Below are 72089 nucleotides of genomic sequence, written 5' to 3'. Positions count from 1 at the left end.
GGAGGAAAACTTTATTTTTGGAAAGTAACAAGCAATTTTTCCTTTGGAAACAGATGTATTGACTGGGCAGACACCCAACTTTCCCATTCCTGCTACTGCTGTCCAGAGGCATATGGGCAAAGATAGGCAAGCAGCAAGAGGGCAGAAGGTCACTGAAGGAGTACCTGCTTTTTCTCATCCTCCAGGTCCCCTGTGCCCACACAGACTGGCCCAGCATCCAGAAATACTTGTATCATCAGAGACAATAAAGTTGTTCTTCCTGGAAATGCTAGGGTTGGAGGCCTCCACTTACAGGAATAGCCTGCTATGTCAGAACAAGGGAAATAAAAACATCTGGAAGGACAGACAGATAGCTTGATTCTGAGACATGGGCTGCAGCAGTGAGATGACAAGATATTACAATTTCCCATTAAAGATGACAGACTGGACCTGATGGGATGAGGAGTATACCTCCATCATGCCAAGTATGTGAGTTCCTTGAAAACTTCCCCTTGCTTTCATTTAAGCATGCTGTAATTGTGGATGTTTTCTGTCATGGCTTGTGTTTGCTGCCTTTACCTGGAGAAGACCAATTCTTTGTTGGAATTACTCCTACTGGCAAGTGGAGTACAGCTCAGAGCACTCATCCGTACCCCATAATTAGCTCTGCTTTTTTTCTTGTGATACATGAGGCTTTTTTTTCCTATTTCTAGCTTTTGCGGGGGAGTTCAGTGTGAATTTCCACTCCTCTGTCTTTAAGTACGTTGTTGAGGACTGGGCCCTAAAAGATGTCTAAAATATTTTGCTGTAGAAAGATGCGTACGGAAAGAGCTTGCATGGATTGGGCTACAGTCCACGGAAGGGAAGCTTAACAGTCAGCTTATACTGTCAATTTCCCTTTGGCCTGGGTATTGCCAATGTTATCCTGAGAGTTCCTGTGGTTCCAAGCAAACCTACTGCCCATCCATCAGCAGAATACTGGCCTTTTAATTTAGCCATGGTGATATATGTGAAACTGAGCCTAACAAAAAAACACAAGGAAAAATGCAGTTCCCCACTTCCAATCTCCTCCCCAGCCCCCCGACCTCCCTCCTTCACTCTGCAGTGGAAAGTGAAAACAGAACTTTAGCTCTGTTTTCTTTCTCGTTGTAATCCGCTGTCAAGAGGCTGTCTGTCACTCTTTCCACCTCAATGAAAACATCATCAGCTTTTTCATTTTAAGTGTTGACTTGAGAGACAAACCAGCCCTCATTTGTACCTAAATGTTCATCTAGAAAGTGTTTTAAGATTTCAGGTTACACTCAGCAAGCCAATGCCCAGTGGGTCTAAGGGCTTAGATGGAGCTGGCCTCTCAGCTTGGAATTTATTGATTTGATACAGTTTCTTTTCTTACTTCTGAAACACAAGGCAGGCAATGGGGAGGGGGGGAAGACCTCAATTAATAGAAGCATGAAATAAAACACATATGTAAAGGGAGGTAAACAATAGGCTAGGAACCGAAAACATGCAGGAATCACGTTTGAAAAAAAAAAGAAAAAAAAGAAAAAAAAGAAAAAAAAGAAAAGCAGCCTCATATTGTTGGAAAAGAAGTATTCAAAAAATTAACTAACTCAAGCTTTTCATTCCGTAATTGTTACAGTACCGAGCAGGACTGTGTGCACCAATCCCTCTCAGAAGGTCACATGCTACAGCTGTGGGTCAGTCAGCATTGTCTGCAGGTCTTCCTGTTAAGCTTTACTACCCTGCACTGGAGTTTACTACAGAAGGAGGATTAACAGATTACAAATTTAAGTTGAAGAGAAGATCAACGGATCTAGTTAAACTGGTTTACCACAGGCTACGTACAGGTCCTTATTTACCAGCTCTTATCATTTGGTGGTGTCTGACACACCACAGGTAGGAGAAGCGGAGGTGTTTGTGATGAAACGGTGTGGGTAGCTGCTGGTTAGTGCAGGCCATTTTACACTGCCTGTGCTCATGATAATCCTTCATTTCTTTCTCAAATATCCATGACTTTGCTCCTACAACACACACAGCAGGAACCAATTTCTTTCTGTACTTAGAGACTTGGTGGCTAGTAATAGAGGAGCCCAGAGATGTTGTACATGTTGGCATGCTGGAAAGGGTACCAGGGTGCAGCCTTCACAAGCCCTTAAGACCAGGCAAGACAGCAGATAATTTGATTTAAACCCCAGACTGAGCATATCCCCATAGGTTGATCATGGTGATAATGATTAATGATGAAACAACTCACACCCCCAAGAACAGGACCAGGCAGAAGAGGGGCAAAACATGTTATTTAGAAGTCACACCCTATAGATACTTTCTATGCTGCTGTGTCACATCACCTGTAACTTTACTGACTTATTCTGGATTCGCACCAGAGTAGGCAATTTGTATGCAGTAGACCCTTCCATGGTCTAATGCAGTGGCAAATAAATGACACTAAGCACTCAACAATGCTTCTAAAAAACTAGAAATTTAAAAAGTGATAGAAAAACAGAGGACCGGAGGATAAAGCTGAATGCTGAACAATTTAAAAAGCTGGAGTAATTATTGTCTACTATAAGCTATAAAAGCTGACTAATTTATAAACTGACTACTCATAAGCTGTAAAAAGTTCAAGTGTTTAAGTAAGAATTGTTGAATTGGAGCAGCACTTCTGAAAAAGACTGAGATTAAATGGAATAATTTGGTACAAAGGCAGCTTTGCTACCACATTATTTACTAGTTTCATTAGTGTAAGATCCCTGGGTGGCTTGAATAATTTGAGGCTTAGGTTTTGTATTTTTATACGTACTTGATTTTTGCTCTGTATCAATTTTTAAGGAGAATGATATAACAAACTCACTTTAGTAGTTATGTGGGAAAAGACTGAATAGAGCCTAATCCACAGCCAGAGGGGAAGTTACCCTTTCTTAGAGTAAGGGAAGAGGGGCTTAAAAATGTGTAGTTTCCATTACATGAATTCTTCTGTAGCAACAAAATGAAGCTTTTTAAAGCAAAGAGTAATGCTTCCCCTCATCTTACATGTAGCAGTGAAATGATAGGCTTGATTCACCGCTGCTTTTTTCCCCACAAATGAAGCCTCTTGGAAAGTAAATTCACATTTTTTACTAAGGGTGAAGTTATAAATGAGTTTAACACATGATTGATATTTTAATCTATGGTTAATCTACTTCTCCAGATCCTTAAAGAGTCCAACAACTCCATAGATAGTTTATAACCATCTAAAATACATTAATCTCTGTAATATGGCTGTAACATCTGTTAATCATTTGTTACCCACTTGTACAGCATTTATAAATGCAACCTTTACATAAAGTTTGAATGAAATATTTTGTGTTTGTACAACACGTTCCTTTCAAGGAATGCAAAGCACTTTGAAAGCATCATTTATTTGAGTCTTATTACTGCCACATGTCATAGGTAAGTTTTATCCTCATTTTACCAACAGCCAGGCTAAGAAATAGCTTTACATCCATATTGGAAAAAGAAAGTGGCTCTTATGAGCTACATCAAATCAACAGACTTCTGTATCCCACAGACTTCCTGTATGAATTCCTGCCTGTGACTAGTACCACACAGTGTCCACATTATGCTTCTAAAGCCTCATGCCTAGTCATGAGACCCAGGCTATTGCAATTCCTTCCTGAAGTGAATATGAATAGGTACAAGTCTTTCAAGGATTGGTCAGCAATCTCTCAGGAAGGTTTTCCTGAAACCCAGGTGTGCAGAGACTTGTGTCTCCTGTTGGTAGTGCTTGCAGTCTGCAGGCAGAGGGGAAACTGGTTTTGCCCATGGTCATCCTTCAAAGTATGAACAAGCTCCCAAGTTTGGTTTAAAGCCTTATCTCAGCAGGGACTTGTATGTTCAAGCATGGATGTTTGCTCATATGGTGGATGGTGGGTGTCCTTGGGCCTTGGAGTAGATTTAGACACAGGGTTTTTTCTGTGATACCCCACATCCTGGAGCTTTCGTGACACAGTGGAGGAAGGTGTGGTATGACCAAAAAGAGGTGTCTAGCTTTCCTGTTCCATTTCAATCACAAGCCAGTCCTCTGTCCCTGAACAGACATTGGGTCATACAAATAGGGTTATACCATGAGTTCTGCACCTCTGTCTCTTCAGAGCCAAAGCCTGTTTCTGGGCTGAGAAAAGCAGTGCTGTCTTTGCAAGTTGTCCTTGCTATTGGCATTACCAAGGACCTCCTCTTTGCAAACAACCATTTGGTGAATCTGTTCCATCCATCACCCTTCACCTTCCTCCTGCTGGACACCATGCCTTTCTATACTACTTATTCACCCTACAATCTTAGATATCCATCAAAAACCTCTACGTATGGACATTTTCTGTTTGCTCCTGAGAAAGGATGGTCAGCAAGCTGATGGCAGAAAATATGTTAAAGATCAAAGTAAAACACAAAACCAGAGCTATTCAGGAGTCAAGGAATTAAAAGATGAGTGATTATACTTATTGTCAAGCTCTGCTTAACTCAGTTTCAGTTCCCTGCACGTATTCATGTGTCTGCTTTCTGACTTGTGACAGGATATTTTACAGACTGTCTTATACATAAGCCTCCTATTTTTCTGAGACCAGGACGTTTTTTCTTACCATTTTCTGCCTAAAAAAATAATAACCAATGCTTTTTTTGGATCTCTTTTTAATATGTAGAATGAGTTGAGAGGCTATACCAGAATAAATTTAGAGAGAGTGAATTTGATAAATACACCTGGTCTGAAAGGCTCCCCCAGCAATGGAAACAGTTACAGCAATGTGAGGCCTACTCCAAAGTATCACGAGTACCTTGTGGTCGTTACTCTACCTTGGTGACCCCTTAATGAGGCAGGATTTGCAATTTGTGGAGTTGGAAGGAAAAGCTGTTCAAGCAAGAGGTTCAGGGAAACACAGCCTCCCTCTGTGAGATCCTTTACCACAGCCTCAAGGGAAATAGCCTTCTAGGTACCTGTTAGTGTTTGGACAGTCCTGCAGCAGCCCTGCTCTTTGCTCCCAGCCTGTAGTGGCTGCTCCTCGGGAAGGCTTAGCTCCAGAGAGTGAAAAAATACTGAACTCACAAATCACGGCCCTGGGCACTTATCAGCAGCCCAGTGTTGCTCCCTGATCCAAGTCCAGTGGTACTGTGACCAGTGGCACAAATTTCGCTCACTGAAACAAACTTTTGATGTACTTGTCTTGCAGACTGCTGTGTGTTACAGGCAAATCTGGGTAAGCTGCAACCAAATATGATTGGGGTTCTGAAAACAGCCTAGCTGGGACAACACAGTACTTAGTAACACTCTGAATCAGAAGCTAACTCATGTTGTTTTTTCTCAGCTTTAAGCCCTTTCACCATTTTTTCTTATGGGTTAGAGCAAGCCTTTGAATGGCTTCCCTAATCCTCTGGTACCTGATAATATCATTCTGCTTCTCCCTCATACATTGACAGCCCCTCAGACTGGGATGCACCTTACCCATGACTACTCTCCCAACCGTCTGGCTCTGTGATGCCCAGTATCCACCATAGTTCAGCAGCAAAAAATCTTTCTAAAAAAAAAAGACTCAGGCCTTCACTTGTCCTTATTTAGCACTTTTTTCCTATCAGACTAAAGTATCACTTCTGCAGACCTTTCAAATCAACACAGGGACTACCCACCTTAACATCAAAATCCTTTGGAAACCAAGGGTTACCCAAATGGTGGCCTAGGTAAATATTGTTTCCCAAGGGGTTGAACAAGCACTGGTGGATGTATGCCTGACTGACAAAAACAATTTATAAGTATTTGGTGTTTGCCTTCTCTCTTAGCATTTGTCCTTTAATGGGAAATGTATTTGTCCATCTCCTCTGATTCTAGTTCTTCTAAGCTGTGACAGTCGGACCACCTCAGCACAGGTCTGCACCTAATTGAGAGCTGTGTTGTGTTCTGCCCAATTATTAGGGTCCACTTCTCTGCCACAGAGACTCTATGAATTCACAGCTTGCAAAAACAACCGTGGATACTTTGTTCCTGTATTATTACAAATGTCACGGTCTCCAGTTGTTAAGAGGCATATCCAGTTCAGACAGTCCATGACTGAAAAACACGTAATTGTAGAGCCTAAAATTTCCTGCTTACCTTACAGTGTCTGTAACTTGTTTCAGAAAAATTTTTCTGGTGCTTTTAGGCTTCCCTACCAGTTCCCAAGTTTAACTTAACATATGGCTCATCCTATTTCAGGGTGAGAGCCCTTTCTCTGCAGTGTTTCTCCAGGGAGAAATTCCGCTGGGAGAATAGTTCTCTCGTATAATCAGAGAAGACAGGTTTGTAAGGGATAAAATCCATCTACTTCCTCCTTCTCCTCAGGGAGACTTAACTGTATTAGGCCATTTCTGAGTTCACTGATCTCTGGTATTGGCAACCTCTTGCAAAGAACTATGGTCCACTGAAGTTTCATAGAATTATAGTATCATAGAATGGCTTGGGTAGGAAGGGACCTTAGAGACCATCCAGTTTCAACCCCCCACCGTGGGCAGGGCCACCTCCTACTAGACCAGGCTGGTCAGACCAACCTGGCCTTGAATAGGGCATCTGCAACTTCTCTGGGCAATCTGTTCCAGTATCTCACCACCATCACAGTAAAGGTTTTCTTCCTAATATCTAATCTAAACTTGTTCTCAGTTTAAGTCTGTGCACCTTTCTCCTGCCACTGGTTGTTGGAGGTTGAGAGTGTGAATGTCACCCTAGGGATGCTTTCTGAGGACTTTATGCACTGACCAGCTTCATAAACTTGCATTCTAACCTCAGCAGCTTTCCCCATGCTTTTGCTTTCTCAGTGGCCAAATTCTGGACCTTACATTAGCTTGTTTTTGTGTATTTTACTCCATGCACATGTGACCCTCTGTTTCCCTTGCCAAGAGCTCTCCAAAATGAGATGACTCTCTTTTCAGCCCTGAATTGTAGACACACACGGGCAAACCAGCTACACAAACCTTTTCCACTTTCCCTGTAGACTTCTGTCTACACTGAGCACTGTTGACAACATTCATTATTGTTCCACACTCCTACAGTGGGTACTTTTTAGTCACTTCAACTCTTAGTACACCAGCTTACAGGACAATCTGGCAGGCATTCCCTTACCATTGTACTGGAGGTTCTGTTAGCCAGCAGCACATAACATGGGAGCTGGGATAACATAAACTGTTTCAAATGTGTCTCATAAGGTGCATTAAACAGTTACAGTTCCCCCACGTTACCCTCTTTGAGAGATGAAAATTGCTTGTCTCTTCGTGACTGGCTGAAAGTCATTTAAATCTCCTTGCTGCAGATACATGGCCCTGCCTGAAACCTGACCAGACACTAGAGAACAGTGGAATAACAGGACAAACAGCCCTTCCCATGCCTTGATATCCAGACTGTCACAGACTGAAAACTCAGCTTTGCATTAGTGCTGAGTGAAGACCTGAGGGAAGAAAGGGGAAAGGAATTCTGTACTTGCTGGTGCACAGAAAGGTCTCTGACTGTCTTGAAGAAAACAGGAAGTTTAATGGAGAGAGTAGGTTACCAGATTACTCACCTGAAAGAAATATTAGTTTTTTTCATTGTGGTGACTATCCAGCTGCCTTGTGATGCATCCTTTCAGGCATGGCTGCCCCAAAGCAGCCCACCTGGCCAGCCTGCCTAAGTCAGCCCTGGGTGGAGCACTGCCCAGCACCCACTCCCTTGGTCAATGTGCAAAGCGGGTCAGCAGTTTGAAGGGATTTGTCCTCTAAAGGAGATCTGCAGCACTCAAAGGGGGAAACTCATTCCAGGGATCATACTAGAGCATCTTGTTTTGAAAACCCTTCCTGAATGATGTGCAAAATGCTGGACAGATGCATCATGCACTTGGCCTTTTTGCAAGGCCTATTATGATCAATTATTGCAGATCAAAACCTCTGGAGGGCCGCCACACAATTTAAGCTTGTTCTTGAAGGCCTCACAGTATTTTGGCTCCTCTTTGTTCTTTATGAAGCCTGTAAGATTGAAGTGTACAGAATCATTCATTATATACACAAATTGTAGGCTTTATAAAGAATGCTACAGATTCTTGGTTTTGGAAAGAGGTCTTTGCCCTCAGTTTCTCTGACTTTTTAAAGTCGCCTCATTTGTGCATTTTGTTCTGTTTTGGCCTTCTTGCCCATCTCACATGCAGCCAGTGTGTTATAAAATGCTGATTGATCCCACAGTGTACAAACTGAAGACCCAGTTGCATATATCTCCTGTAGATTCTTAACCTCCCTTAAATTACTTCATGACCTCTGATAGTTCCTTTTTCTCAGTTAAAGTCACTTGGAAATTTGTTTAATAAAAAATATAAATTACATAAATCCTAACAGCTTCTGAATTTATACTGGCTACCAGGTATCTTTTTGTAATGTGTTTCAGGCACAGTTTTAACTTACACTAGTTTTGTGTTTCTCCTATCAGCACGTACCAGCGGTAGTAGAGTCTGGAATTTTTGGAGCTAGCTTTCCAACAGAAGAGAAGTCAGGGACACAACTGAAGTAAGGGAGAGTTTAATGCTCAGACACCACGTTGTGCACTTCTGGTTAGGACAACAGAGCAAAGAGCTTTTCCACATGACAAAATTTTCTTCAATGCTAGGCAAATGTACATGGAAGCCTTTACCTTAAAGGCGTTTCAAAAGGTTATGACATTAGCATGCTTAAGGAAAACACAAGATGGCAAGAAGGCTTCTAGTTCCTGTTCCAGTGAGTGTTCAGCATCAAGAAACACAGATGAGTCAACTGGCTTTAAAGAAAAGAGATAGCCAAAGATATGTCACAAACAGTAAAAATGTAAGCAAACCCTTTGCCTAAAATGATTAGTTTTCCAGTCTGTGCAGGCCTTATCATCACAACTTCGTCCACTTCAGAGGTCAAACTGCCTCTGTTACTTGGTGCTCAAGCACACAATGGCCTATCCTACAGCTCTGCAAAGAGAAGCAGCTAGGACAAGGACTTCAGGAATGAACTATTTGGAAAAACTGCTTCAATTTAGGGAGCTGGTTTTGCTAAGAGCAAAAGTAAACAGAAGCCTTCCATTTTCATATCTAATATATATAATATAATTTGTATAATAGCAACAGCAATTGAAAACCAGCTACTAAATTATGTTCTATAAAATCTATTAAAGAAATTATTGGCTCTTATTCATGAATCTCTAAATGTCACATCATTAACATCTTGTGCACTCCGTGTTCTTCTAGAGAATATAGAAAATTGCCTGGAGCATCATCACTGATATGATTCCAAATAATTGCATAGAAAGTGATCTGTCTTTATAATATGCTTTGTGGGATACACAGATAATGAACTCACCTGACTGACAACTTTTTATGGTGCTTTACAAAATGAAGCAAGCATTGTGTTAGGACCACAGTGAAGTATCATGCTTGCAGCTTGATTTCCAGCAGGGCACATTCCGCCTTGAGTTAGTTTTCAACCAATTGCCAAAAAAAGAAAAATAAGCTGCTGCATTTGGATATGGAGTGTGAAATCACCCGGATGGCAGTAATGTGAGTGCACATAATTGTACACCTGTTAGTTATTTCTGAGAAACTAACCTGTTCATGCTACAATTAGCTACAGTGTAAATCACAAAGACAGAAAACACATTCAATCAGTTGGACATGGTGACGGGAAAAAAAAATCAGATTTCATGGCTTGATAGAAAAATCACATTAAGGTCTAAATGAATTATTTCTATGACTCAAATAAATTATCATCCAGGCTTACATTGGTATTAACAAGATGAACATTTTGGAGAGAGAGAATTATATACTCTAGGGAAAGGTGGGTGTAAATCACTGCAGTCAAAGATACAAGGGTTTAGCTAGGGTATGCACTGAGAGTGCTTCTAGTGGGGAGTCCAGTGAGAAATTTCCTTGATGTGAATGGTACCATATCTGGTGCATTTTCCAGACATAAGCCCACAAAACTTCCATTTGCAGTGTCAAAAGATGATTTGCTGGCATCACATCAGCAACCCTGTGCTTTGAAGATAAATGTAAACCAAGGCTGTGGCAGCGGGCTTCAACACCATGTCAGCAACACAGAAGGAGTCTCAACTGCAGTGTTTTGGTGTGACAGAGAAATGTGTGAGCTTTAAAATCAACATGGAATTTAAAACTTGACCATTCCATACTGGTAACCCGAACACCAGTGGCCTGGTACTGTTCAGACGCTGGCAGCTTGACACGGTGCCATTCCCTTTCTGAGTAGTTTGTGTCTCACAGAATTCACTGGTGTGCTGTTGTGTGACGTGTCATGCCTCAGGGCATGGCATCTGCACAAATCTTCTTCCAAAAAATGCAGTAATTCTACAAGAAGTTGTCTGACCTGGCATTTTTGCTCAAATGAGAATACAGATAGTATGGTAAGCAAGTGGTTTTGCAGATTTCTATAGCACTGAAAAGAATGAATAATCACATTTTACCCATATACTTTTAAAACTCTAACAGAGATTTCCTAGGGAGCCATGAGAGAAATAAAAAGCATGTATGTGTGAATACATAGACATTGTGTGATATGCTCATTTGGTATGGCTATGTGTCCTGAAATAACAACCTGCGTCAACAGCTACATCAACATTACATTGCTGTATGTCCTGAAATTGTTCGTGATGCCAGCCTCTCTCTACCACTGAACTATGTCCCAGAGCTGGCCACCCTTGATCTGAGGGCAGCAGGATGCTGGCCATCTCAGCACAGCAGGGGCTGTGTCTTTGAGCAGCCTGCTACAATAATAAACACTGAGGTGAATGGTGGGAGTGGTGAAGCAATCATCTGCACTTTCTGCAAAGTACATTTTGAGATGCACTGCAGACTGAGTATTTTTGATTTCATCTTAATGCTGAAACCAGAACTCCAACAAAGTCAACCTGGGAATTGTGAACCAGATGAAATAAGTGTTAATTTGGTAAATTCTTGTACAAGATCCTCTTTTGTGATTAGTAACTGAAGCGTGGACACTAGGCCTGCTTGAAAGGGTACGTCTGTCATTATTAACAAGATTAGAGTACACAAGGCTTTGAAACAGAGGAAAGCTGATCTCCTAGTGTAGCTTGATGCCTTCAACACAATTTCCAGGGAATCAGCACATCTGTAAGCAAAACAGAGCAAGGACACGCCACCTAAAACAGCGTACAGAAGAGCAGAACAGGAAAGGCTGAAAGTGTCTTTCCCCTCTGCAGCAATTATCCCTTGGCTAACAGGGAGAACAGAGCAGAGGGAAGGAGAGGCAGATGAGGATTTCCCTCAGGAAAAGACATCCTTATGCCCTGCTGGGATACAAGCAACCCAAGGATTGAAAAAGAGAAGAGGGAATTTGTTATAATTTTTGTCTTCTGTAGCTGCAATGGTCATTGCACAATCTGTTGGCCAAAACTACACAGCTCTGTGTAAAGTGCAGTACTCACATCATCTGTTTGCATGAATGAGATAGAAAAGGAGATTGCAAGATGAGGGGGAAAAAAAACTAAAAAGCCACTGCTCCTTGTAACAGGAACTAGCAAAAAATTCTGTTCCAAAATAAAAGAAAGGTAGTTATTTCCCAGAAAAACTGAAGGAAATATGTTTGCATTTCAGCTTCTACAGGAGACACTGCTGTGCGGCTTGTCAAACTCAGAGGTAGCAGCAGACACAGCAAAGGAGATATGTTGGTATTGAGAACCTGAGGAGACACCTTTGTCTATACCTGAGTTGGATCTGGGCAGACACTTCTACCTGTAATCAGAGTCTGTAAGTTGTTTTTATACTGTCAGTATTTTCATAAATATAAGAATTCAAAAGACAAAAATATCTCAGAGACTCCTTTAAAGCTTTTCTTTTAAAATATATTTCAATGTGAATTAAACTGTAATTGGTGGAGGCAGAAAAAAATGAATGCAGTAGGATGAAAAACACCTATGTGTTGTTCTGAACAACTCAGACTTGAAAAAGCAAAGTGATTTATAATGCTTGGTCCTTTTTTTTTTTTTAATGCTTTTCTCCTTAAATCTATTTATTGTCCAAGTCCAGCAGGTTCTCAGCGTCAGACTGACATAATGATAGCTTTTCTCTGTCAAGAGAGAGAAAACAGTTTGCTACATGCTTGCCTGACACTCCTCATTATCATCTGTGCAAAACAGGCATTGAAAGAGAAGAAGAAATCAGAAAAACTAACCCCTCTTCCTGGAGTCATTCATCAAGAGCTTTAGTAGCAAATGTTCCCAAACTTGCAACACAACCTCTTGAAACAAGAGCTGACTTCTTGCTAAATTCCAATATTAGTCACAGTTCTGTGGTCACAGCTCTTTGTTTTTAAATAGAAACCTTTCTCATGGCTGTGACAAGTTACTTTGTGGAGGTAAGAAAGGAAGGTAGGCGAGCTTAGGCTGCTGTTTGCTGTCCTCTGTTGCAGGTGACCACAGAGGGCAGGAGGGAGGGGGGAGGAACAAAATAAGCTCTCCAGAGGCTGACAGACGCAGGGCTTTCTGGAGGGTGAACAATACAGGCAGTGTTACCCACAAATGGGACCTTTCAACACCCTTGGAAAGGAGAAAACTTAAAAAATTAAACACTCTACAGTGGGTTCCTAGTGGCTTGCACTACAGCCAAACAAGCCTGCTTGTATAAGCTTGTTAAAGGGGAGAAATACATCTGATCTGTATGGCATTTGAAGATGATTAATGAGAGGGCTTCTGACAGGATAAACTTTCTTTCCTTTTATGTGTCCTTGGCTTTAGGCAGCACCTGCTCACTTGCAGCGATGCACTATCTGAAGATCTGTCACTGGAGCTGGCCATCTGCGTCAGCAGGGCTTAGGGCTCCCGCATCAAGCCATGCACAAGGGTCTATTACTGTCTGTAATGGTAACAGAAACAATTGGGAGTGCCAGGGCTTAGGGCAAAAGTGCCATCAGACATGGACCCTGTCTCCCTGTGACCACGTGGAGTATCATAAGAAAGCTCATGTGAAATGTGCAATCTCAGCCCTGCTCCTGGTGATTTGCACTCACACCCACTCACCTCTCCTGACCACAGCAGCAAGGCTGCTGACTCCTTGGGGGCTGGAGATCAAACTGATCTGTCAGCTGATCCATACCAGGGATAGTGACTCAACCAGTTTGCTGGGGAGCCTCTTCCAAAACAAAGAATTAAGTGTAATGGATCAGCTTAACTTATGGCCATTATAATCATTGGAAAGTTAGAAAGAATAATTTCCAGACACAGTATGTGTTCAATAATCCTGGTCCCCCAACTTGAGTACCACAGCTTTCACATGGTAATGCAGACACATTATTAAAACTCTGAGGGAAAAAATTCTCCCCCAAAGAGTTCTTTAGGAGTTAAGCAGATTAACATTACCCCATTATTGCTGAAACTTACTTTATCTTATAAAGTTCTGCAAGCTGTCAACATCTGATAATAGTAATTTCTCCTAGATGAGAGTGAGGTAGCACATTGCGTTTCATATGTTGTGATTGCATAACCTGTGGCATGGTTTCAATGACAAAGTGCAGAGATCAGGGGAACAGTAGAGCAAACACCTGTTTGAAAGGGAAACTGAATAGTTGTTGTGTCTGAGATTCTTACAATTTTTTTGGCATAAAAGCCATGAAGCTAAAACAGCCTTATGAATCCTCTGTGCCTCTTCTTCATGTTAGTTTCTGCCACCTACCAAGACAGCCTGTAGATTGAAGACATCCATAAAATGCAGTACCTTCATTCTTACTACTCTGTAACTTCTAGTTCTAGACTATTTAAAATTTCCAAAGCAAACTCCAGGCAAGCGAAAAGCCACTTTTTTTCCAAGTAAATAATAAACATAGTACCCCCCCCCCCCCAATATTTCCTTTGCACACCAAGTAATGTGTACAAAACACTTGAATGCAAATAAAAACAAAAGCTGTAGCAAGGTAGCAAAATATTTAGGTTTAAAAAAAGTCTATTAAACCCATTTAACAAACACTATACCTTAACTTTGGACAAAAGAAATCCTGAAGAAATCCTATGCACATTCAAGACCATTTGTTTACAAAGAAGTGCTGATTATATCAATGTAGACTCTGTGATTCCTCATGTTCTTGTGCTTACCATACAGTATTGCAATTCTAGTAATGAAAGCAACTTTACATTTTAGACCTCTGTGATGAAAGGCTAGCATGTTTCCAAATCCATTTCATTGTAAGGGTTTGTGTTGCACGTCATAAAGTAGCAGTTCTCTTGAAAAGTGCTAGTGCTGCCAGCCAAGAGCTCTTTTTTGCAAAGGCAATTGTGAGCTTAAACACCATGCACCTGCATCTAAGATACAGAGGAGTAAAGCAGAAGAATAAAACCAGCCATGCAGACAATTGGAGAGTCAGCCACACAGGAGATCAGTTCTAAATGCTGTGAAACCCTGGGTGCATCAGGATGTAGGATTCTGACCCCACCTCTATTGTGTGGGCTCTCTCCTGACTCAGGTTGCTGAGCCCATGGCAGGGACTGCTTAGCTGGGTGTGGGTCACCTGGGAAGAATTTTACAGGCAGGCTGACTGATATAGGCAGATTTCTTACCTGGGCTACAGTCAGTGCTTTAATTGCTCAGAGTGGGCATGCCAGCATCAGCCTTAGCAGAGTACACCAGCAAGAACTGAAGAACAAGCCATTCTTTTAACTTGATCATCCTCATGTTTTCTGACCCCATCCTCAGCCTCTGTGAAGGAGAACCAGACATAGTTTTTCTTAGCACAGCACACTCTGGTGTACTGATAAACATCAAAAAATTTGAGAGGATTACAAGGAGATCAGAGCAGAATGTCAAAGGTCTGTTTTGCCAAGACTGCAAAGACTTTCTCTATTATCAGACTACAGGAAACCTTTTGGGTTTCTCTATATATTTTCTTTTAATAAAGAAAATTACTGTATGTCTAAGTAAAAAAATCAAAGCCACAATCTTTCGTATTCAAAGAATAAACTGAAATACAATTCTTGTCAAATCTGGTGAGAACTTAGCTGAAGTGTAATTCTTCTGCAGCAGCAATGATGTCCTGCTCTGAAAGACAGATTTCTGTCAGACTAACAGTGAAAATGAAATGTAGGATCTGATTTCTGTATCTATGCCCTTTCTCCTGTAACTAGAGCTGGGACGTTGCTGTGAGCTTCTGGGAAATGACTGAAATTTTGTGAGAGGGAAGTAGACCAGCCTAGTTTCCATGAGTGGTCAGAAATGTTCACCCGCGTCAGCTGCACGCAGACACTGAATTGCTAATGACCTAAAGAGCAGTGGCTCTGTGGTGGTAGTCTCATTTTGGTTGGGAAAGATCTAGTCATCCTATGGATTATCACGCAGGACTGCAGCAGTCCTTTTTGTTCTTTTGAGGGAGAAACCTTGGAATTTGGGGATTTACAGAGTTTCAACATCAGTTAGATAGGAGATATTTTACAGAGACCTTCAGGTCTATAAACCTGAAATGCATTTGATTCTTATCTTAAAAACATATAGCTGGCTATTGAATGAGAGCAAAAGCTCCAAGCAGATGGCAGTGAGAAACTGTGACAGTATTCTGTTGATGCTCAAGACAGATACTCATATACTAATGAAGACTGATACTGTTGATACTCATGAGGACTTGTAGCTGTCCCTACTCCTGTTCATTTGCTGCTAAACAGACTCATGGGAGTAGCAATCTTTGACCAAATAAAAATATCCACCCATCATAGCATCTGATAAGGACCAAACACAAATTCTGGGAAAGGAATGAATTATAAGAGCAAACACGTTGTGATATATCCCCTAAATAATTATTCCATCTCCCATGAATTGTTAAGGTAATTTCTGAGTCAAAGGTAGTACCTTTGTATTTTATATACCTTGGTGGATTTCTCATACACGTTTGCCTACCTGTTTTTCCAACTTGCTTAAATTTTTAGCAGCCATATTGTCCTATAGCAACTTGTTTCACAGAATATTCCATTCCCAGTCTGCATTGAAATCAACTTTCCCTTTTTCTTGTATGGAATCTCCCATGTTAGTTTAATTTCTTACCATATCTCTTGGATGCAGACAATATTATTTCATAGCTGTTAGGAAGTTTCAAAATAAAACTGCTTTACACTTACAAACAATTACCTCTGACTATGTGAAGTTGACTTTAGAATATGTTTACACCTTTTTAGGCCTATCGAATTAGTAGTTTTCTGAGCTGTTGTAACTGAATAATAATCTCCACATAACAGCAACAAAGAAGAAAGGGTAACAAAATGAACGTGTGCCATGTCTTAATACTGAAGCTGAAAGAGAGCCAGCTTTGAAAAACAATGCATCAACAGAACCCCAGTTCTGCAGAAACAAAGATATTAATTTCTTCTTGCCCTGTTCCAGAGGTTGGCATCCTGTGAAATTAATGGGGAGCAAGATGAAGACATGTAGAGTGTAATAACATTACTGTACTTAACAGACCAGCACTCTGTGAAATTCACCATTCCATTGAATTGAGAAAGTATCTTGGTTTTATGGGGAGGGCAACTTTATGAGCAAAATAATACATAGCACAATAGTAATCATGAGAGCAAAATTCTGAGATGAGACTGCTCTTGAGGACTAGAAGGGAAAGCTCTCTGGCACATCACAGTTACCATTATCTCATTCTCCTTTTCCCTGTATGTCTTTCTATCCTCACCAGTTAATGGCTACTTCTGTGAAGTTGTTTTGCAGATCAGCACATCCATAACGAAATCATGAAAACTCATGCATCTCAGGAAAATAAGATTCCTTTAGAAACTACTGGAAATACACCAGAGGGAGAAGCAGAAGATGCTAGTTAAAGAAGAACACAAGTGATTCTTAAACACTCAGATATTCCCCATACTTTGTAAGCATCAGTGAGGCAGAAACATTCAACTCAATGGGACAGGTACTAGAAGAAGATCTTCTGGAAGCTAGTGCTAGTTAGGAAGTACATACATGGTACACGGATCAGCTAGGGCAAATTGCTTTAAGCTTCAGCATTGCTGGCACAGACTGAATACCAACATTACGCTTTTAGAAGTGCCAAAACTGAACAGCAAGCTCATGGACCAAAAATTTTCTTCCTTTCTGGTTACCTGTGATTTACTGGCAAACATACCCTCCAGACTTCCTGAACTCAGGTTTTGCCTAAGACCCCATACAGCAGAAATCTCTCTTCCATACCCTCAATATGCAGTGAAGCTCTGAAATAGTTAAATAGGCCAAGTGACACATGGGTATTTGCCTTGGTTTTGAAGTTTAAAGGAAGAAAAAAACCTCCACCACTTGCAAATCCTATGCAAGTTCCTGCAGGCAGAGCATAAGGGTGAAAAAGCCCTGCCACATCTGTGTTTATTATGACAAATACCATTTAAACACCCAGTCTGCATTGCAAATGTTGGTTATTTTTAACAATATACAACAGAGGGGGAAAAATGAAGGGTGTGTCCCAGCCTTCACCCTTATGCCATTATCTGAGTATCTACTTTGAGAGAATTACTGTTCTGCATTATCCGTCAGCTCCCCACTGTCAATGTCAAACTAAAAAACTAAAAAGAAAGACAGGAGACTAACCCTCTGCTCTTTGCATCTGTAAATGCTTTCCCAGCAATGTCAGCGTGGGGATGAGAGAAGTCAACTCTCAGTAGACCAATCCACTCATAGAGAAAGAATAACAAGCAAGTTAACTTAAGCCTTAGTTAGGTGTTCCTATCTGTTGCATTTCCTTACCTCAGAAGTATAGAACAGGAGAGAAAACCCAAGTGTTTCAAGGGACACTCAAAAATGTTCCACTTTTCTCTGAGTCATCTTGCATCAGCCTTGGGTAGAGCAAGCCATAGTCAAAAGAATCAGGTGCCATAGATGGACACTCTATAGATCTTTGCATAGTAGGGAAGGTTATATACTGGGATGGTTTAGGTGGAAATTGGCACAAAAATAATTCCTGCGCAAAATAATTTGCTTTACACTGTATGTTGTGCTATTCCTATAGAATCTGTGTGCATGGATCAGGTACTTTTCCCCATACCATTTTAAAATACTGGAATAACTGTGTCTTGAGTATCACTACAGGTCTGCACTGATGCTATACAGTAGGTGCTTGCTCTAGTTAACTTCAAAAGGTTCGCTTTAAGGCAACTGTTGCTGCTCCTAAGACAAGGAGACCAACAGGACATACCCGCGTTTCCTGATACTTGTACTGAGGATGTTTCATAGATATTGGCCACTGATTGCCACAGAGGCTTTGCAAAACTGTTTAACTATTAAAGTGTCTTTATTTAGTAGAAATATTCAAGGCATTAAGAAATTTTCCTTTCCACTTAGCCAAAGACACCATCAGTGTGTGCTTTAGAAATTGTACAGCCGCTTTATTTTACTGCTAAGCATTGGCATCACTGCTTTGGAAGCAGGTATGGTTTGGAGCTAGTTTATTTGCTGCATTATGCAAAAAAAAGGCAGTTTTAAGATGACATATAGGAGGCACTTCACCAAAACTTTAAATGTGAAGTAAGCTGAATTTCTAAATGCTCAGACACAGGCATAGAGCAAGGCATGACAAGCAAGTACAGTGCAGCAATAAGAGATCACAGCTCTCAGTGGAAGCTGAGCTTCCTCCTTTTTTAACACCTTCACAAAAGCATTTTCTGAAAGTGGAGTGTCTCTAAGTGGTATGAGTTCTTGTGCTAATGTAGTTTACAAAGGTAAAACTATTTGATCCATAAAATGATTAATATGAGCAGCCTATACGAGCCTGAACATGGCTGAGTGGCTGCCTAGACCAGTAAATCAAGGGCTTGGCTATAATGAAATTACTATCTAAAGTCTCACTGACTTCATCAAAGCTCACATTTTGTCAGCAGGTTTTGGCTTAAAGATTTTGCCAGGTTAAAAGAAAAAAAGTGATAGCAACCTTTGGGAAACCTTGAAGAAAAGCCCATGCCTTCTAGTGATGTACGAGTGCCCCTAACAAGCAAATAATTGTGAGAAACAATCTAGGTTATTTTTTTACTGGACATGCTTACATGTCTCAGCCTTAAAAAGTTAGAAGAGTATCAACGCACAAGTATACCTAAATACTATTACAGGAATTCATGTCAGAGTGGAACACTGAAAAGGTGCTTTCTCAGTCAGTGAACAAGAGGACACCAGGACAAACCTCTTACTGGTGGAGTTCCTTCTAAATATATTTACTTACGCATAGAAGCAAGCTACTGAAAAAAAGTCTTGCTGACTAGTCACTTTTACTCTTGCATTTTTCTATTGGCATATTTCACTGTTAAAACCCAGTTAAAGGAATGTTGTAGACATGGTGAGCAGGTGGAACTCTGTAAATGCACACAGTCACACCTGAAAGGTTTGCTCAATTAAGAAATAAGGAACTTTGGCCAGAGTTTTTATTTTGTTAAAGAAACACTGTTTTATTAATGTTAACTGGTGTTATAAAACAAATTAAAATTCTTGCTGTGACAATAGTTTCAACTGATGTACCTGAGTTCCAGTCTTCAAAAATGTAGAAAGCTATTTCTGTGTGTAATACTAGTGCAGCATGGGCTCCTGGGCAAGAGGCTGCTATCAGTCCTTGCTGCCATTTGGCAGAATACTTCCACTCTTCTCTACCACATCTCCTCAGCTTTATAATCTGCAACACTACAAAACCCTCCAGAACAAGACAAAAATGAGGTTTATTATAAGCCATGTGGGCTCTTGGGAGAGAAGGATTATGCATGCTGACTGTTTTTGCTAAGCCCCTGAGAGAAGGACAATGAAACAGAAATCTTGTAAAGGATTTATGATGCCTGGGATTAAGGAAATGTGCGAATGCTCTCGCTTAACTAGTCTGAGATAAGAGAAACATGTGGAACACTTCAGTGCAACATAACTAATGTTTCAGTGCAGGTGCTAAATAAAACAAACACTTGTATCAAAGCTCTTGTCCAGACATCAAATAAACAAACAGATTGAAATACAGTTCAGAAGTGAGTTTAAGAAACTATTGCAGTGACTATAAACATAATGGAATTTCTGAGGCTGTTATGGGAATATAAGATGCATTCCCCTGCACAACTGTACCTGGATTCATTTGCTTCACAGGAGCCTTTGAGATGCAGTTTTCACAACAGTAAAGGACTGGAGTTGCCCATCACGGCTAACAAGAAGACGGTTAATCTGTTAATCTCTTAGCTCTGAACCTGTTGTTTAGATTCTTGCTATATTTTAGTCTTTCTGGGAGAACTTGCAAAGGTTGTTTTATGTTTGTGTCACGTCTCCTAGGTCTTAAAATTACCATAATAACATTCTACTAGTATTTAGGAGAAGTATTTTTTTGACTAGGAAGGCACCAACAGATCATTTAGCTTAATATCAGGAATGACAAGAACCACAGAACACTTTCCTGTGCCTCTTGCACAATCTCAACATAGAAGTAATATTTTTGGGCCATACACAAGACTGCCCTTTTAATCACAGAGACCTAGAGGTCTGACAGTATGATGTAAGCATGGAGATAACTCTGGCACTTGTAAATCTATTTACCAGAGATAAAGGCAGCAACATCTTTCTCACCCTCAGGTCTGCAAAGAGAGAGAACACACAGGTTATCAGATTCTTTTTATTTTGTCTTCTGCAGGTGCTGAACTAGAATAAATTTTGCCACTGCTGTATCGATCAGTGTCTGTTCCTTACTAAAAATTATTTATTTCTCATTTTGTGTCCTTGCTTTTGAGTCAAAAGATACCTCTCTTTGCTGAAGGTAAAAAGAGGTAAGTCTAGAGGGTAAAGCCCTATGAGGAACAACTGATGGAGCAGGCAGTTTGACCTGGAGAAAAGGAGGCTCAACGGTGATCTTATCACTCTCTACAACTGCCTGGAAGAAGCTGTAGCCAGGTGGGGGTCAGGTTCTTCTGCTGGTAGCAAGAGACAGGATCTGAGGACACAGTCTCAACGTGAACCAGGGGAGGTTCAGGTTGGACGTTAGGAGGAATTTCTTCACAGAATGGGTGACTGGGCACTGGAATGGGCTGCCTGGGGATGTGGGGGAGTCACTGTCCCTGGAGGTGTTTAAGGAAAGACTGGATGTGGCACTCAGTGTCTTGGTCTGTTTGACTTGGCAGTGTTCAAAGATTGGGTTCAATGACCTCAGAGGTCTTCTCTAAGCTTACTGATTCTGGGATTATGGGACTCTGTATGACAGATAAATCAGTGCCTGCGATTTGGTCACAAGTGCTGGATATGTCACTGTTCCTGAGTGTGATTAAAAGTAAAAGACAGCTGACTCATTTGTCACTGTAACTCACAAGTATAAATTTGCTAACAAAGGCAAAGGACTTTCAACTGCCTGAGGTGACACAGGTTCCTACACCTCCACATTAGGTCCTTCCTAGCTAGCAATTCACTCTAAGCCTTCTCTTTCCCACAAAAGCTGTGCTGCACCACTACTAAATGATGGAGTTGTGAGCTTTGGAGATCTGAAATAATGATGTGGTGGACTGGATAAAAAGTTTTCCTGACGCGTCTTTATTTGGAAACAGAATTAGCGCTAGTTTTACAAGTTACTGTTTCTAAACTGTCGGAGAAAACATGTTGCTTATTGCAGGATCCTTGCCACTGTCGATGTCTCTGATATGCTGTGCGTTATGCAATACATATACATGCCTTTTCAGAATACATCAATTTACACACAGTTAATTATGAAATTTTACTTCTAAGAAATGTTGAAAAAGACCTCTCTGAAGGGGAGCATACATGAAACAATGTAAGAGGTACCATCTGCTCAGGTTCTGTCCTGAAAAACAGGCATGTTATTCCTGATCAAAATGCTGCTCATAAACCTTTCCACCATCTCACTGCAGTAACTGTTGTTGAACACAAGTGGTCCACAGAACCATGAACATCTTGCTTGATAAAAGCAAGAAGATATCACAAGAGCACTAAAACTGACATTCTGCAAAAGCATCTGCACTGAGGCACATACCTGAGAAAGAAACAGCTAAAGTTCCTACACATTCCTAGTCCTTGAGGTTAGAAAACATATTATTAACATGTGACAGAAAGAAGTTATAGCAGACTCCTCTTTTCAGTCTGTACAGTGATTTTATGGCATTGAAGGAACTAGATAGTGTTTGATTTTTTTAACACTGTGGGAGCCCATCCCTTTGAAAGCTAATCACCTAGCCTTATTTAGTGAGCAAAGAACAATGGCTTTCTGGGCAAAACTGGCAAGTTTTCTTTCTGGCTGTTCATTTGATACTCCCCCCCGTTTAGACTGAAAAGTGATACATGATTTCAGCTTGCTAACAATGGCTCCCACGATAACGATGTGATGTGTCTGACATGATGTTTGATGCATAATCATTTTGGGATTTGTTTTGTAAGGCAGTACCCCAAATTAAAAAATACCTTGTGGTCTTTGGATCTTTAGAGGTGATTGATTTGTATGCAATAGACAGATTTACTTGCCTTCTTCATGTGCTGATTAGATGTTATTACCAAAAAAAAAGGCAAAACCAAATATTAGGGAAGCTGTGTTCCAAAATAGATTCTGAGAAACTATCAAAAAACAAAGTCTCAATTTGGGATGGATAGACTACATTCTGACTCTGGCTGGGAGGCCTGGAAAAAGATCTGTTTGCTTACTAGACTCAGAGAGATTCAGAGCTGCTTCCCCCAAGGAATAAAATACCTATTGCTTCAAAGCCTGTTATTAGAGGTAATTCCTGGCTGCACTATGGTACCACAGAGAAATGCCAGACAAAGATCTGGGCTCTGGACAGACATTGTCTGATCTCCCTCTTTCCTTACATGCGGTGTCATTTTCAGAAAGCCTTTTAACCTTTTTTTGTAATGGCAAATGTTTAAAACATCAGATTTTGCTGGTTTACGTCCTTTCTGTGTACTGGAGTTTCTGATGTTGCAGTTGCAAAGGGCGGGGGGAGGGGGAGTACGTCGTTCTGTTCCCCCTAAAGCAGATCCTGTTAATTAAGTGTGAAGGCTGCTTTCAGCCTGGAGTCCCCTCTTTCTGGTCTCCTGTTTCCTCTCCTTGCATCCCTGTCTTTTCTCCCCCACATTCTTTTGAATCCCTGCTACTCTCACCTGTCCTTCACAGGCAGGGAGCCCATTCCCCAAAGTCCTTTGGATCCACAGGGTTAATGTGCATCTCTTTTGTTCCTGCTGCCAAATGGGTTGTTTTTATATACACACATACTTTTAAAACTGTAAAACTGTAATGTTTCTTTTATATAAATAAATAAATAAATGAACAAATATACATATATAATCAATAAAAATAAATGAAAATATATAGTAGAGCTTAGTTAGAGGGCTAATCCAAATGTGGTGAGAAGTGGAAAGAGAAAATGATATAATTTCAATGTGTCACCTATTCTGCAGCCTCTCCTATTACTCATTTCCATTCATCTTGCACTGAGTTTTTCAATAGACACAGTCTTTGAAATGAAGACTTTTCTGCTGTTTTCTTCCCATCTAAAGACATGGATTAAGCTATCTTCAGCCACAAAACTTCAAAGCCAAAATCAACAGAATAATTCTCAGCTGAGATATTGATGCCAGTCTACTGAAAAAATGTAAGTATTGATGTAAGTCTACTGAACAAATGACTGCTACTGCTTGGAAGAAGACACACAGACAGTGGTCTTACAGAGATGATAAAGAAGAAAAATGCCATAAGGAAATGAAGTACAGAGGGACTTCTTTAGACTACTCAAGACTATGTAGAGAATGAATTCTGGAACTACAACAGGACTTAGTAACACAAAACAATAAGTTCATTACCGCTCAGGCACCTCTAACCAATATTTCCTCCCTCCCTAAAGTCAGACATGCCAAATGTATTTGTAATGTGTATACATTATTAATATGTTTCTAGAAGTGCCTTCAATAGTGTCAACTAGTTAAGGAACCGTTCTGAACCCTGTTCCGCTGCAGAACTGGAAACTGCCACAAAGAGAGACTTGAAGTGAAGCTTCTTGTAGCCAGCAAGGCTTGCACTAACTAGTACCAAAAATGAGTGCTGTCAAATTCTGCCATGGCCTCTGGAACAAAATATGTGCTCAGGTGGCCATGGCTTTACCCACCAGAGCTGACATGTCCTTGGCTTTGGCCTCTGGATCTGCCACCTACTACTTCTGGAAGGTGAAAATTTGTATGAAGGGTTTGGCATGTCTAGAGCAATAATGCTGTCTTATATTGTTTCTCCAATTTTGGAAGATTATATTCCTCCTGCAGGGAAAGGGACTTGCTCAGGGAAAATATCACCTTTAGCCCACAGTAAACTAAAACCAAATGACTCTGCCTTCCCTTCTCATTCTCATAGCATGTTTAGGAAACAAATTTTCCTTGTTTGACTTTCCTAGACTGTTTTCCTAATTCTACAATAACCCTCTAAATTTGAAGCAATAACCCTCTAAATTAGAAATTGAGTGAGCTGATGAAGCAGCTTTGCATCTGGCAGTTTTATTTGGGCTCCTTTTTTCCCATAAAGCACACATGGCGATTGTACTGAAGAGCTATTTTTCCGTCTTGATCTTTTTATAAACCTGTCTGACGCATTTCCTGAGGAAGTATTTATGTCAAAAGAGATTTAAATTGTTTCTCTTCTCAAATGCTTTAAGGAGATTTCTTTTCTTAAGCGCTTTGCTTTAATGAAAGATAAATTGTAATCCAAATTAACTGCAAGAGTGAAAGTGACCCTGACAAAGCATGTTCCTAAGTACTTGTTTGAATTGGAGCCAAATAATCAATAGTTGCTGTCAGGAATCTCTCAAAAATGAATCATTCTGTTACCAAATCATTTATGCTAATTAATTTGTACTGAAAGCTTCATAGTAGTACCTACATGATGGCAGTACAACATACCATGGTAATGGCTGTAAGTGCTTATCCATCTGGATATAAAAAAGAAGCAAGACATACAAGAATCTTCAATTTGCAGGTTTCAATAATCACTACAGGTAGAGAGCAGGGGAGAAAACAGCACTAAAAGAATGTACTAAAAATCTACTCCCAGTAAACAAATTTTATTTTTACCCATGGCTGTCATACACCTAAGAATTGGGTGAAGGATACATTATCCACTCACAGGAATAGGTACAATATTGCTTAAAATCTTTTAGGATCACAATAAATGAATCTGAATTTGATGTGATACCTCAGGTCTTTATCACCTGTAGTCTAGGCATATGATTTTTCAAAAGAAATTTCAATTGAGTTTTGTGATAAAATTAATGACATTCTGTTGTGTAGCTTTTGTATGGTCTATCAAGCAGTTGCCAAAGACCAAGAACAGCTCAGTGAGGAAGAATTACTTATTTTTGGATTTTGATAAAGGAAAGTTCTCATCCTTTTCTGGTCAAACATAACCCTAAAAATGTAAATGAGAATTGACAAACAATACAGGTGTTTTTTCCACCCAAAGCCCAGCAAGAATGAATATGAACTTCTCAGGCCAGCTAGGAGTGTTATTTGAGTCCCTGTGGCTCAAGGAGGACTCCAAATTCCTTTTTGAAAACAGTATTGGATTGATGAACTTGCTTGAATGGGGTCTGAAATTTCTCAGGTCTTTCTCCATGAGGTCTATCTGCAGTCTTACTAATTTAAATCTTTTAGTAGGTTGAAGAATCTGCATTGTGAGACTTTTTCATGCATTAAGCATTTTCTAAGACAAATCTAGAAATAATTTTATCAGGTCCAATACATTTGTTAAAAGCATATTTCTCCCGATTGGGAACAGAGCTTGTGTGAGTAATTTCTTAGTATATTATGTCATAAGGAATTTGTCAGGATAATACAATAATAGATTTGTATCAACAAATAAAAATACAAGTACATAACGATCTACGCAGATTATCTTTTTTCTGGTTTATGAAGGCGGAAGAAGGAAATCCTTTTCTATTAGCTTTACATATTGAAATTGCTACCAAGGGGAGAAAAATCTGAGCTCCCACAGACGACAGACAACTCTGAGCAACTGCAATTGCACAAGCAGTTTCAGTAGAGGACATGAGCCATAAACTACTTCTGTATTCAGATGCTGGTGTTCCAAAGTAGCTCCAGGCTCTGTGGGAATGTGTGACAGACATATGTGCAGCTCAAGAAACCAATACAAAACACCTTTCTTCCTCAGGTTGCTTTGCTTCCTTTTTTAGAGCTGGAGGGAAAAAAGGAAAAAATGTGGGATTTAAGATACAGAATATATGTTGAAGTTTGAGCCACATCATCTGTGATGAAAACAGAGCAAAAGCCTTCTCTACAGTGGCACACACGGACACCAAATAAAATAAAAAGGCCCAGCTGTGCCAGAGACATGGTCTGAAATTGTGCCAAAGATTTCAGGCTGGCAAATTAGCAAAAGAGCCAGATAAATCTGGATGGGTGTAACAAGTCTCATCTATTCCAGCAGAGCTTAGCCTCTTTACTTTGTCATTGTCATCAATACACAAAAATACTTAGTTGCAGGAATAGGACTGTCTCACTAAGCAGAACCATCAAGAGGAAAACAAAAGAATGACAGGAGAAGTGTGGCCATAACTGTGCAATAGTAATACAACTGAACAATTTAGAGGACGGGAAAAATATTCTGTATACTGAAAGCAGAAAAAAATTGGTCTTATTTTATAAAATAATTTAGTTTCCTGGTTTTGATTTACACTTACTCATAGCAGCTGCCTACAGGTCAGGTAACATTAGCATTCAAAAGCCAGCCCTAATGAAATTAATCTTGGAGTTAATATTGGTGTTACTTCTATTTCATGCTTTTGGGCTCAGCTGCATAGAGAATTGTTTAAAACAGAAATGCCTTGAAAACATACTCTACAATATGCACAAATACCCACAATCTGCCATCAAAACAAAACCCTGAAATATATTTCTTCTCACAGAAAATGTACAGTATGTACAGTATATAAAACTCCATCAAAGACAAGCCTAGTCCCTACTCCTGCTGGAAGTCTGGGCACAGCTGAGACATTTTATCTCAGCATTGTGGGAAATGTGTCATACAGAGAACTCTTGTGCAGGATCTGTGAACATCTGCTGGTTTCTCTTTGCAGGGCAGGAGCTAGCTGGCTCTGCCAAGGCTGACTCTGCCAGGCTAAGTGTGAATTTTCACATGAATCTCCTCTTCTTTGTCTCCACAAAACTGAGAGCAAGCAGCCAATGCACAAGCTGGAACAAGGTACCCTTCTAGAAATACAGCTGAAAGCTTTTGAGGCACTTAGAAAATAAGGTAACTGAAACCCTCAAGTAACTGTAGGCATGTGTCCATTGCACGTTAGAGCATGGTGCCAGTAGCAACAATGAAATACAGGCCAGGTCTTGAAGCTGGAAACCTGGAACACCTGAGCCAAGAAGCTTTGTGGCCGCTGTGGTGCAGTGCTCCTGCCACCTCCTGTAGCAGTAGGCTGGGACTTTGATCTTTCTGTTAAAATTCTCCATTTGGCTTTGAAGAAGCAAGTCTAATCAAAACTGAACTCTCTATGGTCACAAAGGGGATATTTCAGTAGAGAAGGACATTAATGGAGTTTAGGATTACTTTGTTGTTAACAGTTTCACAGTAAAGATGGACAGAAATCATTATAATGTGCAATAAGATACGTGTAATGAGTAATGCTGCCTTCCAAAATCAGGCCTGTTGTGTTAAGAAGACTACTGGTCACTACGAAGCTAAACAGCTTTGATGGACACTTAATGTAGAGAAAACCTTCAAATCCTGGTAGAAAATAGTGCATATGTGTAATATTTGGGAGCTTTGTTCCTCAGTTCAGAGACCGAAGTAATTTACATTGACTTCAGCAGCATTCTTGCAGCTGGAAGTGGGAACTGAGGATACATCTAACTGACAGAGAGGATAACACAAGTGCTCCACTGAAAGGTGTGGCATTTCAAGCATTTTTCTTGATGCCACACTGCAAGAGTTCAGCTAATGGCTTTGCACAACAGAAAAGTCATTGCAATGCAGCAGATTCGGACTCTTTTTGTTATTCTTGGAATTCAGCAACGATTGCACTTCCAAAGTGAGGCCACTTATTTCTTACCTGAGCTCACCAATGTCTTAAAAAAATACTTTCATGACTGTCTTGCAAGACAGATTGTGTGTAGAGTTCAGTTTTGGTCTAACACCAAGTTTGTACTCGTACATTCACAGTGACGTTAGTAGAATTAAGCCTGCTTTACACCTACAGAGATGAAAGGAGAGTTAGTGCCTCACTCTCCTTTTCTAATTGAATGGGAGGATGACAGGATAATTTCTGTGTAGAAGAGGATACTTGTTCACAGGACGTCCCTTTGCCCCTTTCTGCCTCGGTGAATTTCAACTTACGATCTGCAAGCTGCGGTAGGAATCCATGGACTTTTTCTCAGAGGACTTCAGGGGTACAAGAAGCAAGCCTGTTTCCAGCGGACTCCTATGAGCTGACATAAGTTAACTGGAAAACGTCAAAATCGATTTAAAAGAGCTGTTCTATGTGCTGTCCTCGCAGCTGCCCTGTAGCTTACCAGACTCAGCGAGAAAAACAGACTGACCCCCAGTTTCCCCACCGTGGATGACAGCAGCGGAGGTGGTGTTGCGGCACCTGTGTGCACGGCGCGATCCGCAGCGCCCAGGTGCCGGCGCGGAGAAGCGCGGGCGGCTCCGGCGGCCGCGGCGCGGGGCGCGCTGACATCTCGTGGCCGCGCCGGGGAGCGCAGCGGGGCGCGGGGTCCCAGCCTCCGTCCGCGCCCCCTCCGGCGCCGCGTCGCCCTGCCAGCAGCAGCTTTCCTCATGGATGTCTCCGCACACGCGTTCCGCATCATCAGGCGGTGAGGAACTGTGCTGCAGACACATTTGGCGGGTTTGCAAGTTAAGCTGTTTCTGCAAAAGCTCGTTGGTGTACCTGGGAAGACCTCAGTATTAGTGTGTCGTATTTGCAGTGACTGCAAAAGGGAGGATCAGAATAGGAGGTATTGAGCATCAAGTTTTTCAAACAATCTTCCGGGTGAAATCAGTTCTGGTAATTGGAAGGCATTTCGTTTATTAAGGAAAACTTGCATGAGAAACGCGTGCTGACATTCACAAACACTCTGCTTTCTGAATCGCCATTTTTCTCTTGTTTATATGAAACAGACCCATTCATAACATCTTAGTTCAGAAAACAGCATATTAATTTCAATAGAAAAATAAAAGGCCCAAACATGCACCCCATATGTGAATTTGGCATTTTCTGAAGCTTCATAAGGTTTATGTTCACTTTTCTTTAGTATCATGCAAACTGGAAGAATTGACATGGCTAAAATATTTCTTCGGCACTTCCACAAGGTTCACATGAAGTAGGCTAGAATGTCCCATCAAAACTCTGTGATTTAATGCTTTTGATTTGCTGTTTCAAACAATGGCAAACTTATTAGTTTTGCTTGGGGTACTTTGCTTTGCAGTTTGTTGTACAAATATGGATCACCATCTGCAGGAACAGGAACAGAGCTCACATCAACTTTTGAACCTGGGTCCAAGCATGATTGATACCTTTGGCATGGTTACAAAGCAACTAAAAGCAATGAGTCAACTTTTAGAAAATGCTGGAAGTCAGGTTTATGATTTTCCTTTTTCCCACTAAATAGACTGGGAAAGAAATCTTCAAGACTTGTAGGGTAATTGGCCAAGGACACAGAGTGGAACTCTCTGATGGAGCTCAGAAGTTAACCTTATTCTCCTGAAATCAGTTGCATCAGAATGCCCTTGCAGATAATTAAATGTGATTGCAAAAGTTGCACTTTCCAAGGACACACTTTTTTCAAAGTACTGGAGAGAGTAGCAAGCTTCTTTACCCTGGAGCTTATCTGAAATCACCCTGACACTTTTCTCTCTATTTTCTGGGAACACAGAAGTAGTGAAGTACTTCTGAATAAAACCAGAATGTTATTCCTTCAGTACCAGTGAAGCATTTGGAGTAGACCTTCCCTTCCCTTCCCTTCCCTTCCCTTCCCTTCCCTTCCCTTCCCTTCCCTTCCCTCTCCCTTCCCTTCCTCCTTCCCTTCCCTTCCCTCCTTCCCTTCCCTCCCTTCCCTTCCCTTCCCTTCCCTTCCCTTCCCTTCCCTTCCCTCCCTTCCCTTCCCTTCCCTTCCCTCCCTTTTCCCTTCCCTTCCCTTCCCTTCCCTTCCCTTCCCTTCCCTTCCCTTCCCTTCCCTTCCCTTTCTTCTTTTCTTTCTGTTTGCACTCAGCTCACTCTTTATCAGTCCAACAGCTTGTCACATGGTTTTTAAAAAAATCAGAATGGCAAGCCTTGCATTAGGGATGCAAGCCAAGAACAGCTTAGGAAGTATCACTCCTAAGTACACTCTGCTTCTCTTGTTTCAATTATCTAGAAATCAGAGACGTGCAACAGAGAACAGGAAAAGAAACCTTTTATCTATGAGAGAGCCCCAAGTGACACACAAGTCCAAATTAATAGAGAACACAGTTTTACAGAATATTTGCTAGAACTGTGCAGTGGGCCGATTTCAAACATACACTTTTTTTTTTACATGTGAAGTATTTGTCCTAGGGAACAGGCATAAACATTCAGCTTGGGCTTTGCAGCAGTGACTTCATCATTCTGGCTTAATTCTTCAAAGAGTTTAAGAATCCTTGTGCTAGGGCGAGTGCTTAACTTGAACTGTAGGTAACTTCTCCCTCTTCTTTTTCTATAAAAGTTGATATTTGCTATAGATATCAACTAAACATGTTATTAGCTTTTTTATTAGTTGTACCTGCAGATAAATTTAGCAAACTTGTCTTATAGGCTGCTATGAAGACATAAAATTATATGAAGCAAAGAAATTTTGAAACCAGTGGGAGATTGAGTTGGCTGGTCCCTGCCTCTGTGTAATCTCAGTGCTTGGTTTTCATTACTATATCCAGGAGACTATTTGATATGGAAAATGCAGTGTATGTTGCCTGAACTGTGCTGATGGGATGGAAACAAGCTCACGCTGTGAAATCATTCACAGAGTTCCTCTTGGTGCCATGTAGGGGGTATGTGCTGAAATAAAGTTGAGGGTCTGGGTCTAAGCCACAAAAGCTGCAACCTCAGTTAACACTGAGAACTGCATAATGAGACATGGATCCAGTCACAGAAGTAACTTAGTCATGTGATTTTCAGTGTATTTCAGGGTGACAAAAAGTAGTTGGAAACTTGCAAAATGTAATTCAGAGTTCCAAAGTTTTCACCTGTAATATACGTGTGTAGACGGAAGAGCGTTTAAAAAACTTCTTTGAAATGTTCAAAATCTATCTTAGACCCATTAACAACAGAAATATTCTTGAAGTAGAGAGGCTTTTATGAAAGTACATGTTAAGTTTCAGACAGTAATTTCTTGAAAGACATTTTCCAGAATGTTTTAATATTTTAATTGTAACCATTTATAATATGATCAGAAAATGTGTGAATTTGAAGTAATCAGATTCACTTCTCTCATGAAGTCACACATAGGATAGCCAGAGAGAGTTGCTCTTGCTGCTCTGTAACACACCTCTAAGCAGGACACTTTGCTGCTCCTTTATTTCTGTAGTATGCCATATATAAAAAGTATTATTACTACTGCATGTAATGTGCCTATGCATGTTTTTATATATGCACTTAAGACATAATCAATTTTTGAATACATTATTTCAATATTGTGTGCTTGTAAGTCTGTATGCATACACATACAATTTTTACTTTTTTGATGTAATTGCCTTATAAAATTTGGAGACTTATGACTTTTAGTGGAATGCATAATTATTTATGTAGTTAGGATTCTTTATTTGAAATTAATTGTTGCTGCAATGTCAAAACATTAATGAATATTGGACACCAAGTTAGCTTTCCTGCACAGCAAACATATTTCCACACCTAAGAACATGGATACTAGGAAAGAGAGTAGGAGGTAGATCTTTTACAGGAAAAAAGGGAGAAAAAAAGGTATCTGAGTTCCACTGTCTCTCTTCAGAAAAACTGTAAGTGTCATCCAAAGGATATGGAGGCTGAAAGACCCTTTGGACATTTGCCTTGTTTACACCTGCTGTCGGTTGCTGACCTTGCTGGAAAAGCTCAGGAGCCTTTTACCTTCCATGACACAAGAGTTCATTATTCAAGAAACATCTGGGTAGACAAACTCAGTAAATTCCCAGATGTTCAGAAAGGGATTCATTTCTGCATCAGTGTCAGGACCAGAACTAACCCAAAATGGGGACAGTTCGGCAGTTGCCCATCATAGGCTCCAGATTTTAGGCTCTGTGCCCTTTTGCTCAACCTACCAAAGAAGCTGGTGTAGCCAGAATCATGTGTGTAAATTCTGACACCTTCTACATTTCCTTCTAGTTTTTATGTATATTCCTCCCCTTCCCACCATTCCCAGTCTCCATCAGTAAAAGGTGCCAATGTGAACGTGTTTCACACTCCCTTTCACTAGGAAATACCTTCCTTTTCCTTGTCATAAGAGTCCTACATAGAATCCTCCCCAGGATGCTCAGGACAGGCCCACTGAATTTCAGTAATCAAGGTAATGGTTCTGGAAAACCATCCACACAAAGGCTCCATCGACTGCCCATTTTAGGTGAGAAATAATTACATGATTGCAGCCTTTCTGTTTCCATGACCTGCTGAATTGCAGAGCAAGTGAGCTGCTGCCTGAAGCTGGGGACTGATAAACAGTGTGCCCTGCCTTCAAGTACCTGATGTGCGGTCAACCTGAACTGTCACTGAAGGATCAGCTTGTCTCTACACCTAGACACAGTCTTCTATCTGGGCATATTCCTAGGAGGGAGCACAGAAGTCTGCTACCTCATCTATCTAGTTTACCAGCACAAAACAACACCCATCCAGAAATCAAAATTTGTCCCCGTGCTTGGGAAGTCTGTTTTCTAGGGCAAGCAATGACCATTCTGAGTTTCTTCATCATATTCATGCCTCCAGCAGCTCTTAATGCTGCTTGAGCGCCTGTGGCTGAATGAGACTGATGGAGCTAAATGAAGTAGCAGCTTGCTCCTTCCAGTTGTGCAAGAGAGAATGGGCTGATGGACAACTTGCTGGTCTCATTTCTGCTGGACAGTGAAAGTTCCTTTTAACTGCTGGCAGATGTACAAAAAAATCATTGGGAGTGTTAATGACAGGTTGGAAGTGAATGGAAGGTTCTGGTAGCTGGGGATAAGGAATCACGGTGTCTTCTGCTTTTGCAGTTGCCCAGTATCTCTTTATTTGCAAAACCCCATGGGATTCTTCACAGGGAGGTTTATAAGGGAGCTGAAAACAAATAGTCCCTGGAAAATATCCAGGAGGATCATGTGAAGAATAGGACACAGGGAGGAAAAAAACTAGAATCAGAGATGTAAATATGGTCTGAAGGGTGTTAGAAGAAGACAGGTGACAAATGGCATAGCTAGCAATGGGGGTTCCTTGGATGCCCTTCCACTCTCCAAAATCTGGGCAAGTGCTCTGGAAGTGTTATGAGAATGAGATAACATGAGACTCACACTCTCTTACAGTCTGGACAGGAAATGTTCTTGCCGTGTTTTGGCTTCATTCATTGTGCCCAGATGACAAGCAGCAGTGTGTGAAAATGAAAAATAATGGAGTAGAGGTGGGGATAAACACATTGATGAGTGACAGCATTTTGTATCTTAGGAGAGTTTTGTATCTTAAATGGAACCTTTGCTCAGGTTCAGGGGGAAGAACATGAAAAAAACATTTGAATTGTTCCCACATTGTTGGCTTGTGCTCACCTGCCCCTGCTAGGCTAGAGCTATGAGAGAAATCTTCTGAGAAGAGAGACCACTTTAAGAACGGGGAAGCTCACCGAAAGCACACGAATGTGCAAAAGAAGGAAATTTGCTGAAAAACATGCAACATCCAAAGTCACCCTTGTGGTCTTTCAAAGTCTGCACTTTGAAATACTTTTCTACATAAATTCCTCATTGGAAACTTCATCAGTTTGAACAAATAAACTTCTGAAGTAGGAAAGCTTGATCTTTATGGTACAATACCATGACTTTCCAGCATGCAAAAAATAAGAGAAATCTGAAGGAATAAGTTTTCTCTTCCTTCTTGGACCCCTATGCAAAGATTTCAAGCTTAAGGTAATCTTCCCAGCATTAGTCACTGGGAATTAATATGTCCTCCCCAGCTGTTGCTTGTAGATGCCAGGCCAGACTGTAAAAACTAAATAGACTTCAGTGGAATGCCTAAAATTAATTTTCTCACTCAGATACTTTCATCTCACTCATTTCACTGTGTTTACAGGCTGGCAGGTTTCCTGAGTGCAGCCATGATTTAGATTTACAGTTCCCTGGCCAGTCTGATTCTGAAGAAAAGTTGTAACACCTGTAATCCAATACTCTTTCTGAAAGCGGTGAAAAATATTGTAGTCTGAAAAGGAAGCCTCTAAACTCCAATAATCACAGTATATCACATATCTTTGCACCCCATTGCAGCAGCTGAGGTTGCCATTACTTCAAAACAGTTTTGATTCCCTTTCCCCTGTCTCCACCCACTTGTTTTAAAGAAACCAAACTTGCCTCATCATGCTGGAAACTTGCCTTTAAAAATTTTCCTGGACTTTCTCCTGTCCAGATTAGGCTGGGAAAACACTGGGGTTTTGGGGAGGGAAGAAAAACAGCTGTATGATGGTGCAGTGCCTGTTCCTGACTGTTTAAAATTAACTGGACATCCTTGCCATGTCCTGCCAAGCACTGGACAGCTAGATTTTCTCTCTTCAGCAATTATGGACTCCCATATACATACTGAGGGACACCAAAACATGCTACAAGCTTCACCAAGAATGATGTAAAATTAAAACTTCAAGCTGCCAAGAACAGGAGGTCAGAAACAACACCAAAGGATCGTTTTTACAGGTAACATCAAGACAGCAGAAGTTTCAGAGAAAAAAAAGGGGAGTAAGGCACAAGACAAACACTTCACTTTCCTCTGAGCAGATTGTTCTTAGAGCATCTTTTATCATTATATTTAGAAATTGCTCACAGAAATAATGACTACTGTTATTCCCCCCATACCCATTAAATTGAATAAGATACTTTCAAGGATATGAGCTTTTACATTTATTGAAGCTTTTTAGCTCCCTTTTTTTCAGTTTTCCACATGCCTCTGTAATTCTTGTTACTAGACTATTGGAAAGCAGGACATTTCTTGAAAAATGCTTTTGTTGTGAGATTGATCACTAAAATGTAAAGATTGTGTTGCATATCTCTTTTGTGTGAATCAGAGGTGTAAATAAATTTATACTTGTAAATAAGAGAAACAAAGAGGCCCAACAACTCTGAATAACCACATGGAATTTGATATTGATATACATCTTTTTATATGGAGATATTCTCTCTCCATCAATGGCAGAGAACTTCTCAGCTTTTTAAGAAGGAATTCAGTAATAATAATTCAAGCTCCTGATGATAGAAATAGAAATTACTGGATCACAGAAATACTTTGAAACTCACATGTCATATTGTTCCAGATATGACTGCTCTCCCTACTTACTGTATCCTTACTGGGTGCTCAAGAGTCACAGAAGATGTGTGAAGCTTCTAAAGTAAAATCCATTTAACTTTTGTTGGAGAAAAGAGCTGCTTCCAAAAGAAGCAAGTCAACAGCTTACTTTGATCCTCCGCCCATGCAGTTTTTCTGAGTAATCCCAAAACTAGCTTTATATCAAGCTTTAAACTCATTTAGATCAGCTTCAGATCTGGAACTACATTGTGAAGGAGCGTATCATGTATCATTGTTCTTCAGACCAAGTGAAAAAGGGACGGACAGCCACGTCACAAATTACTTCACCCACTGCAGTGCATGGGGACCTTGGGCCGAGCCTAGATTTCCTCTACTTCTTCATGGTTGGTTCTTCTTGGCAGCTGCAGCTGATGCCAAGGGAATCTGTGGGCAGTTCTCACCCGTAAGCTGGTAAGATTTGTCACCTTAATCTGTTTCTAATGCCAGGCTGATAGGTTTAACCACTGCCTCCATTCTCTATGAAGAATGTCATTTGAACACTGGCTTTGGTGTCTAGCACGCTTTAAAGAAATGTAGCCCTGCTTTGAGCAGAAAGTTGAACCTGGACTCCCTTCCAGCCTGAATTACCCTGTCACTTCTAAATTTTGGTGGTGACAAGTTTTTGCTTCTTCTGGTGCAAGAAGCCAATGTCAATTTGGAAAATACCTGGATTTTCTGCCTGTGTCATATGGATCTATGCATGAGACAATGAAAAAATCACGTTGTATGCCCTTTGTGTCTACTGTAAAATACTGGACAAACCTTTTGGGGAATGAGAGCTGTAACGTACAAAATTTCAAGACACAAAATTGCCATGGCACTGCTCCAATGACTTCATCCTGTGGTACACACAGCGGTGGCATGTCTTCTCTGTCTCTGAACCCTGAGCAGTAAACCCATGTATGAGGAACCCCACTTCAGGTAAAAAGCAGGTGCTCCTGAGGACTTGTACACGCCGGCATTCACCAAGTATTCAGCCTACACATGGTTTCTAGAATGATCTAGCCCCATTTCGGGAGCAGAAAGCTCGTAGAGATCTGAGACAGATCAGAAGTGATAGTGTAAACATAGGAAGCACATACCTCACAAATTTAAGCTTCAAAGGAAATCACAAATATGCAAATCTGATTTGCTCTGGCGTTTATGGGTTTGGAGATTTGCTTCAGGAGAAAAGCAGCAAGATGGCGCCCCAATGAGAGTTGGAGTAGTATCAGTGTGGCCTGCCTTTGTTCTATTTCATTTAGAACACGCTTGCACATGCAGACCTTTGGGCTTGAAAATATGATACCCTTCTTCTACCTTAGGGATCCACAAAACCTGAAATAACCTCTCCTGGGGTACAAAAGGAAGAGAGGGATAATATTCTAGAGCCTTCGGTGAAATATAATCCTTATTATCCCTACAGTAAAGAGAATAACCGTGTAGCTCAAACAGAGAAGGCTTGGAAGAGACAATGATTTTTCAGCTGACCTTTTATTTCAATAAATTATTTTATTTTTTATATACAATGTTAAAAAAGTTAATGCTATTGAAAGTGATTAACAAGCACATCTGACTTAGCATTATGTAAACATAATAAAAGTTGGACTAAGAGCAACATCTGTTTTATTCTGTTCTGTTTAATAAGCATCTCCAAAGAGTTTATCCCAAAAACCCTTGGTTTTCACAACTACCTTTGTTTGAGAGGGCAGTGCCTGGGAGCCTATGCTGAGATGCAGCATTACTCCCTTGTGTCACTCTGTTTTCAATATCTTGTGCTTACATGCTGTCAGGTGGAGTTGCTAGCAAGTGCTGGTAGGCTGTCACTCTGAAGCTTTCATGGAGTTTGTCCTGCACATGGGAGACCTGCAGTAGGGTTAAAGGGAGGTGAAGTCCCCTGAAAATAAGAAAAAGCAGGATATGATCAATCCTGTTTTGGCTGTTTATTTGCCGATAAAGCCAAGTCCAGGAAAATAGACCATGCATAGCTTTACTATATTCCCAGGCTGTAGTTTTGGCTGCCATCACTAAGCGCATCCCAGATAGCAGGTGGAGATTTAGCAGCTTTAGACCTAACTGTGACATTCATAAGTCCCTCTGGGCACCAGTTGCTCTTGAAGATCACAGAATGACAGTGGCTGAGGTAGGTAAACCTTTTGGGGGTTACCTGGTCTAACCCCTCTGAGCTCAAGCAGAGCTCTCTACCACCAGTTACCCAGGACCCCGTACAAGTGGCTTTCTAATATCTCCAAGGAGGAAGACTCCACAAGATGCCTGGACAACCCTGTGCCAGTGCTTGGTAAACCTCACATTAAAAATATGTTTCCTGATGTTCAGAGGGAACCTCCTGTGTTTCAGTTTGTATTCATTGTCCCTTCTCTTGTCACTGGGCACTGATGGAAAGTCTGCTCTCCTCTTGTTTGCTACCACTGAGTGTCCAAGGTTGGACTTGGCTGGACAGAAATGAGTATGACCCCATCAGCCCTCAAGTGGGTGAGAACTGTCCTATAGGAAGTTAACTTGCTTAGGCTTTATTGGCAGAAAATAGTTTTTTTTTTTAAAAGTGCATCTATTCACTACATAGCTTGAAGAAAAGTTGTCCAAACTTCCTAAGAGTTCTATCCACAATCCTGATAGAATCAGGATTAGCCACTTCTATTAATTGATTGTTTCAAGGGGGCTGTAAGAATATAGTTGACGTTTCCTAGGGCTGTGTTTTTACCATTAAAGGAGATGGATACCTTGTTTAGAGATAGAAGATGACAGGGATTGCCCAGTCTGCTTCTCTGCTCCGGCGTGGATCTGACCTGGAGCTAGAGTCTGGGCTTGGGTCAAGTTGCAATGACAGTTTTAGCACCTCCTTATGACTTGGTTTTTCTCAAGCAGTGGGACAGGCTGCCCCAACTAAAGTCACCATCCATGGAGGTATTTAAAAGATGTGGAGACATGGCACTTAGGGACATGGCTGAGAGGCAGACTTGGCAGTGCTAGGTTAACAGTTGAACTTGGTCTGAGAGGGCTCGTCCAATCTAAATGATTCTATGATTCTGTGAGTGTCTTTCCAAGGGCTCAGGTGGCCAGCATACCAGTGCCAAAGCAGTCCCTACAATTATATTCTATCAGCTCCTGTGGCAGTGTCAGGTGGGTTGATCCCAGCAGCCAAGCCCCCACCCAGTTGCTTGCTCAGTTCTCTCCAGTGCATGAGGGAAGAGAACTGGAAAGAAAAAAGCAAAAAAAAATGTTGATGGACTGAAAAACCCAAAGTAATTTTAGCAAATACAAAGAGCTTTAATTGTTTTGATTGTTTTCTCCAGCAGCTAAAATCAGCAAAAAATGAGTTATCCATATAATTCTAACATTTCTGGCTTCATCCTTTAACTAGACACTGGTTCCTTCTGTGTCTTTCTCTGCTGAAGTAAAAAGGCTTTTGAAAACTCAGAGTTTTATTTCCATAGAGGTATCAGAAGACTACAATTAAGCTTTTTCTCAAATTTTCTATGTCTCTGTAACTTAAAACCATTAAAAACTTTAAGAAGAGATTGCTAAATCCTTGCTATAAGATACTTCTTCCACCCCATCAGATCACTATATGGCTCTTTTCTGTACCCTTTCCATTTCTGAAGTTTGTGTGTGTGTGTGCATGCCTGAGTGTTGAGTGTGTGACCTTCAGAACTGTCCAGATGCCCAGTATCCAGCTCATCGAGTTATGCTCAGAGTGAAATTCACACTTTCAGCTGTTTCCCACTTCTCTTTTTTATCCATTCAAGAACTATAATAATCTGCTTTGTCTCTACATGGACAGATTAATTCCTGTTGAGCTGAGACTCCTACTTATCACACTGCCACCCACACTGCAGCCCGGGCATTGGTAGGCATGACTTTCAGGACTTCTTTTCATGGCCATGGCCTTGTACTAAATTATCACATTGAATCCCATTTCACATAAATAGTTCAAATTCTCCAAACAATCAAATCTCCATGTTGCCTAAACAAACATTCACATGAGTTTTTATGTGTATACATAAACATCATTTATATTATTTGTATGGATTATGAATTTATGTATTTTATATATGTGTGCCACTATACCAAAGGTTATTTGCTACCTTGTCAGTTTGTGCCATCCACAACTGTTATGAGCTCCTGTGCTTCCGGATGTCTGCCAGACCTTCAGCCTGATCATCTGTCAGAGGCAGCTCTCCATACGAGTTAAGGACTTATGGAAGAGCTGGGCTGTCATAACAGAGAACAGATAGATGAAGTGGCAGGAGGTGACAAAGTCCTCATTTTTAGTAAAAATGGAATTCTATTGTACTGTAACTTGGATTTTTTCAAACTTGCAGACTTAGCTATTTTAAAGTCAAAAAGCTTAGCAGAAGAGACAGACACTGAAACTCTTATACATTGTCTCCTTCATAATTTGTCTAAGCTGCAGTTCTAAAAGGATATAACCAAATGTATTACAAATGTTTAATTGCCTACAGTTTGTTCAAAGCAGCTTCATGAAAGCCATTCCCTTGCCACAGTACTGCCCTGCCTTATTTTTCTCACTCACTTTTCTGTCTTTGCATTCAGCATCGAGATTTCATCTTCACCTTCACCTTGCAGGGGTTGCAAAAATATGCTATGTTCTTCATGTTACTGCTCCCCCCGCATCTTCTGCTAGCTGGATCTGGATCTTGTACTTGCAGACCTGCAAGTATTTTTACTTGAACAGCTCGTCAAGCTCAGACCCAGGTACACACTCTGATACAGGATCCAGCCACTAGAGGGGACAGAGCCTAACATTGGTATGAAAGCACCTCAGATGAGCTTTTGTGAAGTGCCTGTTTCTGAAATGAGGCTTGCTCTTCGGGAGGAAAGCAGGTTAGACAAGAAAAAACCCCTTTTGTTTTGAGACTTTTAGGTTGATGGCACAACAGCTTGTCGAGAGAGGCAGGCATATGTGCCAGGGTGTTACTGCCCTTCTCCAATGGCAAAGTGTCATCTTTCTCTGCAGGTACTCCACTATTGTGCTTACTTTGGCGAAGCACTTTATGGTGCTGGGAGACAAAGGAGTGTCACACAAGCGTTGGAGTGTCGGTGTTAATACTCAGCACTCACCCTCTGTACTCCCTGCCTGCTGAAGGGTTGCAGTTGCTGGCTGTGCTGCAAGAGCTAAACCCCTTCCTGATTCTTTAGCTCAGATCCGTTTGCTTTCTCTCTCACACAAACACATAAACTCTCTACACAACCAGCTTAATGTAGGCAAAATGAGTCTAGTGAGAACTTTTCATGGATGTAAAGTGACTAAAGATTCCTGTACTGTTAGTGTTGTTTGGTTCCTCATTCTGTGTGTTGTGGTTGTGCTGCTCTATAACCTCTCTGTTTCAATTTGGCCAGGAAGAAAACAAGTATATTCTATCATTTATTAACTGGCTGGAGGGAATTCTGGAGAGTTTCATAACCAAGTAAAAGAAACTTTGAACTATGAAACTTGAACAGCTAAGCCTGTGGTTTGAAGGCATTAAATTGGAACTTCAGGGGATACACCAGCCTCTGTAGTGGCTGTTGAAATGCTGCTTTGGGGAAACATGTCAGGTCATGAAGGCAGCTGCAATTTAGTTGAAAATTATGAAAATTAATAGTACGGCATTTACATTAATGAATATTGGCCGTATTAGTGTTACTATGTTCCTTTGGGGATATGAAGCTGCAGCGGGGATAAAGAAGCAGTAGCCAAACAAGCTAATACACTTTCCAGTTCTATCATTCAGTTAGACCACAAGATCATGGTAAGACTTTCTATGATGCTGAGAGACTGTGATTACTCTTTCTGTGGTGCTGTTAGTGAACTGATTTTCAGGCTAGCAAAACATATGGTTATTATCTGGTTAATAACTTCTTGAACATATGACTTGTAAAGCTTTAGCACTGTGCCTTAAAAGACTTGGTAAATTGAAAATACTGTTTAAGCTTGGAGCTGTCAGTGCTCTAGTTCAGATATTCAATAGAAACATTAATTAAAAGGCATTAATGGAAAGAAGATAAAAAAAAATTACCCAAGCTTCTTCTTAGCATATAGAACCCCTAGAGCTGGTCATTAGAGGTAAGGGTCTGTTAAACTGCAAGATAGGGAGGGATGAGGAGAAGGTGTTTCACTGGGAAAAAAAGATTGCCTAAAATAATTGTCAGAGGTGGCTCCTGTAGTCATCAATAGGCACAAAAGCAGAAAAGATACAGATCTAAAACTCTCCAGGACATTACAGGTACTGATTAGTCAGAATCACAGGCAAGTGGCGGCACTGCAGAAGCCAAGGAAAATTTTCATCATTAAATGTCATCTTAACAATGTGTTTGCTATTTGATCTTTTGGTAAATTTCTTCCATTATTGTGAAACTATGGCTTTTAAGTGTTCCCTTATTTGCAAAGCTTAAACAGTTTTAGGGCTGAAAGATCACACACAAGGCACTCCATTCCCTGGGGAATAGCTGCATTACAAACCCCCGCTGGAGACCATTGTCATAGTCACCAGCATATCCTAGCTCTCCAAGGGCTAGAGGAAGCACCTAGATGGAAATGGGAATGCTAGTGTTTCTGCATAAAGAGCTTTTTATGCTGATCAGAAGACGATGTGATTCAAGATCATGGATTAAATGTTAGTGCCTCAGGGAACAGACTGTGATGGGTGGAACACCAAAGGTTGCAGTCACATAAGCCAGGACTTGCTCGCATGAACAGTAACGTTGCATTCAGCACTATTGCACAGGGGAGGGGCATTGGTAAGCACGGATACAGGTATTGAGGAATGGCCTGTGATCATAAGACACAAACCCCATTTCTATTCCTTCTTACATTGAGTCTGCAGAGGACTACGGGCTGTAAAGGAATATATTACACAGTTGCTCAGATGTTTTAAGTTTCTATTTACCCTTCTAATAACCTCAGGCCTCAGTTGTGATGCCTTGGAGTCAATGTGTGCACAGTTTTACATTAAGTGTTTAAGAGTGTCTAAAGCGTGAGGATAAACATCATCCAACAAGGTATAAAATAGATGGGTAAGTGTGATAGTGCCACAGAGGGCACTGCACCTTCCTCTGTGTTACCCTCCCCCACCTCCAGGGCTTGGCTGCTCATGCTCAATGGATTCAAGGCTCAACTTTACTTCCTACTGGCTGCATAACCTCAGCCAAGGGTGCTGGTAAAGCTGCTGGCCTGACAAAAAGCTGTGTAAATGTCTGTAGAAAATAAGAAATAAGCTTAACAAAGGTAAAATTATAGGTAGGTGGTCAAGCAATCCCAAGTACATAAGAGGAAAGATACTGACATGAAGAGAAATAAGCTTCTAGTGGAAAGAAAGTCGAAGCTCGTTGCCAGGTTATTGGGTGTACTTGGTACTCATGGGGCTGGTGGAAAAGACACTGGGTTTTAATGTCAAGGGTTTGCTCTAGGAGTGGTACACTCTCCTACATGTTACCCAGAGGGCAGCAAAGGCTCCTTGGATTCCTTACAAGAGGTGGTCTGTAGCTCATCACATCATAGCCATGTTTTGTGTGTGCCAGACAGGAAACACTTGCTGTGTACTTGTAAAGTAGAGCCTATCCTGTTTGCAGAGCCTCTTTGCACCTGACTAGACTACAGACGCCTGAGCAAATGGACCCAAAAGAAGGGTGGCAGCAACAGGTAATGGGACCTTCTCCACAAAAGTCACCCCTGAGGCAAGTCAGCACAGGCAGACTGCACGTGATGCCACCAGTACACATGGAGGAGGCTCTCACATAGGCATAGGGGTTTATCCATCACAGAAAACCTGGAGTCCCTACCTGGGGGACTTTGATAAGAGCTTTAACTTTTACACCAGATGTTCTGTGCCTTGCTTGTTCTGATTTATTAACAATACATAAAATGATCCAATATTTGGCCACTGCTTTTAAATCATAGGATTTTCCATTCTAAATGACAACCTTTGCATTTTATTAGTGTGGCTTAGTCTTTATTAGGCCTTTATTATGTCTATATATCTTACCAACACTCTCAGAAGAAGCTTTCGTACATACTATAAATTACCTTGACAGTGGAATGACCACATCCACTGGCATACTTGAGAACATGATGCTGCTGCCCCAGGTCTTGGCAAGCACATAAGAGAAGGAATCATTTGTATTGCAGTCACACCAAGAGGGGAAGCTGTGGGCTTGTGGTGTGAGTGGAGATGGGGGTGGTGAAGCCTCCTGAATCCAACAACTTCTGCTGTGACCAAATCTCTGCGAACCATATGAAGGTGTTTAGCTCCTCTTCCTCAGTTTCCTCATTCCTGAAAGGCATATTTTAATTCCCTGGAGAGACACAAGAACTGATTGAATAATGTCTGTAAAACAGCAAAGAGATAAGCACTGTGTAAATGCCATGGTGGATTATTGCTATTCAGTCTTCCAAAGGACCACCAAACTGTGTTTTGCATTTGAGCTCAGCCAGATCTTTGGAGTGAAACCGAGAACTGTATCTTAAAAATTCAGGAGCTACTACTTAACAGTCTCTGTAAGCACAGCAGGCCAGTGTTTGCTGTGTGCCCTGAGCTGTATTTGCCTTATTCACAATTCTTTTTGCTTTACCCAGGAATAAACTATTATGTATTAGTAGTATTATCAGGAGTTAAAGAGGCTGGTCACTATTACCAATTTGTTGCTGATTTCTATGGATTTTTCCTCATTTTTCCTCAAATATCAGAATGCTATTTTTGAAGCCACTGAGAGGAATACATTACAGGTGTGGATTCCCTGAAGACACGTGTTTGCGGAAGTCCCTAACAGCACTGTTAGGCCCATCTGAGTAATGACAGTGAAAGAAAAAGAGATCATGAATGCATCCTGAGCAAATTCCAGCAGTGATTCTGTGTCATCCCCTGGCAGTGACAAAGGCTGGAAAATATCTTCATCTACCCACAAGACATTAAGACCATTTCTGGTAGCTCATTACAGTAATTTCTTCTTTTGCCTGTGTTGTACAATATTAGCACATGAAACAAATTTCTCATCCTCAAACCTCAGGCCCTGGATGTTCTGGAGAGGGTTGTTCTGCATTTTGTGGGTCTGGACCACCTGTGATAATCTCACCTAAGACTTGCTTCACTGAAATCACCCCAGTGAAAGCTTGCAAGGTCCAGAGACTGGGTAGCTTGAGATAGAAGTGTCATGTCCCCTGAGACAGTGCTTCTGCAGGGGACGGACTATATACTCCTTGCAAAAAGATGAATCTAATGTCTCTGGAGGAGCCTGTGGTTCACTAGGAGCTGATGTGACAGGCTTAGCTCCTTGCATATCCACAAATGGTGCTGCCAAGAGAACTCTCTCAGGCACACATCAAAAAGGTTTCCAACAACTTGGAGCACATTCCCCTGCTTCAAGAGCAGTCCATATCCTCAGGCTCACCGTCTCCAGCCAGCTATGCCTCTGTCTCCCATTCTGCTCTCTCTGGTCTGCAGAGGAGGGTGCCTCTCCTGCATGTCTGGAGTCCATTTCTGGTGTCCAGGAGTCCAGGAGTGCATTTCTGAAGTGATTACAGTAAGGACTAGATGAGTAGACAAGATAAGTGTATATCACCTTTCCTTTTGTTTCCTCTACCTCTGCTAACCATTACGACAGCATGAAAATTCATCATTCCATTGTATCACAGAATATTCTGAGTTGGAAGAGACCCACAAGAATCATTAAGTCCAATCTCTGGTCCTGCACAGCAACATTCCCAAGAATCACACCATGTGCCTGAGAGCATTGTCCAAATGCTTCTCAAACTCTCTCAGGCCGGTACTGTGACCACTGCCCTGGAGAGCCTCTTCCAGCGCTAAGCCACCCTCTGGGTGAAGAACCTTTTTCTAATATCCAACCTAAACCTCCCCTGACACAACTTCAGGCCATTCCCTTGGGTCCTGTCACTGGCCCCCACAGAGATCAGTGTTCTGCCCCTCTGCTTCCCCACCTGAGGAAGCAGTAAACTGCAATGACATCTCATGTTTTAGTTTTCTTGCTTTCTTCCCTGAGCTGATTCTCTTCTCCAGTCCTCGCTGGCCCACACCTCTGTGCACTAAGACCTTTCGGTTCTCTGAAAAAGGAAATGAGTAATGGCACTGAATGGACTGTCTCCTTACAAGGAGGCACTTGACTGTATCCCAGCTGCTTCATGCCCTGTGTTAACAAAAGCAGGAATGTATAAAGGCCCTGGAAGGGCAGCTCTTCTCTGAGGGGATCAAGATCTCAGCTCAGCTACATGACTGTGGAGGAGCTTACTTGTCTTATACATGTTACCGTCTAAACATCGGGTCCATAAGTGTCTGAAGTTGGGTGGAAAGTCCAGGTCTTCTGTGGCATGATACTCAGCATTGCCTCAAATGATAGGCCATGGCACGCCTTTGAAAGGGGCTGCGTTGATTGTGGCTGGTTTTACAGAGCTGTACAGCCCATGCTTTGACTCTAAAGCCACCAAATTGACATATTTTTTAATGGAAAATCTTATTTTAGAAGCAGGTGATCTCACAGCAAATCAAGATCTGGTGCTGCAGTTCTCTTCAGCTGAAACCATGTGTGGAAGGCAATTCCTAAGATTCAGTATAGAATATCAGTGAGTTTGGAAAAAACTGTAATTAAAAACTCCATGGTCAATGCTAGCAAAATGATGAGTGGAGAAGTTTTGGATCGTAATCTTTATATGTGGGGCTGACTGAAACTGTCTAAGCTAGCATCTGCCACCTGAAATTTTTTTAACTGGGCTGGAAAAAAATTCTAATTCTGTGTTTATATGTATAATTAAGAAGCCTAAATGCCAGAAAGGAGCAGGATTATGTTGCTGATGTTTTCATAAGATCATGTACTACCTTACGGTCTCATTGGCAAAGGTAAACTACTTTATCTGGACTTCAATTCTTGGTCTTTTCCAGCATCTGTCCGGATACTTTACTGTAAGAGTCCAAAAATCTGACCACTTTGTATTTTTATCAATGTAACTGAGTAAAACGCAAGTTTCATCTTTAATTTATTAGCAAACATAGCACTAATTTTGAATTAGTTTAGTTTTCAAATCAAATAAAAATGCTTTGTACTCATGTCTGTTCAACTTCTTCTGACTTGATATCAAACTATTGTTACTTCAAACTACTTCTGGTTTTGTGCTGGCTTTTTGTACTTTAGACCATTATCTACTTTTTGTCTCTGTTGGAAGAGATCCTGTTTTGATCTTAGCACATTATCTGACACTGCATTGCACCATCTGCTCTCTGAGGCAAAAAAAGTCCTTGTTTACTTTTCTAGAAGTGTTTTCAACTTCATATGGATAATCAGATGACCTCCCTGGCTTTTTTTAGTGCTCTAAATAATATGTCACAGTATAGTGAAATAATGCATTTCCTCTACATTTTTTTTACTTGTTGTACTGGTTTAATTGATGAAGCACAGTGGATCTCTGCATCTACATTGAATTTGTGCAGCCTTTACTGATTCAAAACATGATGTAGATTATGTGGGAGAGTGACATACTTTAAGTGATTTGCTAGATCACTACATGGACTGAGGTGTAATTCAGAAGAGTCCTCTGCAATTACATCCCTCCACATACGTGTTATATGAACGATCTTTAGTACATTATCAGTGGATAAAACAATTCAGAATTTTTCAGTAAGATCCGTATTTAGTGTCACAGATCAATTCTCTTTTTTACTTTTGCCCTACCAGTTAATGATTTTATTATCCTCTCAGTTAAGTGCCAAATCATCCCTCAGAGACAAGCCAGTTTGACTTGCTTATGCAAACTTATTCAAACCTCCTTAAATCTGGAAACAAGCTGTGAGATCTGATATGAGTGAGGTCTTTGGTTCATTTTCTGAGACATAATCCAGAAGGCTCACTGACATACAGTGCTGGAAAAAAGAACATTCAGCGACCAAGACTATTTCATTCTGGGGCAGAGGCTCAGGTCAGAGCCCATTCCACCCAAATACTTCACCCTGTCTTCACCTCTGGCCTGAGCACAAATAGGAGTGGTTTTGCTTCGGAGAAAGGTTATTGCCCTGCTCGCTGACTGTGTGTGCTGGGGCAGAAAGAAAGCCAGGTGCACGTGACTGATGACACTCATGGCTTTTTTTGAGTGATGCCACTGCTTGCTCTGTGCAAGAGTAGCAGGATTCTGTTGTACAGCAGTATTGATTGTTCTCTTACTGCAAGAGAAACCAAACAGCCCCTTTGCCTGCTGGCCACATTCTATTGTCCATTTACAGTCCAGGGCTAGTTTTGTCTCTACTAAAAATTCATACTGACCAAAACTTCATGCTGGTTCAAGAACATGTTTGCATACATTTTTGCCTCTATCTACCATATTGTAGGAGCTTCTTTAGCACAAAATTTGTCCCAGAAGGATCTATTTTACTGCTGGCTGAATTGTGTATCTGTATTTTATCCTTAGGACTAGGGACACATGGAAGTTCTGCTTTGTGCCTCCATTTCCCAAAGCATATTCTGTTCAGGCGTGTGTAGAGTATAAGGTCCTCATAACAGAGTAAGTCTCTTACAGTAGTATTGAACATGGTCACAGAAAACAAAATTCCAGTCTTATTTAAATGGCTGCTGTGTAAGCTTTAATACCAATAATAATATCTTCCATCTTCAGACATGGTAATATTAGTTATGAAGTCCTTAGGACAGCCTTTCCATTATTGTCCCAAAAGGAATGGTGGCAGTAATGGATGGGAAAGGTAGGGTAGACCACACTGTGCAAAATAATTCAGATGAAAAACATCTGAGTGCTTCCCTACCCCCAGGAAGGATGCAACCTGAGATAGGAGCATGTGTGTGCTGATTTAGAATAACATTTCCTTCCTATGCTAGTCTCTATGAAAATGCAAACAGGTGTTAGTAAGCTAGTGTTACATTATGACAAAATCCCTTTCAACAACAGGCCTGGGCTTGCCCCAGCTCAGGGGAAGGAGCCAGGAGAGGTGGAAAGTAGTAAGTAAGTTCCTCCTAGAGGTGCGCAGCTCACCCAGGTTTTAGGGATTGATTTCTTCCCTTGCTTTGCTTCTCTCCCCTCCATCCCTTGGGTAACACTACATGTCAGCAGCATCCGATCACAGGGAGTGGAATGAGACTTTGGGCTGTGCCAAGAGCTGGAAGCGTGCCTGCTGGTGAAGCAGAGGCAACAGGCTGCTGCTGGGGCTGTCAGCCTGACCCTGCTGCCAAGAAAAGATGCCAGGGAGTACTCTCTTGGGTTCATTTACCTCCCCCAGGGCAGAACCTTGGCTCTCCTGAGCAGGAAAGCTTGGGACCACCTTTTGTAATGCTCTTGCATCAGCCATTGAAGGAGAGGGGAAGAGCAGAGGGTCAGCTCTTTGAGCTTGTCCAGATGTGCACTGGAAAGGGAGGGGCCAAGAAGGAGAGGGAATAGCTCAGCAGATGTTTGGCTTGTCAGGCTGGTCTTGCCTTGCAGCAGGGTGGCACCTCTGTGCTCCATGGGGAACAGGCATGTGTGGCTCTGGACTCTTCAGGTGTATTTATTTCTCAGGAGCACATGCTGTCAAAAGTAGAATATAACCCACCTTCCTGCTTTCCTAAGTCTTATTTAGGTAGAACAACAATACACAGCCACAAATGTACAATAAATTGCCCAAATTAGGCTGTAAGTCTAGTTTTTAAGGTTTTCACCTTCCCTTGAAAGTTAGTTAGCTCTCAGCTACAACAAGGGGAATTCAGTCTCCAGGCTTCTGGTCTTTATCCACACAAAATCTGTGTGGACCCAGCCCCATAAACCTTTGTATGCATCACATGGAATTATTCAACCCAATAACAATCTGCAACCACAAATTCAGTTGGTGAGGATTAAATGCTGGTAAAGAGTGGAAGACATGTTGCCTTATACACAAGAGTGGCAGCTGATCCCCTAGCTACTTTACACCTAGACCACTTGCAACATTCATGGTGATTTAAGATACTTGTTTCTGAAAAAATATTTCCACTTGAAAATGCTTATTGAGGTATTTTGGAGAAGGAAGAAATAGCATTACTATCCCAGACCTATGAGTGTAAAAGGACCAAAAGGAGGTCCCCATTACTGAAACTGGGGAACATAAAATCTGCTAATGGACTTAATACCAGTCTTCATTTACATAATTTAACTGAGAACAGAATTCAGCCTTGTTATTTTATTACATAAAAACTGACCGGAGTCTGGTATGAATGTCTGAACACTCAAGCCAATTTTCCTCCCATTATCTATAGAAAAACCAAAAATGAAAAGGAAAAAGTGCTTTAATAATTTGATATGTTTTATTCTAATTGAAACTTCTTTCCTTGTGACTGGAGAGAGAACAGGTGCCTAATTAGAGTCCACGATAATTCTCACACAGATATAATTAAACAGCAAGATAAATAAAAATCTCTTCTTGCAAAACTGTTGCCACTTTGGAGTTAGATGTTTAAGTGTACAGAAATAAATCCTTTCCCTGGGGAGCACATGATAGCACTCTTTTGGGAAAAAGATTTTACTTATTTATCTTTCCAGTGGCTATGTTACTCATGAAGAGTACAGGCCACCTTGTTAGGAAACAGTTTTGCTGTTACTGAAAGATTGTATGAGTGTATACAGAAGGTTTTATTTAAAAGCAAATTCTGTAAGAAATTGTTACTTTTCCAGGATATTCTGGAACTTTTTCTGAAGTACTTTAAAGAAATTTTGTTTTTAATGTATTCATGGAACAACTAGAAATACCTTAAATGGGTCCGACTGTTTGGCCCTGTCCTGAGCAGATGCTTGCTGCCCAGTGAATCTGGTTATTCTTGATGTGCATGGGTAGTGCAATGGAGAGATACAGCATTATACCAAATTTGGAGGAGCTGTGGACTCCCTTGAAGGCAGAGAAGCCCTTCAGAGAGACCTTGACAAATTAGAGGGCTGAGCAATCACCAACTGAATGAACTGTAACAAGGACAAGTGCCGGATTCTGCACTGGGGATGGGGCAACCCTGGATGTGCAGACAGACTGGGAAATGAGATGCTGGAAAGCAGTGCCACAGAAAGGGATCTCAGAGTCCTGGTTGATGGCAAGTTGAACTTGAGTCAGCAGTGCCTGACAGCCAGGAGGGCCACCTGTGTCCTGGGGGCATCAGGCACAGCATCACCAGCCGGGCAAGGGAGGGGATTGTCCCGCTCTGCTCTGCTCTGGGGCAGCCTCACCTCCAGTGCTGGGGCAGTTTTGGGTGCCACAGGATAAGAGAGATATAAAGCTATTGGAGAGTGTCCAAAGGAGGGCCACGAGGATGGTGAAGGGTCTGGAGGGGAAGCCGTAGGAGGAGCAGCTGAGGGCACTTGGTCTGTTCAGCCTGGAGCAGCCTGAGGACAGACCTCACTGCAGTCTAAAACTTCCTTGTGAGGGAAGAGCAGGGGCAGGCACTGATCTCTTCTCTGTGGTGACCAGTGGTAAGACCCATGGGAATAGCCCAAAGCTGTGTCAGGGAAGGTTTAGGTAGGATATTAGGGAAAGGTTTTTCACCCAGAGGGTGGCTGAGCATTGGAAGACGCTCCCCAGGGAAGTGGTCACAGCACCAGCCTGGCAGAGTTCAAGAAACATTTGGACAATGCTCTCAGGCACCTGGTGTGATTCTTGGAGTGTCCTGTGCAGGGTCAGGAGCTGGACTTATTGATTCTTGTGGGTTTCTTCCAATTCAGGATATTTTATGATTATCACAGAATCAAAGAACTGTTTTGATGGACTGTCATCCTTCAGTAATGAACTGAATAAAAAGATAAGAACCAATTGCGTTGGCACTTACTGTGCTAGACACCTTACCTGGAGGGCACAGCTAACAGGAAAAGATGGTACAGATAACCTCTCAAATGAGCATAGTAGTTACATGTCCTTTCTTTTTAGTATTCTCAGCACAGTTCCTTCATTTTTGTACCCTCAGACAGTGTTTTAAGGAGAAGAAAGCATAGAAAAAGCAAGTTTAATGAAAGAAAATATTTGATCACAAGATTAACTTTACTTTGGGCCAGAATCTCAGAGGTGAAGGCACTTGTTTTCACAGCCAATTTTGATGGTCTACCTACTACAGTGTGTCTTGGATGACACAGGCATAAACACACAGTTCACCATCTATCAAGTCCCTCCATTCTTAGTATATCTTCTGGAGGTATATTCTTTGGAAAGGGCTATGGTATTTCTGGTAATGGCATTACAGTGTCTGAAAATGCACTTTACCACCATGCTCCAGGTAATAAAGGCTGAGTTCTAGTGAAAATCCTGGAGAAGTACAACGAAATTCTCTACTCATGGCAAATGTGTTCTTCCTGATTAATGAGGTTATAATAAAACACCTTGATGATTGGGTCTTGAAAATTCCTAATTTTCCTAAAATTTGAAAAGTTCTAAAGTCAAATCTCAGCTGATGCTCTGTGGTACCATTTGTTAACGCCTTTTCTTCACTGAAAAGACAACCACAAAAGTGGCAGCAGATCTTCTAAGCTAAAAAGTTACTATTTCATTAATAAAAACAAATGTAATAATGTACATCAGATCCAAAATTATATTATTACTGAAATTATGTTATAAATAAGATTTTCCCTGCATATAGTGCTGATATACTTAACATTCTTAAATGTCTCTTCAGGTAATCCTTATTAACTGCTGTCTGTATCTTTTTGCTTACAATTAGTAGTCAATTGGCAAAGAGTCCCCTCCAACCAGACCATCTGTGCTGCTTTGCTGCTAACATGAAAGTTGTGTGAACTTCACAGAGGAGGTAATTACCAAGCAGACTAAGCTACCTTAAAAGGATGGAACAGGGAAAAAAAAAGAAAGAAGATTCTGGTAGTTTGCACTTCAAGATAAATGATTGATATGTTCGGCTGCTCTGGTTTTTAATGCTTCACTGAAATCCTTAAGCAGTATGCTACCGGCCCTTTTGATGTTTGCTTGTAGATCACAGCAAACAGAAAATACATGCATAATGAGAATGATCAAGGCTCATTTGAACATTGAGACTGTTGTAGACAGAGACTGTGTAATACCAGCTTATGTCTGTGACTACAAGTGTCTCATGAATACTTGAAGAACTGAGTTGCATTGTTAGCACAGAAAAAAACCCAGTGCCTGCATTTGGTCCCTTCTTTGCTGCTTCTTTTTTTTTTTTTAAATCAGGTTTTTTTCTTTTAATTATTGCTATTAGTAATTATTTGTCTGAGAAGGAACATGTGGAGAAGCCAATGTGAAGGAATTAATGTGTAGGTAATGACTGCTGTGAAGCAGTCTTTAGAACTGATCATTCTTTCTCAGACAGACTAGAGACTGTGGAATAATCTGCTCTAATGTTATTGGGTCGTTGGGTTGGTTGGTTGGTTGGTTGGTTTTTGCCAATCTGGATCAGAAGCAGTGGAAACACTGCTGGATTCCCAGCAGTGCAAATCCAATACAAATTACATTGACAAGAATATGAAAAGTTGTTTGCTGCTTTTGTGCTGATGCCAATTGTTGTGAGTTCAGCAGGACTTTAATAGAATGAAATAATAGAAGTAAGCTGTGTTTTTTCCTAATGAATCCTATACAAGCTTTCTAGTCCCTAAATAAAGTGCTCATGTGTTTTGGGCAAGCACTCTTTTTATTTTTTTCTACCATCACTTGTTCGAACATAATGAAAATGTGCTCATCTTGAGGGGAAATCTAAGAAATGAAATCAATGTAAAGTTTTAGGTGAAGAATTTCAGCTGTAGCCCTAAGGTAGCGGCATTTACAGGGATGAATCCTGTCAACACAGTGGATTTCTTTCTGTTTATTTACAAAATCTAAGTTTTAATTAACTTTTCAAAGTTAAGGAGAACTTGGGAGTTAAATGGTAGGACTAAAAGGATATAGTTTTGTTCCTCATACTATCTATCTTTATCTTAGTAAAGATTTTTCAGATTCATGAGTTTCATAATACTAGACACGGACAGAAAATGTGATGTGGCTTCATGAGCAAAACCCCAGAAAAGCTGGGGTCCTGCTGCAACCTCAGACTTGATAGCTCTGGGTAATGCAAATTAAAGTTGACTGTGAACCCAAGGATACATTACCTGGTCTCCTCAGGACAGTCAGAATGGTCCATCATTTCTCTTACAGGGGTGACTGGATTTGCACTTAGAACTCTCCCTTTCCAGGACAAGCTGTGGTTATCCTCATAGTGAACGTGGTCACTCCCAGGACTGTTGCAGCTGGTATGGATCAGAAAATCCTTTTGAAACCTATCTAAAGGTCAGGGAATGGACACAGACAAATGGAGGAGAGAAACAAGGCCACATGGCTGAGCTGAAAATGTGAAGTTTCTGCAGTTTCCCTTTCTCGTCTGTTACAACCGGAGCATCCCCATCCACAGCCCATAGCAACCGGATCATGTCTGCAATCTCTCCACAGCTGACCTCCTCAAACACCACCAGCTTTCCTCACTCTCATCAGGCTTGTTCTTCTTCACTTCTGGCAATGCCAGGTAACCTTGTGCTTTTCACGAGAAGATATATTGTAACACATTTTTTAATCTGTTTGGATGAATGCAGGAGAAATGTGCCATTAATAAACCCTTACACGTAGTTAAGTCTGACAGAATAGTTGATTTGGATCAAAACTGATCACTGCAAGTTTGCTGACGACACCAGTCTGTGTGGTGTGGCTGATGCACTGAAGGGCAGGGATACCACCCTGAGGGACCTGGCCACCCTGGAGAGGTGGACCTGTGCAAACCTCTGGAAGTTCAATAAGGCCACATGAAAGGTCTTGTACCTGGGTCAGGGCAATCCCAGACATGGATAGAGGTTGGTCAAAGAATGGATTGAGCACCCTCCTAGTAAGAAGGACCTGGGGATATTGCTGCATGAGAAGGTCACCGTGACCCAGCAATGTGCACTGGCAGCCCAGAAAGCCAAACGTGTCCTGGGCTGCATCCAAAGCAGCGTGGGCAGCAGGGCCAGGGAGGGGATTCTGCCCCTCTGCTCTGCTGTGGTGAGACCCCGCCTGCAGTGCTGCATCCAGCTCTGAGGTCCCCAAAATAAGAAGGATGTGGACCAGCTGGATTTGGTCCAGAGGAAGATCACAAAGATGATCAGAGGGCTGGAGCACCTCCCCAGGGAAGAAAGGCTGAAAGTGTTGGGTTTGTTCAGTCTAGAGAAGAGAATACTGTGGGAAGACTTTATAGCACCTTCCAGTACCTACAGGGAGTTACAAGAGAGCTGAAGAGGGACTTTTTAACAAGGGCATGTAGTGACAGGATGAAGGGAAATGGCTTTAAACTCAGAGTAGGTTCAGATTAGATATTAGAATGAAATCCACTGAGAGGGTGGTTAGGAACTGGAACAGGTTGCCCAAGGAAGTGTCTGTCCCACACCTGGAAGTGTTCAAGGCCAGGTTGATGGAGCTTTGAGCAACCAGGTCTAGTGAAAGGTGTCCCTGCCCATGTCAGGGGATTCTGCGCTGTATGTAAAGTCCCTCAAACCATACTATGATTCTCTGATTCCATGATTAATAAGATGATGAGCTTGCGGGAAAAATTGCAGTCAAAGCACTTTGGGGATATTAGACTGAACAGAATTTCATTAATGGAATCTGGTATATGATCTTTCAGTCATATTTTCTTAGACCTTTTCATGTAGGCAGATGCATTATATACTTACTGTAATGTCAGTTTGCTGGGTTGTCACCTGTGTACACACTGACCTCTGTCACTGTCAGGGAAGCTGATGTAGTCTCTAGAAATACATGAAGAATTAAGATCAGGTCCATGCTCCTTGAGATAAAGGTGAGAGAAAAACATGCTGAGAACAATGGGAACAAAACCTCATCTGGTTATTTTCTGCCCTGCTCTCATGAAGTACAAATGAAAAAATCAGCAAGTAGAAGGTGAGACAAATACTGGAAGGTAAGTTCAGCATAGCTGTATTTTATGTGCAGGATGATAACCAAAACAATTTAGAAACATCTCTTCTTGGGAAAAAGCGGATCAGGAGAGACTCTTGTCAGAAAGAAGAAACTGTGAACTCTCAGGTGCAGGCACCCAAATATGCAATTTACACTCATAACCAGGCTCAAACATTCAGGCTTCCTCTCCTCTGCCATAGAAGTCAACAAGCTTATAGCATAAACAACCGGCTTCAGTAGATTATCTGTTTAAAAGGCTGGAAATTAATAACTTAAATGGTAACACCATGATGTCAGGACTTACCAAAATACCATAAATTACCGGGATCATTTCACTCCAGTTGCGGAATCGTTAATGGCACACCTTACTCAAAAAACACCAGAGGAATGAAAATTATTAGCCCTGGCTTCTGAAGGAAAAGCCTAAATGATCACTTTCTCAATCACCTTCACTCTGATATTTTAAGAAAAGACTCAAGAAAATTTGATAGAGACAGCTTTCTCAAAAATAACTGAGTGTATAAAAGCCTTGTGGGAAACTGAAAGGTGGCTATAGGAAAATTTTCAACACTAATATCAGAGAAGAAGTGAACTTCAACCACTACTTTTTTGGCTGTCTGGCCATCAGGTCTCATCATGTAGGTGACCTAAAACCATGTAGTCTCATTTTGATAGTAGAGGGAGTGAAGTAGGTGTTCCAGGAATGCAGAGAGAACCTGAAGGATGTGCTGGGTAAAGAGTAGAGGGAAAGAAAACTAATTATTGTTAATACATTGCAGAAGTATAGGGCACAAGCTCATAAAAAAATAAGGCTTATTTCCTTGTTCTGTTGAATTTCTTTTAAATGCAAAATAATAGGTACCAGAAGCAAAATAACAGCTCATCAGATGGTGCTCCAGTTGTAAGGCACTATATATAATGTGGAATGTCTGTAGCTTTTAGACTTTATCAGCACAGGTTTTTCTCACATTGTTATGTGTGAGCAGAAGTTACTATTTCGTGATATACTGCCAAGTGCTAACCTTTCTCAGAGTAGAAAAAGCAGTTTTAGGGAAGACAAAATTCTACTGAAAGCTGGTCATATGTCTTTGAGAGAAAAAAATCATACATGTTTCATTGCACTTATCCCCCTGAAGGGCACAGTCAGCCTTGAATACAGGTAATCAAAGGCAAGATTTCTCTTATGGCAATGGTGTTCTCCTTCTTCAGGGGACTGGGTGCTACAGATCCCATCTCCCAGATCTTTGGAGAAAGGACCCAGCTACAGCCTCTAGTCACTGCTGACTGCCCTTGCTCTGAAGGGAACCTGGCAGCCTAAACAGACTCTGAAAAAAAATCTGTACAGCCTGTTAGCTTTATAATTGAGAAGGGAAGGTTGGAGGCTTAAGCTTCCATCTCTCAAAAAATGTCACATTCTCCACCTCTTTCTTGTAAAGCGAATAACTCTTTCATTGCCAAGAATTCTGTGTAAGATTTGAACATTCTGGCATTCTTTTCTGTTAATTTTTCAGAGGTTTAATATGGTTTGACCATTTTCAACACACAGACAAGCTTCTGTATGTGTAAGCGGGCTACTTTGCCTAGGCACCAGAGCAGTGGCTAACACTTAATATTACTGGCTGGGGAACCTGGCAGCAAAGAGCTGCACAGACGTAGATGTTCTTTATTTTCACCAGTTTTATGATGCTCTTGTCATGAACTATCATGAACTATCCAATTGCTTTTACTCATGCCTAGAAGATTTACTTTCCAGATACATTTTCCCTGGGCTGGGTTAAGTGGTCCAGCACATGGATTTGGATTTGATGAAGGCTTGGATTAGAGTTTTGAAACTAACCCCAAAGTGTGTCTTAAGAGTGACAAGCGGGAACTGGCATTCAGATTCAGTGATATTTACCAAAGCTACGCAAATACATGTTCTCATTTATGTCAGGATTAAATACCAATGGTTTTCATAATTTTTAAGGAGATGGCTTTCAGAACAAAAATGGTGATGTCAGTGCTCAGTTGAGATGTATGGAATATCAGGACTGTGTCTTGTGCTCAAATCAGACCTTTGAAAATGTTGAGTTGTAATCGGAAAGTGTGTCCATGCAGTATATTCACCTATCTTCATTGATTATTCCAGCTTTTTCTATTCACTTTGATAGCATGAGCCACAAAAGAGCTCTCAGTCCTCAGTGTTTCTGCAAGAGAAAACTAAGTCTGTTCTACCAATTTTAGAAAGTGCCCTCCCATGTGGCTCTTCAGCCAGAACACCTGAAAATGGAAATTCCCTTAGTCTGTTTGCTGTAAATCCTACCTTCTCACTTACCAGCTCTTCTCGGTGGAACACAGTTGTGTAGACCAGTTACAGAATAACATAGGAAATAATCTTGCCTAACTTCACTCCTTCTTTCAGGCAGTCAGCACCTGGGACTTTTAGACATTGTGTCATTAAAAAAAAGTAAGAAATATTTTGTCCCCAGAGGCTAATTCTCAACGTCAGCACTTACCAATGGACAACAGAAAAGCCCTCATGTCTTGCTCATGTGCATTCTTTGTATCCTTAGAAAATGCAGTATCTCCTGATCCTTTAAATAAGAAATGACCTAATTCCTTTTAATGGAGTCATTAAGAACTCTAATGCTCCAGGTATAAATTCCTGTTACTATGGTGCACCTTAATTTACTATTCATATGTGAATCCCTTTGGGTTCCTGATTACCATCCAGCAACAGCAATTGACTCTTGAAATTATTCCCACAGGTGTGACATTGCAAAGGACACTGCAGTTTACACCTTAGTTCCCTAATTAAAGACACAACGCTCAATAAACCTTGAACAACTAGCAACTGGAAGCTAAGTCAGTCTCACCAAATTCCTGTTGACATGGGTTTTGTCGCCTGATAACTGACCACAAGTGGGTCATGTGAGGTGTGCAGAATGAGTATTGAGGTCACATGTTACTGAGGATGAACGAGTAGGAACTGAGTGAAAAGCACCCTCATGTATACAGTGCCTTGACAAAGACAATTTGTTGCAACTCAGTGCACAACATCTGAAATATCACAGGTGCTGCAATTCCAGCTACCGGCTGGGCCATGAAATATCACGTGAGATTGGTGGGGGAAGGAGGAATGGGCTTTAAGGAACTTGTCATCCTTCTCCCTGTGCTGCTCTTCTCTCTGCAAATGCAACTTAGCCATAAAACAGCTCTTGTCATTTTAATCAAAATCCTGGCCATGATGGTATTCCAAAACAGAAATTTGGTTCTTGTCGGTTTTTTTTTCCCCTGCAGATTCAAGCTCTTAAAAGCAAAAAGAGCATAACCAGGTTTATTATAATTTCTTTTATTACAGCAAAGCAAAACATTTTTATAACACTCATTCTGCCCTGTATATATATAATTCTCTTACCGAAGCATGGATCTCTGAGAAAAAGAGACAGAATTTCACAGATGTTCCAACCAATGGGGCAAACATTTTAAGAGTGATAGTAAGAATGGCTGCTGTTGAAAAGCAGCATTGAGCAAATGTCTCATTTAAGGTTATTGTGCATTGATGAAATGTGCTCTTCGTTATGTCAAGTAGGAAAAATGTTTATGTGCAATTGTATCAGAACTACTATCCTACTTTTACTACTTCACTTGAGCAGGAGTTTTCAAAAATTAATTAATTAACATGTAAGTGTCAAGGTAAAACAATACTAATGATAAACAACCTGTAATTTCGATACTTTTTGCATCAAACCCTTTATCTCCCGCCATTAGGTTTGTCACGATAAAAGGACAACATAGAAGGGCTGTGTTGTCTCAAAAGGAGGGTGCATTGAGCCAGCAGCCCATCTCCACTACTTGGCATTTGCAGTTGTCCAGGTAAGAATAAGAACAATAAAAGCATATCCCCCTGCCATGTCTCCAAGTCTCTCCCATCCTTCACTTATTTTCAGATGTGATTTGCCGAGTAACCTTCTGTCTTCTCAACATTAATACCATCTTCCTCTGATGGAATAAAAAGGGTTTTTATCCACAGTTTCCTTTGGGAAGGAGCTTCACACACCAAATCCCTACTGAGCAAAAAATATCTCCTTTCATTTGTTTTAAACTTGATTCCTTTGATAGTCTGTGGTTTCTGTACTGAAATAATTTTGTCCTTAGTTCCAAGGGAGTCTATATAATGGGTCTAGCTGAGATTTTCCACAGAAGAGCCCTCACAGGGCTGTGTTTTGCACTGGTAGCTACAAAGGTGTTGGTGACACAGCAGTGTTTTGGCCACTGCTGAGCAGCTCTGCACAGCACCAATGCTGTCTCTCCAAGATTCTGCTGCCCATCGTTGGGCTGGGAGTGTGCAGGATCCTGGGAGGGCACACAAGTAGGACAGCTGACCCAAACTGACCAAAGGGATATTCCATACCAGATAGCATCAGCTCAGATATAAAAGCTAAGTAAAGGAGGAGGAGGAGGAGGAAGAGGAAGAGGGAGGCAAGGAGGAATGTCTGCCTTCTGGAGTTTGCTGAAGCCCTGCTTCCCAGGCGGTGGCCAGACATGGCTTGCTGATGGGAAATAGAGAATACTTTTTTCCCTTTGCTTGTGTGCTTTAGTAAACTGTCTTATCTCAACCTACAAGTTGTTTACATCTTGTTTTCTCTCTCCTGTCCACCTGAGAAGGGGGAGTGATAGAGCAGCTTGGTGGGCACCTGACATTCAGCCAAAGTCAACCCACCACAGTCTAATAAAGTGTTTTTCAAGGGTCTGACACAACATTTCCTGGTTCTTGTACAAGATATTGTATCCCTTTTATACAGACTTTCACACCAATAGTGTATGTCCCAGATGGTGTGTTCTTACACAAGCATGGAACTGCTACACCAGGAACTAAAGCTAACACCAGGGCAGCAGAAAATAACACCAACCCAAAAATTCTACCTTTGACACTGGCTAGAATTCCAACAATTCCAGATACTGATAGGTTTCAGATGGAAGGCATGGTTTATCTGTTCATTCCCCTGTGTCCTGGACTGACCACAAGCAGGATTGCAGTGCACTGGCATCATCCTCCTCTGACACCAAAATCCTGCACACATCCAGCTGTAGGTGGATTAACTCACTAGGTTCAATCTTAAACACTCTCATCAGATGCCAGAGGTGACTTTTATTTCAGCACCTAATCGCTATCAAGAGAAGTACAGCATTACAGTTAGTAAAACACCAAAACACTTTTATTCTTTAAACCCCAGGAATGAGGCTCTGTAATGAAATTCAAAGGTAAAATGACAAACAGAAATGAAAATACTATATCTCCAGATGGCAGTAAAGTTCATCCAATTTGAGCACCTGAGGCACGAAATGAAAAAGCAAAGATGGATATATCAAAAGATGATTGCAATTACCTCTTTACCTCAGAGAGGCTATTCATTAAAAAGTGAAACAATACATCTTTAAGAGTAGAAATAACAAAAGAGTCACAAGCTTGACATGAGCCAAGTAAGGAATAAATGCAAGAGAATTATGCCAAAAGATCTGCTTTGTGTCTAACTTGCAGCAAGATTAATTGAAGGAACACTCACAGAAGCATTGCAGCAATCTTTGGCTGTGCTGAGTGATAGTGGCCACTAACATCTGTGCACCTGTTTCTTCTTGCTCCTTACATTTTTCCCTATCTATGCTTGATAGGTTGAAAACATTTTATCTGTAACGCAGGAGCACAAAGCAGGCTTCCTCCACTGTGCCAGGTGCTGTGTACACAGACATATGCAGCCCCAGCTCTGTGGAACTTCAAATAAAAACACCAGAGGACACAAGAGAAACAGGGACAGCAAAGACAGACAAAGTCAGTAGGTAGTGTAGGAAATACACAAGGATTTTTTCCCTGTGTCTCTGAAGCAGTGAACTACTTGAGGGAGTACCAACTACTGGTAACTTATATGAACAGAAAGTTAATGTGTGGTACTGGAAAAAGAAAAGGAGAAAACATTTTTCAGTTAACCAACCCTAGGTCCATAGGTCCAGGGAGGTCTGGAAAGTCCTGTCTCTTGTAGTGGAGCTCCATTACCCAAGTTTGCTTGACAAACTGATAGAGGGGCAGCTTCCCAGGCAGAAAACAGCAGGGGAAAACGTAATCATTTTTCTTCTGGGCTCAGTGTGGATGTAATTTCTCACATGTCTGCACAGTCCAGCTGAACAAGCACACCAGGACATTGGTACGGGCCGAGGTTGTCCTGACATTCTTGGGGAAACCACAGCTCTTGCAGACTCAAGAGATTGCTGTTGAGCTGGGCTCCAGGAGCACTGGAGGGCTGCTACGGGATGCTGTGTGTCAATGAACCACCGTGACTACACTCATGGGCATCATGCAGCTCCAGCCCATCTGCCAGCAGTGCCACTGCCAGCTTGGGGACCCTCACTCCTCCTGGAGCTCAGAGCCTGGGCTAGGCTGTGCCTCACTGCTGTGAGTCCTCTGCTTGCCTTGGTCCAGACCCTCACCAGGAAGAAAAACCTCTTTTGTGCAGACATAACTGACCATTCACAGTGCCTTGTTCTGGTGTGCAGTCAGCAGCACAGAGTCACAGGCACTTCAGTGTTTCTCCTCTCCTGGGCAGGAGAAGAGGGACTCCAGTCCCTGTACTCAGAAATAGTCTTATCCTTATTGAAAAGGCTAAACACAAAACAGCTCCTAAGGACTGGCAAGGAGTCACCTGTATGCTGGCCACCCAAGATAGTAAATGATGTCACTTTTTTTCTTAGAAGCCAGAGCAAATCTATTGTCTGAAATGCCCTGCAAAACGAGCACTTTATATGTGATCGACTGAAGTAAAGTTGGCTGTGCACACTACTTTGCTGAGGGGTTGGGTAATCTGAATAGTCTGCTATGTTGTTCAGAATCAAAGACATAACTGTACACGGTTTGACAACTAATCAGTAGTTCATCATACAAGTGCCGTTCTGCAGCAGCTGAACAGAGATTCTACACGAGTTTGCTAACTGCCCACCAGCAATTGTTGGGTGATAACACATGCAATTCCCCACGTTTATGCAGATACTCAGATTTATCTGACAGTTTTATACCTAGAAGCATGATACACAGTAATTAAAATTAAAAATGTTTTGACAGTCAAAACCAACGGATACATAAATTAGAATGATGTAAAAAGCAATGGTTTCAAAAAATACAGATCTATAGATAAATCAGAATGTTGCAACAGAGAATAATTTAATACAAGACTGTTAATGTAAAGCAGCTCTTAAATACAGGCTCAGATTCTGAATGGGAGAAGAGTAATCTTCAGAACTACAGCCAAGGGAAACTGTGAGAGATTGAAGAGGAAAAAAAATCTTCTTGCTAAACAAAGAGTGAATGAAAATGCTAACCAAGGTCTTAGATTCACACCCAGGGCCACGCAGCTCTGTGATATGTCTATGCAGGCACAATCCAAAGTTAATTATCTTTGATGAGGCTCCTTGACCCAGAGATGAAATATCCCACTTCGTTCCACATCCTCTTACACACATGCTATTAATCAAAATGTCAGGGATCATGCTTAAAGGTATTGAAGAGGATGCTGCCACTCAATTTTACTCTTCCTTTCTCCAAGACAAATCAAGTAGTTGTTGACTGCATGCATGATTCCTAAGAAGGAAAACCACATTGCAATCCTAGATTGTGCCTATATTGTGCCATGTGGTGTTTTCTCTGATATACCTCATGATGATGAAGTAATGCTGTTCAGTAGTAATGACAGTCATCGGATACCTTTTAAAAAATAAGAATATGAACAATGGATTTAGACAATCCTCACAATTCTTCCTTGTACTCCAAAGGACAAAAATTGTTCTACTTCACTCCCCAGCAACACATCCCCATAAATGCCAGATCTGCAACTGAAACATCTGCAAGGTTTACATGTGGGCTCAAACCTGCCATTGGTTTTGTATATTGAAGTACTATGTAATGGCTGAGTGTGGAAAAGACTAGAATGAAAGAAAGCCTCACTGGGTCTTGATTTTGCCATGAAGACTTAAGAGCTATGTATACACAAGCCTGTAGGTTCTTACCTCTACGGACAGGAATGAACATTGCTGGTCACCATATCTGTGAAAAATTTCAGACACACATAATACACATAAAAATGTGTGTTTTTTAAAAAGTCTCTGTCAAATATCTGCTGTCTTTAATTTCAAAGGCATATCATATGAAGTTCATGAGGTCTTTACCACTAAGCTTGAATGCCACTAAATCACCTGTAGCAGTCTCAGAGAGCCATTATTTAAACCACTATTCAAATAATTTCAAGATTAAATTTCAAATGGAGCAGTATTAAAATACAAGATCCTCACCTGCATAATGTTCTTCCAGAAATGCCTCTTCTCATGTACAAAGTACTTCTATTTAGCAAGAGTTAAAAAAAAACCAAAAACACACACACAAAAAAAAATCTAGATAGGGATTACACATATCCCAGAAAGTGAGAATATACACACATCCCAGAAAGAGAGAGACTGGCATTTCAGGCTTTATAAAGTTATTAATAGGCTGATAATTCACTTGACATTGAAAAATGTATATTTATAAGCAACCCAAATGACTAACAATAAAAGACTGTTGAGTAGCAAAGTATGTGAAATAGACATTATGATAAGAGAAATGAAATCACACCTGCTACAATGAAAAAAATAAATCAAGGTTTTTTTGTTAATGGATGGGTGAAAGCTGCTATGTTGCCATGGAAGATTTTCCTTTAACCTGGCAAGATAAATGGAAAAAAATTGTTCCAGGAATCTGCCATCTGACTTTTTTTTAAGTGCAGTTTTCTAAAGCATTTAAAATACATTTTAGAGTCTGACTCTAAATGCAAAGAGATTTCCAGAACAGATTCAAAAAATCCTGTTAGAAGGAGTAGCCATTTCTATGCAAGTAGCCAGCACTGGGGGTTAAAGTAACAACAAACTTGAAGAAAAACTCCAGACCAGATTGTTTGCCAAAGAATTCACTTGTAGGTATGCGATGCCCCAGTTGCATTAGTGAGAGTATGGGGATTTTAAAAAGTCAGGAGCATCTGGAAATCTTACGGGAACTGACAAAAAAAAAAGTGGGTGTTCAGCATTTCTGAAAACTGGGTCATTTCTACTTAACCATAACGACTGTGCAAGATTTACTCTTTCTAACTACAGGACACATTACACCCCGGAACTTGTGCCTATTACAGACTGATCTGCATGTTCATGGTACATAAATTTTATTGCATATCTGTGAAACAGAGTTTCATCTTAAACCTTAGCTTAGAGTTCAAAATCACTTCCTTTGAACGCATACAAACAGAGTAACTGCTTGGACCAGGCCTGGTCTACTGAGGAACATAAATTGTGCCATTTGTGCCTTTGACCTCATACTAACCCAGAGGCTGAGAGTGCTTGCATCTAGAGCATTAAATTAGACACAAGACTTCCTTGTGGGGAAGATTTTCCCCCTGGGCAACAGAAAGAAAGCAGAGGTTTCTGCCATAGATAGGATATTTTATTTGCCTTGCCTTGCCTTGCCTTGCCTTTGGCCTTGGCCTTGGCCTTGGCCTTGCCCATGCCTTTCCTTGCCTTTCCTTGCCTTTGCCTTGCCTTTGCCTTGCCCCGCTGCATTTTGGTTTTTTTCTGCAAACATCATGCATAACACCCCTGAGGTTACTGTTAAAATAGGTAGGTACCTTTCTCCTGTCTGCATCCCAGATGCAGCAGAAAATAGTGACTGAACTTCTGATAGCTCCATTGACTTAGCAGGGAGGGGTAAGTGCTGATGCCGGCTCAGGAAGAGGGACCTTCAAAAGTTCAAGAGTAAGTTTCCCTAGCAGTGAGCTAATAAAGAGTCCTGTTTCATGTTTTTTCTATTTTCTCCTTGGAAACTAAGAGGAGAAACTTCAGGGGAAGTATTAATTACATCTGCAACTCCTAGTGCTGGCTGAGTCCCATGGAGCAACATGAGTCTCTCCACGAGGCTGGCCTGCATGGCTGGTTCTGACAAGGCTCAGCAGTGCCTTCAGACAGTCCTGGTACCAAGCAGCGGGTCTAATTGCAGCTGTCACACAAGTGAAAATGGGTGACTGAGCAAAGGGTAGGGCCATCACCAGCACACAGGAGCCAGCAGGGACCAAAGCCTTATGGTACATAAAGGGGTCTGAAGCGCTTTGAGTGGGGACACCACATAGCCCAAATTTTGTCACATTGCTGAGCCTCATCTGTGGAGTCATGTGTGCCTGCTGTGTGTGACAGAGTGTTCTTCAGTTCCTGAGCCACGTCTAGCTGTAAGTATGTAAATATTTGTGAGGGGGGAATGTCTGCAAAATGCACTCTATGGTTGCCACATGTTATTGAAAGCATGGAAAACTAGGTGGCATGGGTGGGGGGAAGTTAATTAAATTGTTAGTAAATGGCTGCTAATGTTTGCATTATAGACATTTGAACTCAGTACATTATGTGCCTTTTGTACCTCCTGCATCTGTTCTGATTTTCTCTATTTCATTGTAAATGTATACAACATTCTGAGATAAGGCAGTTTTTTCATCTTTGACAGGAAGACATTTAAAAGATAGCTGGTATTTTAGGGTGTCATTTTGCTCTTATTAACATAAAATAAAAACTGTTTTGCTGCATGGTGTTTTCAGGTCTTGCCAGTATTAGAGAAAGGATTCTGCATATGGACTGCTGCAACTTTTCAAGTGTGATACATTTCACAATCAGTAGTCAGGGACCACATTTTTTCAGATTTGGGGTGTAGGGGAGGGCTGTATTGTAGCTGCACATGCAAGCTTCATTTTGCAACAATGCATTTATGCGTAGTACTGAAAATTGAGAGAGAAAAAAAAGCAGTCTTTGTTGCAGAGAACTTAAAACGTCCTGCCATGGTGATGGCAGAAAGACAGACAAGCAAGAGCAATGGAAAATGAGACAGCCTGAAGAAGCAATGCCGGGGAGCCTGGCAATTTATTCCAGTTCTTTTTAAATGTGTTTTCTAGAACATAATTTGTTTTCTCATCACAAAAAAACCCAAAAAGTGCTAAAGATCACTTAACATTATGCTGCAAAAGACTTCTTCAGAACTTTGCATGCAAGTTAGTCAGGAGAAATCAACCTTTGCCTTTTTATGAAGAATTAAAACAAGCAAGGGAGTCTAAAAACATTTTTCTGTTCACTGAAAAATGAAGAGAAGGGGAAGAGGAGAATAAGATACTGTTGAGTAGTTGCCCTTCAAATCATAAACCCTTGAAAAAAGCCCCTTCTTGCTTTCCACTCTGGCAACTCCGAAGTAGAGTTTTGCCAAAGATGACACGTTAGGGGAGGGAGGAGGACCTGAGAAATTACTTCAGGATACCTTACTCCAAGGTGTATAAGAGTGACTAGGAAATAGCCTCCCGGGAATGAGGCCCTCATTGCTCTGTGGTACTGAGTGGAGAGGGAACACAGCACACAGCTCTCAGCAGCCCATTGTTTGTGGCTCTGGATGGCACTGGTGGCGACCCACAGATGGTCTTGGAGGGCACTATGAAATCAGCCTCATGCATGTATCTTCCGGGGGGCTCCCTGCAACTGCTGCTTTAGGTATGGCCAGACCCGTTACCTACACTTTTACTGGTCTGGGAAACATGGGTTTGGACCAAACGACTAGGGAGTACACTAATATTGCAATATTTCACTCAAGATACTTTATAATAAACTGAATGCTCATCTCCAGAAATCAGGCTCCTGGGGACATTTCAGACTGAGCAAGACAAAAATACGAGACACTTCAGAACCACTGAAAAGTCCTGGTCAGGCACTTCAAAACGCTAACTGTTCATCCTCATTTGTAACTCTTCCATTAAATCAGACACCTCGAAGATTTTCACTTTTTGCTAGTTAAAAGCAGTATGATAGGAAAATTTTTTGTGTGTGTGTTTAGAAACCATGTGAGCTTTTACACCTGTACGCAAAACAAAATAAATATATTTTGTTACTACTTGGAACTATACAGCCACTTCTATTAAAAATGGCATGCAAATAGCTATCTCTTGTGTGCCGTAGATTAGTCATACTTTTTTCCAAGGAAGATTATAAATAGTGTTTAGGAGGGAAACAGAGAGTATTTTGCAAATGAGTCCAGATGGAAAACTAACAGATGGTCTAGTGCTGTATTTTGTATGCTCAGGTCTATATTTAAATTCAAAATTTTCATAATTAAGATGAAGGTCTGTAACAAGACTAGCTACTTTTCCTGTTGCAGCATCATACATCAAGTATCACAGGTATGAACTGCAGGCTTTTCATTAAATAGTAGTAAAATATATATATAAATCTTGCTGCTCTGTTTATTTAAGACAGAGGAGAGAAATAAAATGTAATTCATGGAAATTAAAGAATAAGAAAAATAGAAACCTTTCATACAAACATATGTCATATAGTAAAGTCTACCACCATCTGGCCTTTTTTCCCCTGCAAAGTGAATGACCCACCACCTTGGAAGGGAAAGGAGAAGGATCACATTTTTTATGTGTCTTCAGTCAAGAACCAGAACACCAGTAGGATTTTCCTGTTGTTTTATCTGAATGAAATGGGGTTCTTGAATTTCAAGAATTCGAAAATCTGGAGAAGACAGACTGTGGCCCTACACATATATTGTAATCTGAGAACCGAATCAAGAGAAGTGAGTTACATGTTAGCATCTTCCACAAAATGGCACGTGTATGTATGTAGGTGTTACTGCCAGGGACTGTTGCTAAAGCAAGGGCCGTACCTTGCATGTAGTGTAACAGGTCAGGGGACACAGCAGGCAGAACAAGAGCTCCTTTCTCAGCATGCAGCCCCAGCCTGTGCTCCCTACCACCTACAGCATTGATGCAGCCTGAAGACATGCAACAACTGCATTCACACCCAACAGCCTCTCTACATCTTCAGCATTTTTTTTCATGCCACCTGTGAGGAGGTAAGAGATGCTCATTTTACAGCAGTCTGCAAGCAGGGTCCATTGAAGTCAGTGGCAAGTTACACTTGGTTTTGGGCCACCCAGAGTTCAGGAAGAGAAAAAATGGCTTCAAAGAGCTTCTGTCTTTCTGCTGTGCTCCCTGAGGTTTTCCTCAGTTGTCTCCAGCCAAAAGCCGACCATAACTCTGTGGCAAGAGGGACTGCCTCTGTACAAGACAGAAATGCTACAGAAATCTACCTGCTGGGAAATCTTTACTATCAGCAGGGTTCAAGAAAGATGACTCTACCAGGAGACATTAGGCTGCAAGTCAGCAACTCACTGGCTTACAAATCATTCACAGTGGTAGAAAATATGTGCTTTGTTATCAGATAGCTTCTTCGCTTGCTCTCACAGTCATAACACACAGTCATAACATTCAAGTGCCTTACCATAGCACATTAAATACAGTGACTCATAACTATCATCTACCTCATTCTCCAGCTCATCCTCTCCCCATGGAGGGAATTTGATGTACAGCAGAGTGTCTTGTTTTGGTGTGGTGAATATTATTTTTTTCACGTTTCTGTGTATACATTAGCAAAGGAAAGCCTGAAGCTCCATGCCCTGAGTTGGAGCAGAGCAGGGGATGTTTGCGGCAGTCATTTTCACCTGTGGGAGGACAAGGAGTACGGGTACAGATTAGCTCCAGGGATGGCAAGCTTGCCCTTTTCGAGAAAAAAGAGTTTTTGAGGTAAAGACACCAAATTTAGAAAGATTTTATTCTGGATAAACCACTGGGAAAACAGACAGTTCTAAGGCATTCATGTTGCTATTCGTAAAACCAAGTAAGAGGCTGATTCCTTCCTAGGGAGTGCTGCTACAATGTTGTCAGTCTCTGCTCTTCTGGAATCTTCTCTGTAGGTTTGACATTTCTGGAAGTAAAACTTAAAGTAAAACACTCACTCATTAAATTCTTCCCCCTGCCTTTCCTCATGTGTGTAGCACTGATCAGTGGCTGCAGAGACATCTGCTGGTTGTTACACTTTTTGAGTATGTATTAATCATAAGGAAGACAGAAGATTTCTCAAATAGCATTTAAACTCTTTCATAACTTTCTCCGTTTCCTGAAATTTGTTGAATTCAGATTGGGCTGACGCAAAGGAGAAGTAAAGAACTGGGAAAGTCTGTTCCTGTGATGAGACTTAGTAAGCCTCTGGACTTGCAGGAAATCTTGTTTGAATTATGGCTCCGATCGTAGGGATTGAGGTTTTGACATTAGCAATAGCAGAGTTAGGTTTGTTTGGAATTTTATGAAGAGTCCCACATTATACTTGACATCCCCAAACATCTTACCTATGTCCCAAAGAGTGTTTTGTTTTTCCTTCTATATTGCGAGCGCAAATTCTTCAAAGTAAAGAATATTCTTTATCTATTGGTGCACTATTTGGAAAAGAAACACTACCATGAAGCTAGACACTACCTTCAACTTCAATAATTTCTATGGTTTGCAGTGTTATATGTTTGTGTTTGGGAAGATGGACTTCCAGTTCTTGCAATAAGGCACACTGTCCTGCCCACCCCTCCACACACACTGACACTGTCAGAGTTTAAACCAATTTCACCTTAAACTCCAAAGTTATCACCTAACTTACATTATTCTGAAGACCTGGTAATTCAAGTCACTGAAACAGCAGTTTGATAACACAGAAACATGTAATGTAATCTGGATTTTTAAGGTTCATGAATTTGACTGTGAATCAGTTCTGTGCAGAGGTTTGCCTCTTCTGTGCTTAATTACACCTGTGCAAACATCCATTTGTTTATCTTTGCCAAAAAAATTGTGTGAGCTATTTGCATTCCCAGAAACCACATTTCCATATTGAGCACTTCTCTGAGAATGAAAACATCTCAGACATAATTCAAATGTGACACACAAAATAGTTAATATTCTCTTAGTTGAACTTACCTGAATTTTCACCCCATAGCTCTAAAGAAACTATATGGCTGTGTTATAGACTTAAAAATCCAACTGCTTCTGAACGATGAAAGAAAATTCATTTATTTTCACTTGAGTTTGCTTTGTATATATTTACTGTGTTTTGTTATTTTATGAGTTCCAGAAACCTCTAAGACCCTGCTATGCACATTAGCCACTGACTTTATCCCCACAAGGAGAAGATGATGGGACATTTCCTCATGCACACTTCCTCACCTGGGAAAGGACACACAACACGGATGAGTGCACAATTGAGCTTTAATACAAACGTTATTGTTTGTTGTCACTTTATTGAGATGGAGTTCATTTTCGCACAGTGTTGTGCTTTGCATTGGTACCTACAAAGGTGTTGGTGACACAGCAGTGTTTTGGCTGCTGTTGAGCAGCTCTGCACAGCATCAGTGCTGCTCCTCTGTCATTCCACTCTCCCACCAGCAGCCTGGGGACGGGCAAAATCTTGGCAGAGGACATAACCAGGACAGCTGACCCAAACTGACCAAAGGGATATTCCATACCGTAAGATGTCAGCTCAGATATAAAAGCTATCTAAAGGAGGAGGAAGGGAGAGCATTGGTTATTTACAGTGTTTGCCTTCCAGAGCAACTGCGACATGTGCTGCAGCCCTGCTTCCTGGGAAGTGGTCCACTGTTGATGGGAAGTACAGAATAAAATCATGGTGTTTTTTCCTTTATTTGAGTCAGCATTATTTTACTTTTGCCTTAGTAAACTGTCTTATCTTGACCTATGAATTCTTTTCCATTTTATTTTGTCTCCCGTCTGTGTCCAGCTGACGAAGGCAGTGATAGAGCTGTTTGGTGGGCACTTGGCATCCAGCCTGGTTCAACTCACCAGTCCCATTTCATCGAAAGCTTGTAAATAAAAGGCTGGAGTTCAGTGCTATAACTCTTCTGCATGTGGAAAAGCCCCAGAAGAAGCCCAAGGGCTCCACAGTGGTGGAGTAGCCCTGTGGCTCCAGAGAAGCACAAGGCAGGCGTGGCAGACAGACTCCAGCTGCCCGAGCTGTGCACAGCCCTGCTCTGCCTCCCTGCTCTCAACAGTGTGCTGCACAGTGAGGAGCCCAGCTGGCATGTGGGTTTGGTGCTGTGATACTATTCCTCAGAGGTACAATCCTTGGATTCAAGGGATTGAATATGAGGGCACACTGCTGAAGTGTACCAACATACCACATAATCACTGATAGTAGAGAAAAAAGAAAGGAAATGTAAAAATCTCCTGATAACAAGGCATATGAAGGAATCTGTGATGGGATTTACAATTAACTCAGCTCTCCTTAAACTGAAGAAGACAATATTATTGGCTGGACTAGATGAATCTCCTGCCCCAGAGTAGGGCTTTTCCCCCAGCCTAGATGATTCTATGATTCTGTATAAGCACAAGGTGTCCCAACAGTTCTGCAGACATAACGTACCAGTCCATTGCCCTAGATGACCTATCCAGGAGATGGGCTATGCCTGTCAGGTAAAAACAACAGATTTATCTTTTTCCTTGTCCCATTTTTTGTGTTAATATATCCTCTTCTGTGCTTTTCTGTGACTGCTGTTGTGGATAAAATTACTCAACACTTTTAATAGGAGTCCAGTTCAAAGGAAGCTGAGTGGTACCACTGTTAAGATCCAGACTTCAGGGATATCTTTACCCTTGGCTGAAGCTTTTGTAACTTATATGGTCATGGACTGGCTCTCCCAGAGCAGGCTGAAGCAGAGGTTAGTAGCCATGGGGATATCTGTGCTGTAGGAACTCGTGCACATCAATCTTCAGAGTGGGCTTGTGTGACAGAGCTTTTTTCTCAAGTACTGCTCAGATCAGGAGCTAGATTTAGATGCTTACCACGTTAGA

The 72089-nt window shown here is 41.2% G+C and overlaps 1 long non-coding RNA gene across 1 annotated transcript; it reads right to left on the bottom strand.

The window, feature by feature from the left end:
- Positions 1-36933: 36933 nt before the first annotated feature.
- On the bottom strand, positions 36934-58637 carry LOC109143691. The gene is made up of 6 exons (XR_002044005.3): positions 55095-58637; positions 53508-53966; positions 44852-44969; positions 43491-43759; positions 39550-39676; positions 36934-37340 (listed from the first exon to the last, which is right to left on the bottom strand). It is a non-coding gene; the product is annotated as an uncharacterized LOC109143691 (long non-coding RNA).
- Positions 58638-72089: the final 13452 nt, after the last annotated feature.

This window comes from Corvus cornix, chromosome Z, assembly GCF_000738735.6.
Source record: "Corvus cornix cornix isolate S_Up_H32 chromosome Z, ASM73873v5, whole genome shotgun sequence".
Classification (NCBI taxonomy): Eukaryota; Metazoa; Chordata; class Aves; order Passeriformes; family Corvidae; genus Corvus; species Corvus cornix.
Note: the sequence above shows the minus strand (reverse complement) of the source record. Positions and strands in the feature narration are given on the sequence as shown.